General features: G+C 34.1%; 6 protein-coding genes across 11 annotated transcripts; 4 read left to right on the top strand and 2 right to left on the bottom strand.

Moving 5' to 3' along the window:
* Positions 1-5,236: 5,236 nt before the first annotated feature.
* Positions 5,237-9,978, bottom strand: LOC120187083 (inactive poly [ADP-ribose] polymerase RCD1-like). Of its 4 annotated transcripts, none has more exons than XM_039190881.1 (8): positions 9,667-9,978; positions 8,783-8,934; positions 7,345-8,600; positions 6,804-7,042; positions 6,304-6,407; positions 5,793-5,978; positions 5,603-5,698; positions 5,237-5,491 (listed from the first exon to the last, which is right to left on the bottom strand). In XM_039190881.1, exons 3-8 carry the CDS (start codon positions 8,496-8,498, stop codon positions 5,450-5,452), a joined length of 1,821 nt encoding a protein of 606 aa, XP_039046812.1. In that variant the 5' UTR covers positions 8,499-8,600; positions 8,783-8,934; positions 9,667-9,978; the 3' UTR covers positions 5,237-5,449. The 4 variants fall into 4 exon arrangements, with proteins under 4 accessions (XP_039046812.1, XP_039046809.1, XP_039046810.1 ...); XM_039190878.1 differs by having other exon boundaries at positions 7,345-8,619; XM_039190879.1 differs by having other exon boundaries at positions 7,345-8,619; positions 9,816-9,977.
* A 6,256-nt stretch (positions 9,979-16,234) lies between these two features.
* On the top strand, positions 16,235-18,319 carry LOC120187008. Of its 3 annotated transcripts, none has more exons than XM_039190806.1 (5): positions 16,235-16,396; positions 16,487-16,557; positions 16,701-17,287; positions 17,508-17,616; positions 18,020-18,319. In XM_039190806.1, exons 1-5 carry the CDS (start codon positions 16,322-16,324, stop codon positions 18,057-18,059), a joined length of 882 nt encoding a protein of 293 aa, XP_039046737.1. In that variant the 5' UTR covers positions 16,235-16,321; the 3' UTR covers positions 18,060-18,319. The 3 variants fall into 3 exon arrangements, with proteins under 3 accessions (XP_039046737.1, XP_039046736.1, XP_039046738.1); XM_039190805.1 differs by having other exon boundaries at positions 16,237-16,396; positions 16,484-16,557; XM_039190807.1 differs by having other exon boundaries at positions 16,238-16,396; positions 16,484-16,557; positions 16,707-17,287.
* Positions 18,320-18,851: 532 nt separating this feature from the next.
* Positions 18,852-20,261, top strand: LOC120187027 (dolichyl-diphosphooligosaccharide--protein glycosyltransferase subunit DAD1-like). The gene is made up of 5 exons (XM_039190824.1): positions 18,852-18,992; positions 19,080-19,127; positions 19,555-19,642; positions 19,722-19,765; positions 20,011-20,261. The coding sequence occupies exons 1-5, from the start codon at positions 18,903-18,905 to the stop codon at positions 20,092-20,094; spliced, it is 354 nt and encodes a 117-aa protein (XP_039046755.1). The 5' UTR covers positions 18,852-18,902; the 3' UTR covers positions 20,095-20,261.
* A 3,250-nt stretch (positions 20,262-23,511) lies between these two features.
* Positions 23,512-47,565, top strand: LOC120187136 (alpha/beta hydrolase domain-containing protein 17B-like). The gene is made up of 6 exons (XM_039190919.1): positions 23,512-23,867; positions 24,578-24,614; positions 24,776-25,012; positions 25,227-25,274; positions 25,360-25,485; positions 47,533-47,565. Exons 1-6 carry the CDS (start codon positions 23,545-23,547, stop codon positions 47,563-47,565), a joined length of 804 nt encoding a protein of 267 aa, XP_039046850.1. The 5' UTR covers positions 23,512-23,544.
* Positions 47,103-51,338, top strand: LOC120187181 (cellulose synthase-like protein D2). The gene is made up of 4 exons (XM_039190966.1): positions 47,103-47,392; positions 47,533-48,335; positions 48,473-49,280; positions 49,473-51,338. Exons 2-4 carry the CDS (start codon positions 47,581-47,583, stop codon positions 51,222-51,224), a joined length of 3,315 nt encoding a protein of 1,104 aa, XP_039046897.1. The 5' UTR covers positions 47,103-47,392; positions 47,533-47,580; the 3' UTR covers positions 51,225-51,338.
* Positions 51,339-52,126: 788 nt separating this feature from the next.
* On the bottom strand, positions 52,127-56,552 carry LOC120187182. The gene is made up of 7 exons (XM_039190968.1): positions 56,349-56,552; positions 55,018-55,337; positions 54,172-54,823; positions 53,887-54,086; positions 53,562-53,806; positions 52,382-53,472; positions 52,127-52,266 (listed from the first exon to the last, which is right to left on the bottom strand). The coding sequence occupies exons 2-6, from the start codon at positions 55,284-55,286 to the stop codon at positions 52,679-52,681; spliced, it is 2,160 nt and encodes a 719-aa protein (XP_039046899.1). The 5' UTR covers positions 55,287-55,337; positions 56,349-56,552; the 3' UTR covers positions 52,127-52,266; positions 52,382-52,678.
* Between the last annotated feature and the right edge of the window lie 12,004 nt (positions 56,553-68,556).

Consider the following 68,556-nt stretch of genomic DNA (forward strand, 5'->3'; position numbering starts at 1 on the left):
GTCTAGCCTTGTTTCTTACTATATTACCACTTTCATCAAGTTTATTTCTAAATACCCATCTAGTACCTACAGTAGATTTATTACTAGGCCTTTCAACTAATGTCCATACTTTACTTCTCTCGAATTGATTCAATTCTTCTTGCATAGCCATAATCCAATGTTCATCATTTAATTCTTCTTTAATATTCTTAGGCTCTATGGATGAAATAAATGCAACATAATTACATATATTCTAAGAGAAGATCGAGTTGTTACCCCTTTAGATGGATCACCTATTATTTCACCATCCTTGACATAGTTATATTCCCTTGGGTAAGAGACTTCCCTTTTTTAATGTGGATTCTCTAGAGGATCTTGAGTTTCATCATTTTTCATTTCTTCCTTTGATTATGGTTCTTCAACGTCATGTCTAATGTCGTTTGTGTTATAATACATACATCATCATTCACACAAGAATCCTTCCTCGAAGGGGATTATCATTGAAAACAACATGTATAGACTCTTGTACAACTAAAGTTCTTTTATTAAATACTCGATAAGCTTTAGAATTTAATGAATAACCCAGAAAAATTCCTTCATCACTTTTAGCATCAAATTTGTCAAGATTTTCTTTACCGTTGTTTAAAACAAAATATTTACATCCAAAAGGATGAAAATAACTAATGTTAGGCTTTTTATTTTTGAAAAGTTCATATGGAGTTTACTTCAAAATAGGCCTAATCATTACTCGATTTACAATATAACAAGCGGTATTTGTGGCTTCAGCCCAAAATATTTTGGCAAATTGTTTTCACAAACATGGTTCGAACCATTTCTTCTAAAGTTTGATTTTTCCTCTCAACAACTCCATTTGTTGAGGGGTTCTAGGTGTTGAAAATTTATGTCTAATACCATTAGAATTACAAAACTCAGTAAATCCAAGATTTTCAAATTCAGTTCCACGATCACTCCTAACACTAGTTATAGAGTAACCTTTTTCATTTTGGATTACTTTTGAAAACATGATGAATTTTTCTAATGCTTCATCTTTAGTACTTAAGAATAGAACCCAAGTGTATCTAGAATAGTCATCTACCAAGACAAATGCATATTTTTTTCCACCCAAGCTAGTTGTTCTAGATGACCCAAAAAGATCTAAATGAATCAATTGTAATACTCTACTAGTGGATACGTCAATAATGGATTTAAAGGAAACTCGCTTTTGTTTTCCTTTAGCACAACATCACATATTTTATCATTATCAAATTTTAGTTTAGGCAACCCTTGAACTAAATCTCATTGAATTAACCGTTGCAAAACACTCATACTAACATGTCCTAGTCTCCTATGCCATAACCAACTATCATGCTCATCCTTAGCAACTAGACATAAATTAGTCATATCTATAGAATCTAAATGCACCATGTATATGTTTCCTATTCTATGACCAACAAGTATAATCCGATTAGATGCAATGTCAATGACTTTACAACCATTAGTTTCAAACATGACATTGAATCCCTTATCACAAATTGACTAATACTTAATAGATTATGCTTTAACCCATTCACATATAAAACATTTTGAATTTGTATGGAAGAGGTATTACTTATAGTGCCTATTCCTTCAATGTGACCTTTTGAATTATCACCAAAGTCACTTCTCCTCTATTTTTTGCATTAAGCTCTATGAACCAGGCTCATCCTTAGCAACTAGACATAAATTAGTCATATCTATAGAATCTAAATGCACCATGCATATTTTCCTATTCTATGACCAACAAGCATAATCCGATTAGATGCAATGTCAATGACTTTACAACCATTAGTTTCAAACGTGACATTGAATCCCTTATCACAAAATTGACTAATACTTAATAGATTATGCTTTAACCCATTCACATATAAAACATTTTGAATTTTTATGGAAGAGGTATTACCTTAGTACCTATTCCTTCAATGTGACCTTTTGAATTATCACCAAAAGTCACTTCTCCTCCATTTTTGGCGTTAAGCTCTATGAACCGGTTCTTGTCTCCGGTCATGTTTCTTGAGCATCCACTATCAAGGTACCATGAATTTGAATTTGTTTCCAGTGCCTTGTAGCAATGCTCCTTTTCCTACAAACATAGATTAATTTTTTATTTTTGGTACCCAATTTCTTTTGGGTCCATATTCATTAGTTTCTAAAATTCTAGTCCCCTTAGGTATCCATTTGTGTAGGATATTCTTATGTTTAGTAGTAATGTGTTCTTTAGGAACCCATATACTTCTAACGATTTTTCCATTAGAAGTTCTTCGAGGACCTCTATGATTGTAGTTTTTAAAACTTTTTCTAACAAAGTTGGATTTTGAATTTTCTCCATTTTCAAAACGTTTTGTTCCAACTTTATTAAAGGAAGTTTTAAGATCATCAATTTTATTTTGATGGTTATCATGTACTCTTGAAAGTAAGTTACGCAAATCAGTATTTTTCTTTTCAAATTCATCTAATTTGATTTGCAATTCTTTGATCTTACTTTCAAGATCATTGTTGGTTTTGGACATAAGACTATTTTCATTTTTTCAATTTTGAAATATCATTTTTATATTTTGAAAATAAAGTCTTATAATCCGAAGCCAACCCATTGTAATCCTCTAATAACTCATCATAAAATAAATCATCTAAATCAAATGAGTTAGAGGTTACCTGAGAGTTTTCCCCGGTGGCCATCAAGCACAAGTTTGCCACTTCTTGTTCCTCTTCATCGGAACCTTCTTCATCGCTCCATGTAGCCACATGAGCCTTGTGCTTCTTCTTTGATTGACTCTTTTTCTTCAATAGAGGGCAATCATATTTGATATGCCCCGATTTTTTGTACTCATAGCAAATGATAGGGTCTTTCTCCTTTGGTTCATTTTTGAAGCCTTCATTGCGTTTGAATTTTCTTCCTCGGTTGGGTCTCATCAATTTTCTAAACTGTTTAGCAAATAATGCCATCTCCTCGTTATCGTCATCTTCATCCGAATCACTCTCATCTTTTATGGATTTGAGAGCAATTCCCACATTCTTCTTCTTCTACGTCTCTTTCTTTATCTCGTCTGTCTTTTCGAGGTCTACCACATCTTGAAGCATCATTTCATGAGTGAGGAGAGAACCAATTAGCTCGTCGAGAGTTAAGGATTTTAAATTCTTAGCCTCGATGATCGTCGTCTTCTTTGATTGCCAAGATTTTAGAAGAGAGTAAACTAACTTCCTCACAAGTTTCTCATTTGGAATGATCTCTCCAAATGATTTGAGACCATTGACAATCGTGGAAAATCTATCCGTCATAGCTTTGATATCTTCATCCGGTTTCATCCTGAAATTTTCATAGCTATGAGTTAGAAGACTAATTTTGGATTCTTTTACCTCGTTTGTGCCTTCACGAGTGACTTGTAGTTTATCCCATATTTCCTTGGCGGTTATACAAGATGATACTCTCTCGTATTCATCCGGTCCAAGAGCACAAAAGATAATATGGATAGCTTTGGAGTTGAGCTGGAACATTCTTGTCTCTCCTTTACTCCACAATCTTGGATGAGTTGAAGGTTTGATATATCCGTCTTCTATGATATTTCATGCTCCCATGTCACTTGCTTGAATGAAATACATCATTCTATTCTTCCAATAAGCATAATTAGCTCCATTGAAGAAAGGACGCTTGTTGACGAGCAATGAATCAAGATTGAAGTCGTGGTTTGAAGTAGAGGCCATTGATGACTTGATTATCGATGTAATTGTTCCCGAATCGACTCAAGAGGCGATTAAACCTTCAAATGAGTGAGGCTCTGATACTAATTGTTGAGTTAATCGATCGATGAAATCGGTCAAGAGGGGGTGAATTGGCAATAAAAATTTCGGTGGAAGCTTTTGCAGAAAATTGAAAATATTTGTACAGCGATTTAAAGTGGTTCGACTTTCTCAACCAAAGTCTACGTCTACTACCTTAGCTATCCACACTAAGGATTTTCCACAAATTCACTAATTTATCTTTCTTTTGAGGACAAAGAGTAACCTTACAAATCCCTCAAGAATTGTACCACAAATTCTTGAGAACACTCTCTCCCAAAGAGAACAATACAAATTTTGCAAACTTACAAGAAAATCCTCACAAGATAAGATGTTTGCACAATTCTAGAACAAAAAAAGAATGCTAAAAAATAATACAATTGAGCACGATAAGTGTTCTTGAAAGCAAAAATGAATATTAAATGAAATAGGCTTGAAAATGCTTTAAACTTAAGGTTCCACGTAAATATCTATATGTGCATCAAATTAAAACGAGTGGGATATTTGTTTTCTCCTGCATGGACTGAGCTTCCACGTAAATATCTATCTGTGCATCAAATTATACGAGTTCGTAAATGGAACATGCGTATGCATCAGAGATATAAATCACTGGTCTCCTTTCTGTTATTATTTTGGGTTGAATTGAAGGCAAGAAGAGTATAAGGCTATGACGTCGCCGCAATTGGTCAAACATCAAGCCACCGGGGTGGGACCATCATCTATGCAGTTGATTATTTTTCAACACATCTATGCAGTTGATTATTTTTCAACACATCTATGCAGTAGCCATTAGTTACTAGTGCGTGCTATTTTTTTCTCTCGGTAAATGCATTTAGACTTGTAAAGCTTTATAATCTAATGGTACTGCCGCTGTAGTAAATCATATCAGACAATCAATTTTAATGCCGCTTAATATGGCAAATTACATTGTTAATGGAATTATATACAACTGATCTGATAAAAGCACCCTTCTCCTCGGTTCACCTGTCATCGTATCAGATCGAATTGATTGGGTTGACAGAGATCATGTCAGGTCAAACATTACAACATTTTAATATAATTTAGGTCCTCGAGTATTCGAAGTCGATTTCAAATTCCAATATAAAAATCAAAATTCTCAAACCAGGTTTCCACGACTTCAGGTTCGAGTAATTTTTAACGTCCGATGACTCCAGTTTCATTTTCAAGTTGATTAGGTCTGTACAAAGGGCATTTCACGCTGTCTTCTCCAAACTCTGAACGAGTATGAGTTCAAAAATTTTCATCAGGTTCAAGTCATTTCCAGGTTCGGTCTAAAGTAGATTGGCTTATTTTGAAACACAACTCCCATCTGTAGTTAAACACATCTCTGCACCTAAAACTTAACAGTTCTCCTTGGAAGACCGGAAGATTTGGTTTCAAGTTCCAGGCAACAATTATTTATATTATATGATAACAACGCAACACGTCCACATCAAAAACAACAAAAAACTACGATAGGGGCCATTAGCCTCCACTTGGGTTCAAAATATGTCTTCAGGTTCAAGTTTTATGCAAATCCAACTATCAATTACACCACACCATTAGAGCAAAAAAACCCCATATTACCTTCAATCAAATCAAGTCGACACATTATGCAACAAGCACCAAACTGAAAAGTCTCCAAGATCACCAACCAAACTCAAAGGCTTCCAGGAACCTTCATGTTCTGCCTGTTTGGTATCTGCAAATAGGCAAAAATGCTTCGTTAGTTGGGCTTTATATCAAAATCAATCTGTCATATTGTGTTAGCTTTATTGAGCTAATAAATCCTCGCGTGAAGTTTAAATCATACCTTGCATTGCAGAGCTGTTATTGTTGATCTCAACAAGCTATCTCCAACTATCAGTCTCAACTTCTTGACAAAATCATCCCGAGTTATCTTCTTTGCCTGATGAGGTGTCCAAAAATAAATAATGCAAAAGAATTAGAAACCTTATTTAAAAATATAGGAAACTAACGTTAAAACGTATTATCCAACATACCCTGAATAGCTCGTAATTCTTAGTAACTTCATCCATATCTGTACGAGGAATTTTGTTTGATATAGCAGCAAACAACATGGGGAAAGGCATCCAAGGGGATTTAGGGGTCTTAGAAGTGCTTGAACCCAGGCTAGGATCATTACTTTGGGACCCCCCTGATTCTGAGTTTTTGCGATTAATACTCCCCTAAGAATAAAATAATATCACAGTAAACACAAGTTAACCTAAATATAGTGTTACCAAAACCTAAGTATTCAACCTGCAACTATTATTGATTCAAAGGTTGTTTGGTTTGTCATGATAAAACACAGGTATAAGGACAGCCTCATGATGCAAGGACTGATAAATGACTCAGCTTCAAGAGACTGCTTGCAGACAAACATTATCAGGCACCAGTGTGGGCCCACGAGAGACTAGGATCAAATCTTTTAATTATCCTACATGTCATTAGACCATCATGACGTGAAACTGTATTTGGGGAGGCGGGGCAAAATACAGATAATTTACTCACCAATTCACCAGCAGATGACAACACTGGTAAACGACCCTGAAGTCCATGCCTTGATGCAGTGACGGCTGAAACAGCATGATTAGTCTCACTTCCAATCAAATGCCCTGTGGGAACAACATAACCTCAAGAGCTAAAGAACCCGAAATACTTCAGAAAAGGAAACATATGATAGCCATACAGAATTTGCAGAAGACGCAGCCAACTACTAACTCATTGAACCAGTAGTTGGGAGTGATTTGTGACCTCTGGAATGAAAAAAATAAAAGCCCCACCAACAGGAGATATCAACGCATCATGGAAGAAGCCTTGATTCTTAAATTAACAAACTTAAACTTTTGCCATCCAAGTTTGAAATGGCAATTGAACAGTCAAGGAACCATCAAAATTTAATCACCATGTTCCATGAGTTGTGTAGAGTTCCCAATTTGATGTTAGATGAAATAAAGGAAGAATGAATATAATCATCAAATAAACAGCATTCTAAAGGAGAAATATATCACCTTCAGCATTAGAGAGTTTGAAACTAATAACAAACTCCGGATATATGTGAGTACAGATATTCATGTTCCAGATGATATAGTACTTTGGATGATAAAGATCATCCACTCCACTATCAAGATCCTCATTGCTCGGAAAACATTGTCTAGTTCCGGGGAAAAGAAGCTCCATCTTTCCCATTATTACTCTACATAATACTATGTACTTTATTCCATTTTCGTCAACATCAGAATAGTTTGCACTGCACAGATAAAAGATAAACTTCAATGCATATCACCAGGGTATGGAAAGTGAGGTTGAAAATAATAATATGAAATATAAAGGTAAGAAAATATTCATCTGGATGTGAATCTAAAACAAGTAGAACAGGAAGGAAGCACTCAAGGAAAACACATAACCACTAGACAGTGGGCGTTAGCACCTAAATTGTTTAAGAGATCAAAGATAGAAATTAGCGTTTTCTTGAAAGGAAATTAAAACAATAGAAGACTTGAATATTCAAAACAGTTCACAGCACAACAATATATAAAAAAGAACCCCAACCTGGTATTAGTAAATTCTGCTGCAACAAGATGAACACCGGTGCCATATACTTGTGGAATTGTGGAAAGACCACAATCACCAAGCCCATGCATCTTAATCATAGGCAATGATGCCCTGGAGCAAGCAAGCCAGGCATATCGAACATTTGCATCCCCCCGGTACTTCTCCATAATTTGTACCTGCTTTAGGAAACGCTCTAGTCTATATTTAGATGAAGAACTGGAGCATGGCTTTATATCAATAATATCAACACCACCAGAAGGGCTCATACCCATAAGGAACATCTGCTCAACTGTTGAAGAATCCAACTGTTTGTCCAACTCTATATCTGCAAACTCCTTTTCAGGGACCAAGTTTATCCTTTTCTGTTGATTGTCCTCAACAAATTTGCTGTGCTTTGCATCAACATCCCTGTAGCAATTATCCTCAATTTCTACAGCGCAAGGATTGGATGCAGGTTTCTGAGTAATTTGAACATTTCTAACAAAAGAACTTGACTCACCACTGCATTCCTTCAACTTCGACTGATCAACACCATTAATGTCAATTTCAAGATGTAGCTTGATCTCAGGGGGGGCATATGATCCAGTAAACATGGATTCATTATCATTCTCATGTTCATGTTCACAGCCTTGACATGATTCATCCTCTACATTAAAAGTCTCCGGGAAGAAACAGCCATCTGCCTCATCAATCCAAGCAATGGGTTGTTTCAAGCCAGTTTTCCGATCCAACCGAAACATATGCAAGAAATCTAGCACAAAGGATTGACCATCTTTCTCCAGCTCAATAAATGGCTTCTTTATGTAGAGATCTTTCCTAATCATAGCAAGGAGATCTTGGGGAAAATCAGTCCATTCACCGTTTTCAAAGAACATTATGCGCTTTGGAATGCCAGTTTTCTTAAAATTTGCATAGCACAGCAGCAAAGATCTTTTCGAAGGATGACCACATTTAACAACTTTGCCTTTGTGATCCTCTAATCTCCTCAGCTTTCCATGTTTCTGGGATGGTAAACTAAAGTTGGGCAATTGTGGTAATATCACATGCGAAGCTCCCGGTAAATATGTTGTATGCTGCGCACCCCACTTCCTCTTCCTGCCTTGCAGAAACCCAGGCTTACTATCCAATACCATGGCGTTCCGTGCTTCCATTTCTACCAAGACCAATCCCTATCAACAAGCTTAAAACCGATACTACCAACGAAAAAACAACTATGAAGGTTAATCTTCTACGGAACCAATGAAAACTGTCTCCTGAGTGGTTAGGCAAATCCTGAAGAAAAATAAAAATAAAGGTTAGAAAATTAAATGATAAGGATATCAGCTCACACCAAATAAGAAACTTCAGACCCCCCACACGCAATTCATCAAACATAGTGGCTGGAAGCATATCGAACCAAACTCATTTGAATCACCCTACAGCAAGAGGAACGTACCTAAAACTGATGTTAGTGTTGAAGCTGTACACATCCATGTTGCACACGTTCATCGTATACATGTTCATCGTCATTTTTTTACTCTCCAAACAGTTCATAAAAGGGAGATGCGACTTCCTTATCTAGTCTACAGCATTAAGAAGCACTGGCTCCTATTGCATCAAATAAGAGCACCTAAGAATATTGTGGAAGAGAATTTGATAATTATGGTTTAGCATATATTTAATCTCTTTTTTCATTTCTTTCATTTTGGTGATCTTAAATAAATTATAAACTTTTATTCAGGTCAGAGTTGGTAACAAAATCACTGATTACGTAAGCCTTGTAACAGAAACAGCGTTGCCTTAAAAAATAAGCACTGTCTAGAAAATATGAAGAATTTGTAAATAAAAACGCCGTTGACCTCAAAACGCAAAACTAAAACAAACAAAACTATCTCATAAGTTTTAATCCTAGGCAGAGTCTGGTCAAGAACATTGAGCAGAAACATAACGAAACCAAGAAAACATAATATACATCAAAAACGGATTTCAGAAAATATTTGAATTAACAATCAAAACTATTTTTCTTGGCTCCAAAACATAAAACGATAATTTTAGAAAATATTAGTATCATGCAAATACTACAAGATCGCAAAAAACTAAACTGAAAATTCTAGAGCCTTTTTTCCCCAAAACAAGAGAGTAGAATATCTTTATTGACCCCCAGAAGAGCCAAAATTCACAGAAATCAACCATAAAAAATTAATCGTTCAACAAAATCAATTCAGTAACCTTCAGATCTCAAGATCTGACCCGATCTATAACGAACCGAAGTCAAGAATAAAAATCCAGTAAAAAGAAAAGAAAAACAACCCTGAATTAAAAGAAAATGAAAGATAATACCTGCGAAAGCATATATTTCGTAGTGATTTACGTTTCATAAGAGAGAAATTTTCATTTATTTTATTCTTTTATTTCTCAGTCTCTCTTTTTTTTCTCTGTCCTTCGGAGAAGGGGAGAGCAGCGATGGAAGAAGAGAAAAGGAAACAAACCCTAACTCGGAACGATATACGACGCCGTTATAGAAAACCAGGTCTTTCTCTTATATCGCTCAACGTTGACGGAGTTTTCAGAGTCGGTGGTCTTTGTACCTCTCCGCTCTCTTTGATCTTTTTTCCGTGAATTCCTTTTTCATTTGCCTTCTATCTCCCTTGCTTGGACGAAAAGCAAGGGAGAAACAACTTTTCGAAACGGGAGAAATGATAAAGTCACCAGCTGTCATTCAATGTCTGCCACCGTGTCGGTTTTTGATTGGATCCTAGGTTTGGTTGACTGCGTGGCTTCACCGTGGGGAAAAGAAAACATGTTGATTGGTTCGGATGGATAAGGGTCATTTTCGGTATTTGAAAAAATCATTCAATTTCAAAGGCGGTTGTTGGGAGGGGTTACTTGGGGAATCGGAAAAAGCAATCGGGGTAAAAGTGGAAAAACGAACAGTTGACGACTTGCTTTAATATAATTCTCGAATGTTGAAAATGACAAAAATAATGGAGTGTGGGTCCAATTGGGAAGAAGATAAACTTGGTGAGGTTCGTGGGAATCTTAAAAAATTGAGAAATGAAGACACATTTGTACTCGTTAACATTTGGTTTTCGGCTAAATGCAAAGGCCACAAAGAGCATTAGTACAAATGAGAAGCTTCATTCATCTCATACATACAAATGTGTTCATATATCATCGAGTACCAATTCACTATGGTTGTCGGTCCATATCATTATTTTCTTTTTTTGGGTATAATAACAAAAAGAAAAATAATTAAAACTACAATTTTAAATTCGTATTTAATAGGGAAGAAAGATTAACCGATGTAACTGCTACATTTTATAAGCTAATTAATCAAACAGTTAAGATTAAATGGTTTTAATTAATTAAACTGCTAAAAAGATCGATTAATGGTTACAGTTATGGTTAATGAATTTTAATAAATGGTTAATCGTTAATAAATTATAATTAATTAATTATATTTGTTATAGAATATTATTAAAAATAAAATCAAAATGATTCCTCCTATTTTTTGGTTATCATATTTATCTTATGTAGAATTACATTAAATCAAACATAGATGAAAGAAATACATAATTTTAAATTACAAAATATAAGTACACACAAAAATTTTAAACAGAAAAAAAATGAATATATCTCATAATATATATTTATAAAATAAAATGCATTTATAAATAAAATAAAATTTTACAAATATATATGTTTCTATCATCGTAAATTTTATGAAAATTTTAAGTTGTGTTATATTTGGAAAAACAAATTGTAATAGGTTAACTATAGGTTGCTCTATAACTGAACGGTTAACTGTTTCTTAATGGTTGGGTTACGGTGAATAAAATTTAATAATTGTTATAACGGTTGTAGACACTCATTTTCGTCCGAGACATTAAGTGCTCTTTTTTTATATAGTATATATATATATATATATATATAATTTCAAATGTAGTTTTTGAAAGTATATAGTATATGTTTTTTAAAATACTTTTAAAAATGTATAATATATGATTTTGAAAACATTTCTAAGAAAACGTATAATATATATATTTTAAAAAAAATATTTTTAAAAACGTATAATATATAGTTTTTTGAAAATGTATATTATATAGTTTTGAAAAACAATTTTTGAAAACATATATATTATGGTTTTGAATTTTTTTTTTGAATATATATATATATAATAGTTTTGAAAATAATTTTTGAAATCATATGTAATATTTAGTATTAAAAATGTTTTTGGAAACCTATATAATATATAATTTTTTGAAGACATGTTATTTTTAGTTTTTATTATATATTAATTATGTGTATTCTATTATTATTAATTTTATTTTTATTTCATTTTTTATTTTTTAGGTTCAAGGTCCAAATTAGAGTCTGGTCTAGTAAGGGAGTCAAACCGGGCCATACCAGCCTGACCTAGCACAACATGCATGATAAGGGACCTGATCAGTCCAATCGAATTAGGGTTTTCACACATAGACAAGGGCACCGCAAAGAGAATCATCACCGGACGCGTGAGACCACATGTCGATGCCAAACCGACCATTTCGGCACCAAACAGAAAAGCACGAAGGGGAACACCCCTATTTTCCAGCAACAACATGAATCATGAACAGAAAACAACCTGAAAAATCGAGGATAAGGACTACACCATCCCAGGTTGTTCGGAAACAACCATATTTGGAGGGTTATATAAACCCCATCAAGCCACCGAAAAATGACAGAGAAACCTGAGCAAAATACCACAAACATACCAACAGCAACCGAGAAAAACAACAAAAAACCCAATGAAACAATCGAACAACATAGTAGCAAAACAGTATCATCGGAGCGAGAAATACCAAACATTCAAACAAAAAAACCAAAGGAAAAGAGTGTTCGGGTTCGAAATCAAAAAGGAAAGCTCAAAGCCTTGACTCACTGAGGGACACCGGAGACGTGTAAGGGCTTCATCGGAAAGAACAATCACCGGAAAACGAAACATTTTCCCTCAAAAAGGTAAAAAACCGAAGCTTGTTTCTCAAATCTACGCCGATTGGATGTGTTTTGGGACAATCGGGCTTGGGATTCGTGTTTGCGGGTTGGGAAGGAATGTTTTGGGGATAGCTTAGTTTTTTCGGCCACCGGTGGCTGTGGCCGGAGCGGCGGAGTAACGGCGGATGGCCACCGAGCAATGGTCGACCATCGGGGCTGGTTGAGGAGAACGAGAGAGAGTTTAGAAAACATGGGTTTGGGTTTTTTTTGGGTAAGTGAAAACGAGATGGGGATTAGGGGGAGGAAGCATTTATATATGGGAGACTTGTGTGCAATTACAAGTTTCTTAAATCACTTCCACAATCCTCCCAGTTTTGAAGCATTGTTCAATTCGGTCACCGTTTGTAATTTTGCCTCCTAATTTTAATTTAATTTCAATTTCACCCTTTTTCGTTATTTTTATTCATTTTATTTGGTGCCCAAATTTTGTTTTTTTGCATTATTTTATATTTTTTAAATTATTTATTTTATTATTATTATTTTAATATTTTTTAGGACTTCAATTAAATCACAAATGCTCGTCAAAGGTAAGTAATTTGGATCGAGTTTTAAATTTTAATTTAACTTTTAATTTTCACAATTAAGACAACCGTAAAATTAAATTGGTACCGAAAGGGCAGTACAAGGGTGCTAATCCTTCATTGACTGTAACCGACTCCTGAACCCAACATATTTATGGTAAAATGCAGATCAGGTAAGGTGATAAACTGAGGTGTCCGATCAACCTAATTTAAAAAAAAATGACCGGTTGCGACTCTAGCATGTTTTATTTAAGTCGAAATTCAATTTTGGACTCATCCAAAAGACGGTTATGACAACGATTAACTGACCGTTTAGACTAAATGGTACAGTTCAGACCATCGCAACAAACAACTTTAACGCCACTAACGTTCGCTACTTTACTCATCGATGCAAATGAAAATATTCACCATACATGTTCTCACCTTTTCAATCCCAACACAAGATTGTTTTTATACAAGTACTATCGAACTTAATGTTTGCTTAATAATCATTGTTAACGCGTGATTCTCCTATGTTCGTCCCATCGCAATAAGTCTAATCAATAACATAATATTTATATATAATTGGCTGTCCCTTTTTCCCATATATATGTGATAAGGGGAGGTAAGATAATAGGCTACCCCCAACACCAGATTGAGAACAGCTTCCGTAAGAGACCTCCGAATTATGAAATGCCATCCGTGAGACTCGATCCCACGACCTCAAGGTTAAGAACTTTGTGCTCTACCAACTGAGCTGAATGGTCATTTCAATAACATAATATTCATAGATTTTGAATTTTAGTATTTTATCTTTATCGGTGAGATTATTGATCGAACGCCTCAAAAATGTATTATTCTTCACAAATCATTTATCATCTTTAAATGGAATCGTATTGATGAATGAACTCGCATGATTAACATGCATTTACAACGTAAATATTAAAAACAATAACAACAGTAATCTTGTTAAAGAACAATCAATACAAAAAGTTCTCGTGTATAATTAACGATCGTCATACATTAAAATTCGTTCACGTAGAATCATATTTCATCTATCACAATTTTTATGTAAATTGATATATTTATTGATTCGATTGTTAACAAAATAATAACACATTATATTGAATATGTTTTTTTTAAATACATATTTAATAGAATATAATTTTGTTTTATTTAATATAAATAAATGTTATTTTTATAAATAACTTTTAAATTAAAAAAAAGAATAAATTTATCTTAAAGGTGGATATATTAGGCAATTTGACCCAAAAATACCCTAAAAATTAAATATCCCCGATCAAACACATTTTTTCGAATATTTACCGATCTAACACTTTTTTTTTTTGGAGGATAAAGAAGAAGGTGTGTTTCACCAAAAGCGCTTTAGGTGAGAAAAAGGGAAGATGTATTTCACGGGACATGCCTTTTAGGGGTTTTGTTGACTTGACCCCACGGTGGACATGCCTTTGAAGACGTGTTTCGGGACACACCCTTTTCATTTTTAGGTTTTTGATTTTTTTGTTGGGTTTCTAAATTTAAAAAAAAAATAACAATTATTTTAATACAAATTTAATTTAATCATATCATTTTCCTTAGCGGGTTCGAACAATTATTTCTGCCCGGAGTGCATTGTCAAAAAAATTAAAAGTTATAAAATGATACTGCTTTATTTTAATACATAAATATGGTACTACTTTATTAAGTCCATCACTTATTAAAAGTTATAAATTGGTCATCAGACTATAAAGTGTTATTCTGTTGAGTCCCCGACTATTAAAGTTATAAATGATCACATGTTTATTCATTATATTCCAAACGCGTCATTTTTCGTTGAAAAATGGACGATATTCTAAGTTGAACATTAACATGTTGATTGTGATATGATAAAATCTGATCTCAAAATTTCAAACTACTATCATATCTCCGTGATCATATTAACCTCAAGCTTAAACAACCTTCAACTTTTAATAGCCAATGGACTTAACAAAGTAATATTCTATAGTCGAATGATCATTTTGTAACTTTTAATAGTCAATGAACTTAATAAAATAATACTCTATAATCGAGAGATCGTTTATGTATTTTACACTAAATTTAAAGAATCAATTTTCCATTAAAAATTTGACGGCCGTTTAAACTTGAGGTTAACATGATGATTGAAATATGATAGTTGTTAAAATTTTGGTATCAGATTTTTATCATATCACACCGTATAGACACAACTGCTCAAACCCGATAAGAAAAATGATAAGATTAAATTAAACTTGTATTAAAATAATTGTGTTTTTTAATTTAAAAACCCAACAAAAAAACTCAGAAACCCGAGAATAAAAATACGTATCCCGAAACACGACTTTAAAGGCGCCAGATCAACAATATCCCTAAAAGGCACGTTGCAATTTTTTCACCTAAGAAGCTTTTGGTGAAACTAATCTCTTTCTCTCTCCTCTAAAATGATGTTAAATCGATAAATATTTTAAAAAAGATGTTTGATAGAGAATATTTAATTTCTAAGGTAATTTTTTGGTCAAATTGATGATATATTACAACAACAACAACAAAAACGATCAAAGAAACGTCTATAATAAACAATTATCAATGACGTTTGGCAGCAGCAGCTGGTACGTGCTATATTTAAGCTATATAAATAAAAATAAAGTATAGTGGGTACCTACTTATCTCAAGTACTATCAGACTAATTAATTTTTATTTTACATCTTAATTTGATCATAATCTTTTAAAATCAAAATAAATAAAGACATCATTTTTATTTACAATATTTTAAAATCCTTTTTAACTTAATAATTGTGGATTTTTCTTTGGTGAAATGATTTGGCTGAACTTTTAAATGTGTGGAATAACTTAAATAGGAAAATATTTTTATTTTTATTAGTTGGGTGGGGATGTATGGACAATAATTGTCCGATGTGATGTCAGCAGCTTGTCGCCCAAGTATTCGACCCAAAAAGAAAATAAATATATTCTATTTCTTTATTTGTCAATGATATAACCACTTGGTCCAAATTCTTTATTCTATGCTGCGTGGTATGCACAGGACTTCTTACTTATCGGTTAATACTTGATATTATCCATATATTTTATACACAATCATCTCTTATTTCATACACTGGAAAACAACAGATCTTAACTCATTGAATGCTTTTAATTATAAAAATATTATTAATTTTATATAATATAAATTTGAAAAATTATGTTCGTAAGATATATTATTAATAAATTATTTTTTTAAAACTATTATTTTATAATCACATTATTAAAAAAATATTTTTAAAAAATCATCGTAGACTAAATTTTGAAAACCCAGTGCCCATTTGGACTAATTCGAAGGGGACTTATGGCTTTAGGCCCAAAAGAAACAAAGAATGGAAGAAGAATTTTAGTCATTCCTTCAACTGCTCCGGAAACCTTTAGACCGCGAAAGAAAAAGAAGCGAAACCATGGGCAAAGAAAGTGAGCTTTGGGACGACTCCGCCCTCATCGACGCCTTCGACAACGCCATGTCCAAATACAAGGTTCCCCCCTCTCTTCTTCACCTTTAATTTTATTTGGGTTTAGGGTTTAGGATTTTTGTTTTAATGATATTTGTATTTTTGCTGCAGAAGATGCATGGAAATGAAAACAGCGAGGCCAACATATCTGTCTCTGTTCATCAAAGCGGCGATGAGGCAATCAAGTGAGCCTTTGTTTTTCTTTTCTTGAGGAATTTGCTGAAACTATTTTTAGACTGCGGAATGCCGTAATTTCTCCGGCTGATCGATGTAATGTTAATCTAAAGCTCATCTTTTGGTGATTTTGTTTTCTTGCTTGCTCATGAAGACACAGGGATGCAGGAGAGAACAGCAATGCCAGAGTAATTACTGGAAAAGAAACGGAGAAGGCAAAGGATCTTGAACCGGTTAAAGACAATCATACTGTTAAGTTACAGACTCCGGAACCTTATGGCTATTCCGATTCGCAAGGTGCGCAAGACTATAACCAGTTACTCAGTCAATATTACGAGGTTGAAGAGAAGAGGCAGACTATTCTGCAGCAGCTTCAGCAATATGGTAGTTGGGATTACCGATATTCGGCTGAGGGTTCTAGCACAGGTGCACAATGGGGTAACCCCTGTGTTTCTCAAGAATACTCCATTTCTACAAGTCAAGCTTCACAGTCCACTGTCGTCTGTACGTGCTGCCTATATGTATGTCAATCTTTGGTGACTCCATGCACATCATATCCTTGCTGTTCTTTAGATGGGATATCTGTTGGTAAAACAAGCACCGGTCGAAATGGTTCAACGAGTCATGGAAACTTACCTGAGATCATCAACTCTGACATTGTTAAAACGGCTATGGGTGCTGCAGAAAGAGCAATATCCTCTTTGACGGAAAAAGCTTCTATTAATCCAAGTGTAAATGAAGGTAAGTATGCTTTCCCGAGTGTCCTCAGGCGTCTATTTTATTCTGTCAAGCATATTTTGTAACATGATTTTAGAAATGAAATGTTATGCTCATAAATTTAGCCCAAGTTGATTACCGCACCGTGCCTTAATGTTGTATGATAATGTGAAGTTTTTCTTTAGCAAAATTTTCATGTGCTTTATTCAATTGCTCATAATTTTATATTTGCATTTGAGTGCAGAGAACAAGGAGAAGAAAGATGGTGAAGAGGAAATGAATCATGGTAATTGTGAAACCAATCTCACTGTACTTTTGAATGCCTGGTATTCTGCAGGCTTCTACACAGGAAAGTAAGTAATTCGACAATGCTACTTCTCTCGATTGTCAGAAACATGAATTCATTTTTTTCTTCTAATGATTTTGTTGAATGAGCATCTGCCAAATTATATCTCCAGTCTGAGCCAGTTTTTTTTTTAAATTTGTTTAAATGTTAAAAGTATAATTCACTAAGAATCTGGTGTCCAGTCCGATGTAACATCTTAAAAAATTATTAGCTAGGCCGGTGCATGTTTCCGTTATTTTATTTCATTGGGTAATGTCATTACACTGTCTTCCTCAGTCGTAACAGTAGTTTGTTAACTTCTGCTATTAATGAAAATGTTTGGAAGTGTGCCTTTAAACACATATATCAAATCATATGATAGAGATATGTGTTGAGCTCTCTAATCATGGAAGTTTGATATTGATATGCAGGTACCTTGTGGAGCAGAGTATTGCCAATAAAAAGCAGTGATATGCATCATTTTTATGCAATGTGGAAGTGAGTTGTTAGTCATCCTACACCTTGTATCGGAATCCCTGCGTTTATCGTGAGAAAGGAACGTGAGAATGTATGGACAATATACGAAATCTGGCCGACATGGTTAGATTTCGGATATTCCAACAAATTCAGAAGCTATCCGATTACGATTAGGACTGCATGGTTTAAGGAAACAGTGCTGCTTGTGATCTAGTTACTTTGTAAATTGTATAGAGACTTCGGATTGTACTGCATGTGCTGCTTGTACTCTGGTAGATTTTTTTCAGCACTGTTCAAGCTTCAAAGTACTAGGAAAGCCATCAAAAGTATTAACATCCATTTTTGTTGATTTGGGTTGAACCAGGGACTATAAACGATGATCAAATATAGAGAAGGATTAAATTATTTTACATAAAAAGAATAAGGATTTATTAAATATTTAAAAATTACGAAGGAAACAAGTTCTATTTAATTAATATTTAAATTATAAATCACTTAAAATGCAATTATAAGAAAATTAATATTTAAGAATTGTATATATTTCTAAATAAGAATATAATAAAATCACCTTCCATTAGTAGCTAATAGTATTCAAACCTTAATTCTTCAAATTTACTAGAATTATTACCGAATTCTTGTGGTCGAAGAAAGTAATATATTTACTATCGAAGGTTATGGTATGCAGTAGGATTAGTAGTTCGTTAAATAAAACTAGAAGAATGGATGGTCGAGATTGGATCTTGAGATCCAATCACGGTTGATTGAGTGTATTTATTGACTATGCGAGGTGTGATTCGTTGTTGTCGCTAGTTTGGCAATTGGGGATTTAGGGCAAAAATGGCGAGAGAAAAATCCAGCAAGGACAACGCTCAAGCTCTCTTCCATTCTCTTCGTTCTGCTTACGCTGCCACTCCCGTCAATCTCAAGGTATCTCTCTCCTTCCCTTTTCACTCTCAATTACTTTTTCTAATTACTTTCTTTCTTTTTTGTGTGGTGGTGGTTTTCTAAGTACAGATCATAGATTTATATGTGGGCTTCGCAGTCTTCACCGCTCTGATTCAGGTACTTTCATCCATCTTCAGAAATCGGTCTCCTTTCCTTGATCTTTAGTCACTGAGATACATGGATTTGTTCTTGCAGGGTTTATAATTATTTCCTTTCACATTGTATTTCATCAATCGTGGTAGCAGTCTTCCATGAAATGCACGTAATAAGTAGATAATCAGAATAAGAAATTAGAAATGCGAGTGTTTGTTGAATGAATTAATGAGTTTGATAAATATCATCCTAAACATTTTGAAATTCCATGAAAACCAGCTTTCAATAGAATGTAAAAGATTTGATGACTGTTTCATTGTTGGGGTAAGGTCGTGCATTTTGCAACCCCAGTTTTTGTTTGAGCAGTTCTATCCCAATATATTTAGTTTTTTTTTTCATGATATTTGAATTGGACCGTTCCTGAATATTGGCTTCCATTGAGGATCCACAGGTGGTTTACATGGCTACTGTGGGATCATTTCCTTTCAATTCTTTTCTTTCTGGAGTACTTTCTTGTGTTGGGACTGCTGTCCTTGCTGGTAAGCAAACTTTATGTATCATCACTCTTTGCAAGAAAAAAAGCCCTGTCCAACATCATTTTGGTTTGATTGGATGCAGTTTGTCTTCGTATTCAAGTGAACAAAGAAAACAAAGAATTCAAGGTAAGATTTTTCAAATTCTGTCTTACATTCCAGTAGTTAACGAGGCAGGGGAAGAAAATCAGGTCATCTTAATATCGAACTTCAAATTGTGGAGTTCAATTCAACCCCATGGAATAATTTTTCCTTTGAATTTGTTTTCTATCACCCAAAGGTTGTGTTGTGGGAACAGGGTGTATTCGAGTATGTATATAGGAGTGAACATCTTGTTAAATCCCAGCTTGATAATATGCTCGTATCAATTGCAGGATCTACCACCTGAGAGAGCTTTTGCAGATTTTGTACTTTGCAACTTGGTTCTTCATCTGGTGATCATGAATTTCCTTGGATAAAACCGTATCTCCATGTTTGCTGGGCTGCTGGTTTCTCTGTTTCTGGCGGTGATTCATAATTATAACATGAAATAAAATTCTTAGGTTATCATTATGCTTTTGTGCACGCCTAATCCAGAACTGTAGTAAGATTTCTAATTTTAAGGGAAACAAAAGATTTTTGAGTACCGATTTGCTCATTCTGATTTCTTTCCGTGATAGATTTTCATTTAAGGCAAGTTAGATTTGGTAAGAAAAGGGCTTTTTCCTTTGGCAAGCCTGCCCATAACAGCTATGCATCACTACAAATGGGCAACATATTTTGCACATTTTAGCCATTTGCAACCCATTCTTGAAAGGTAGATATTCGTGCAGAGGAATTCATTGACCAATGATAAAGGGAAATATTGTTCTCCCTAGGATCGGTTAAGAAAAATTCTGAATAAATATTATCATTTCAGATTATTCAAAAAAATATCGTACAAAGAATCAAGGAACAGTCCCAGTGGTGATGGGAATATTTTTCTCCATAGGTGACTTGGTTTCGACTAACTTTATCCATATGCGTGTGTGAATTTAGTTGGATTTGAAATTAAACACTGTTACTACCTTATATATATGAATGATAAATAAAAGAGAGATTCGTGCAGATGCAATGGGGTGATGGATTTGCTTCTTACTAAGGGCTTAATGAAAATATTAACAGCAACAGTTGCGAAGAAACTCTACCAAGCTGCACACTTGTAATATGTATGGGTATTTGTTTGTTTTTTGGACATTTGATATAGTTTATAAGAAGCAGCTCACATGCTGAATATATGTTTGTATTTGATGTTTATTGTTTGTTGTGCAAGAGGAAAAGATATTCATCACTTTCTCGTTTCTTAAAAACCTAACAAACAAAGCACGAGAATGTTTTGTTTCATTCTTTTTATAATATTACATGCACGAGGCTTTTGTATCACCTCACATTGATAAATGCCCAACATTTGCTTATAAATATACTGTTAAGAGTAAAGATGCAGTTTGGATAGTTAGGAATTAGTTAGAAAGTTTGTTAGACAGTTATGTTGTAACTAGTTCTACCGTAAAGCTATATAAATGATGTATTTGGAGTAAATTAAATAATAGAGAGGCATTTCAGTATTTTTACCGTTTTAACATATACTCACACCAATGCAATATAAATATAGATTTGTGGCTTGAGTGCTACAAGTATGTTTTAAAATGTTCCAGTTTCTTGGAAATTAAACCAACCGATTAAAATTTTTGATGTGATACGATGTTTTAAAAAAAATATGAATGGTTATAATATATTATTTCATGTAAACATTATGAAGTAAAGTTGTAATCTTTGAAAGAAAAGCTTATGGTTGTATGGTTTGCTATCTATTCTTATTATTCTTCTAACTAATTATTTCTTCCCCACAACTTCAACTACTAATTGTGTACTCCACCAGCTCCTCTTTCTCTTTGTTTTATTTAATTTTAGTTAAATGATTATTCATTGTTCCTTCTCTTTCTCCGTCTCGTTAGATTTAATAAAAATTTAATTCGTATGATATATTATTAATTTTGGGTAAAATCTTGATTGGTTAAAGAAAAATGTATATTTCTAAAAATTTGTGAAATAGTGTGCATATATAAATCCACGTGATTTGGGTTTCACTTTTGGTTTTGGTTGGTAAAAAAAAAATCAAATCAAAATTCTATGTGTATTTTGTATTTAAGCTCCATGTGATGATTTTTATGTCATTTTCCAGACAAACATAAAACACATGATCCAATAATTAATGATGATGATAATTGGCAATTAAAAGAGAAGGTTGATGCATGTCTCTTTCATGCATGACTTGATTGGATCAAGTTTTACTTCTTTTAATGTGATGATTATGTCTAAGCATTAACTCCCAAAGACTATGTTTATCACTCTTAGTCAGCTATGATTGACCTTATTACCATTTGCCAAAATCGTATCCATCCATATATGTTTATTTTGATAGTACCCATAGGATTATTTTTAGATTTTTTTGGTTGGCGTAACTCTAATTAATCTGGACCGACCTGAGTCGCATACCTAATTTTGGTGGGTGAGTCTCTCAGCGAGAATTTTCTGCATATACAAAGACTCGAACTTGAGACATTGCTTAAGCGATATCAAGTTGCTTACCACTTGAATCAACCCCATTGGTCATTATTTTCAAATTTTAAAACAAACAGAAATACTTGTAGTTATATAAAAAAAATCAAACCCATCTACAAATTTCAAGGTTAGATGCTTTTATTTCTTTAGTGGATAAACTTAAAACATGAAAAAATATATATTTATGAATATATATTTTTATACATTTATTGTTTATTAACATATTCATTTGTTATTAGTAAGCATGTATATTTAGTGCACGTAAACATGTTTGTGAGCGTTAAATAAATATATTTATGAATACCAAACACATGTGGGTTAAATACATATGATTTTAAATAAACAAATATAATTTTAAAATTTTAAATGTACACAAATGGAACATTAAAAAAACAAAATAAACAAATAAACATAAATAAAGGTATATTTTCTATAAATTGATTCATGGGCACTCTTAAAACATAAGGGAATAGATAAAAAAAAATAAAAGATTAAAATATAAATTAGACCATAAACTTGATAAATTTAATCAAATTAACATCTAAATCTTATTCAATCAAATTAACCTTCAAATTTAATTAAAATAACCTTTAAATTTAATCAAATTAAATGATTTTTAATAAAAATACATGAATTTTATGAACAATTTGACCTTAATAAAATTTCAAATGTCATTTTAATGGAATTTGTAAAATCTAAGCCAAAGACCAGTAGTCATTTTATCGTTTAAGCCAAAAATGAAAAATCAAAAAAGAAAAAAAGACAAAAGACAGGAATTTGTCATGTAGTAGAAATGGTGGCAAAGATAGAGATTTGATTATTGAACAAATGAACCCTTCCCTCCTCTGTGCTGTTACTGCCAGTAACTTGCACATATCAGTTTCTTCTTCTTTTCTTTGATCGAATACACATCAGTTTCAAACTCTCTTTTTTTTTCTTCAAGTTTTTCCATATCTGTTTCACACTCTCTCTCTTGAAATCAACAATCGAAAAACTTTCATTGGAAAAGTGTAGTTTTCCATTGTCTTCATTAACAAAGTTGCTTAGCTCTTCACTTGCCAACTCATATACTTTAACTTCACCGAAATCTCTCTCTTCTTCTCCATCTGAAAAACTCTTTCACCTAATCATCCTGCAAAATCTAACCCCCATTAAAAGTTAAAAAACTGAATGATTTTTCACAAATCTAGCTTGGCAAAATCCCATCTTCCCCCACCATAAGTGAAGACATCCTATTGAAGTGCATCTTTTACTTGTACAAGCTTTTCCTTTCATTTTTCTGTCATGCACTCAAGCTTGTTCCTTTTTCAATGATTCTCGGGGTGTGAATGGGGTGCATGTTTTCTCAGTTGGCTGCCAAGTTTGCTTTTTTCCCACCATCTCCACCAACTTATCAGGTTAAGAAGGACGATAACAATGAGAAACTCAAGGTGGTTTCGTCTTCCTCAATGCCTGCTCCCGTTGCCGACGATCCTTCTTTGGATGTGCTTTTGATCGACACCAAACTCGGGAACAAGATTGTTGGTTTTTACTTGAAAAATCCATACGCACGCCTTACCCTGCTCTACTCTCATGGCAATGCTGCTGACCTTGGCCAACTCTATGACCTCTTTGTCCAGCTCAAGATCAACCTCAGAGTCAATCTCATGGGGTATGTATTTCCTTTTTCCAGTTTTTTTCTGGTTCAAAATTATTGATCGAACAAGTTAGGTTAGTCGAATTGGTTCACCCATTTTAGTTCTGGCAGAGAATCGTGGCCAGTTGACTGATGTGTAGGTGAGACATAGAATTGGTCATGATGAAGAGGAGGGTGATAAAGGACGGCCGTTTGCCGATGAGTTTGCAGAGAAGAGAGTGGATCATGAAGAAGATAACAGTGAGATGTTGAAGTGTCCAGCCTCGTTTTAATATCTGTTGGAGTATTTATAGTGACCTTTAGCGTATATTTTCGCTGTAGGGTCATCATGATTAGTCATAAGCTGAATAAGCTAGATAGATATAATCATTAATCAGAGATCTTATGCGCTATAATTGATTAGCAATCTATGTTTAGAAGATATAGGTTAGTCGGAGACTCCGGTGGATGGAAAAATTTACGGAAGCTATCTTCGGTGGTATAACAAAAATAATGCTCACCTGCATTTATACAACTCATTCACATTTTTGCTTGTTGAACTTGGTGGGCTCTCTTTCATCATATTTCACTGTTCAGCTGCTGAATGGTGTTATTTGGCTTATATCTGTAATTGTTCATCACTTTAGTTTCAATTTGTATACAATCAGATCTTGGGGAAATGTTTCTTCATCACTTTAGCTGCTCTTTTACTCCACTATTTACTACCATGTTATCAATTGATCCAGGTATGACTATTCTGGCTATGGTGCATCATCTGGGAAGGTAGCTCATCTTCTTTATAATGCTGCATTGCTCTAATTATAGCTGTTTCGGTCATGCATACGCAGGGATGATCATCAACTATTCGATATAATTATCTTCTCCATTGTCGATTCGACCTGGAGTCTGTATTTTGGCTAATGTTTTTGTGTCATGGTTTCCAGCCAAGTGAATCAAACACTTATGCTGATATAGAGGCGGTGTATCAGTGTCTTCAGACAGAGTATGGAATTAGTCAGGAAGACTTGATTTTATACGGACAGTCAGTCGGAAGTGGACCAACGCTACATTTGGCAGCTAAACTTCCGAGGTTAAGAGGTGTAGTTTTGCATAGCGGCATTCTTTCCGGCCTTCGTGTGCTCTGCCATGTTAAGTTCTCGTTCTGCTTTGACATCTATCAGGTAGTAATCTATCTATGTCAGCATTCTAAGGAAGATATGCCGGCATTATCGATTATAGGATCAGTCTGATAATCGGTATAAAAACCAATAGTTTGTCGGTTGATACCGTTGGGAACATTAATGACCTGTGAACCGAATTTGAGCAGCATCGATGTGTTTGTAGTCTATATATTTGCTGCGATGCTTGGCCTAATTACAATGTTCATAACTGCAGAACATCAAGAGGATTCAGAAGGTGAAGTGTCCTGCCCTTGTAATACATGTAAGTACCTTTCAAATTTCTGTTCTGCGTTAGCTCATGTATCAAATTTGAAAGCCGGTCGAATCGGATCGAACATTGTAATCAGGGTACGGAAGATGATGTTGTCGATTGGCTGCATGGAAATGGACTTTGGAAAATGGCAAGGGAACCGTACGAGCCTCTGTGGATCAAAGGAGGTGGTCACTGCAACTTGGAGCTATACCCTGATTATGTTGGATATATGAACTGCAAAACTACACCGTTAGCACTGACTGAAAATATAAACAGTAATTAAGAAGAACAGATTCGTAAACCGTGTCGTGGTAAGAACCACTGCCTTAGAAACGAATTCGCCTCGATGTGTGTAATCGCTGCAGTAGGCGGACCGTCCCCCGAGGTTAACACGGTCGCTCCGAATTCCGTACACCCGAAACCGGAGTGGACTGCTGGTGGTATTGCACTTCTGATCGGAAAGCACTCAGAGAGAACTCACAGAGAGAACTTTAGAAAACACTTTGGTAAGTGAATTGTGAATGTTTTGGAGTGAGTTGAGAAGCTGAATATAGCTCTCTATTTATAGGCTAGAAATAGGGTTAAAGTCGTCCATAAAATTTCAGGATTAAACCTCTTATTTGTAACAGCTGAAACGACTAGATGAACCTGACTCAGAAATAGTCCAGGTTCATTGTATCATTATTCAGCTGTTATAACTCCCGAAATTATATCATGTAACCCCTGGAATTAAATCAAATAACTCCTGTAACTCCTGATATTAACAGCTTGTCTCCTTTGTACAAAGCTGTAAATCAGTCCAGGTACATCTTAACGTTTCTGATTTAATTTAGGAATAAACTGTTTAATTTCTGATAAAACTGTTATTATTTGAAATTCAAACAGTCCTCAGCAGCCTATAAATATCAGTTGATATCTTTCACATTTTCCATTTGTTTCTTTCAAAGAGAAATTCCTCAAGAATTTTCTCTAAAAAGATAGTATCCGCGCGGACGTGTCGAAGACACGTATTACCACGACCACGACCACGACCACGACCTCGACCTCGACCTCGACCTCGACCACGACCACGACCACGACCACGACCACGACCACGACCACGACCACGACCACGACCACGACCACAAGCCGAGCCGAGCCGTGCCGTGCCGTGCCGAGCCGAGACGAGACGGACGGACGGCGGCGGCGGTGCGCGAGAGCCCCCCTTGTTCTCTATCACTCAACAAGGAAGTGGAATGTCAAGCCTTAAATACCATTCCCAATAGTGTTTCCAACACTATGTGGGATTGAGCATTACCAACATTCCCCCACTAATGCGAAAGAAATCTTCTGAAACTCGAAAACAAGCTTTCCAGAAGAGTAATAGCGAGATTAGTTGCTTAAGCACTAGTGAACATATCTGGAACTAGTACATAGTGATGATGAGCAATCCTTCTCTTAGATAAGTGAAACTAGTCTGGAACTTTCTAAGATCAGGGTAAACTCATAACACACAACTAACCCCTTCATCCACCTGAGTCCTCGATGTGTAAGATATATATATACAAAAGTATATATTTGGCCATCTTACCTCAGGATTCTAGTAAGTGTGCTAGAAAAATAGCCCAACATTTTTCATAGAAGGCGGCTAACCCTTCTCACTTACATAGGTTATTTCATCAAGTTTATCTCAACATAAACCACCCTTTAAAAAGGAATATGAAATAATTAAGAGCTTTTATAATAGCTCAACCTCACAAAGGGTATGGTGACTTTTTTCAAGTTCATTATAAATGAACCACCCAAACTCTGGGCTAAGAAGTCATTAAGAATAAATATTCAACCTCATTTATCGGTAAATTCAATAAGTCCTTCTCACTAGAACCATCCAAATACTTGGATTTGAATTTATTAAGAGTTTAACAAACTCAACCTTTCTGTCGGTAAGTTCATCATTTCCTACCCACTCACTCTGGGTTATGAACTTATTAAGAATAGATATTCAGCCAAAATCGGTAAATTCATCAAGTCTTTCTCACTAAGACCACCCAAAGCCTGGGCTATGAATTTATTAAGAGCAATTAAGCTCATCCTGGGCATGCACATTATTCATCATAGGGATAGGCAGTAGGAATGTGCACTATGAGTCTTTCCATGGTTTCGTTTGACCACATGGAACTTAGATAACTAAGTTGGGTATCCACCATGAATTCCTCAACCAATGGGCTTTAGACCCATCCCCCTCGACGAATCTAGGACCAGCTTCCGACTTAACCCTTTGGTAAGTGGATCTGCTAGGTTCCTTTCCGACTTCACATACTCTAAAGAGAGCACTCCATTCTTTATCAAGTGTCTAACTGATTCATGTCTTATGCGAATGTGTCTTTTCTTACCATTGTAAGCTTGGTTCTTAGCCACACATATCGCAGCTTGTGAATCACACAACAATGAAACTGGAGGAGTCGGTCTTCCCCACAACGGAATATCTGCTAACAATGAATTCATCAAGTCAAATATAAGAAATTTGTACATATAATAATTGTAATCTCAGATCCCACTTGAATTGCACATTCATTTTGATTAAATTATGTCGACTATCAATATTTTTTATATTATATAAATTTATTTATTTTTTTATTATTATATTTAAATATATAAAAAAGTTTGTATATTTAAATTATTTAAATAATGATATTTTAAGATAATTATAGAATATCGTATAGTTTGAGATAAATTTGGGGGGGGGGGGGAAGTACCTCTTGTTCTATGGAGACATCTGTTCATGGGCCTGATGGCCGACTTGGGCCTGTATAATTTTTACCCAATTTCATAAACTTGTTTTAATTGTTTTGTTTCCAAGATAAATGTGGCTTGTATAATTTTTTTTTATTAATCTTAAGTACAAAATAGTATATGTTGAAAGATAACTGCCAATATTTCGACGTTGAACGTTCACTCTCTTGATATTTATGATGCTCGAACCCGAATCTTCTAAGAATAATAAAAATTATTTTATTACGAAAGCCACTTGTGCTTTGAAGTATAATTTTTTAATTTGAAATTGAAGAGAGAAAAGATATTATAAAGTAGGATGAATTTAAAATATTAATAAAAAGAAAAAAATGGAATGAAGAATGATGATGACGTTGTAAAGCAGTGGTTTGGGGATGGATTTGAGTTGAGTTGAGATCACGTGGGAATGAGAGATGATTGATCCCACCGACCTCTTGCCGTTAATTCAGCTTCATTATTTAATGCTAAAAAACAGAAACGACTTGCTTTGGTTTCCGCTCCATCATTCACGCCATCAAACACAGTATGCAAAAAGCTGACGGCCCCTCGTCTCTTCCCAATCTTTCATAGTTTACTGGCTAAACTTATGTTTAATACCTCAACTATCACTTTTATTCCGTTTTAGTCACCCAACTTAACAAAATACGCAGACACAAAATTATGGATGCGCATTTTTCTAACTCATATTATAATTGCAATTATTGTCCGAAATTCTCATGTCATGCTCTATTTTTAGTCAGAATATAGTAATAAGGCAAAGCCACCAAACCGCGAAATATTAATGTTTGTCCATCCCCATTGTAAGCAAGCATTACGAGACTGAACCAACCAAACCACTTCGATAATAAAAAAATTATTATTATTTTTTGAAATTTTAGATTTAAGCATAAAAGATATTTAGGTATGAATGTTCAATATTAAATGGTTTAAAGTTATCTTTAAACATATATTACTTTGCAATTATCTCATATTAATAAAAAAAGGTTTAAATGTCACATTTGTTCTTGTAGTAGACCCAATTTATCATTTTCGCCCCTATCGTATTTTCGCATCAATTTAACGCTCAAAGTTATTTAATTGCATCATTATATACCCTACCCATGAATTAAATCCCTAAAATATAAACCTAAATTAGAGTTTAGGATTTAGGGTTTAGGGTTTAGGGTTTAGGGTTTAGGGTTTAAGTTAGGGGTATAATATAGAATGATGTAATTGAATAACTTCGAGGATTAAATTGATACAAGAATACTATAAGAACAAAAATGATAAATTAAGTCTACTTACTATATGGCCAAAAGTTACACTTTTGTCATAACAAAAAAACATTACGAGACTACTTCCTGGTTTAACTTTTGGCAAATATTTAATCAATTTTATACGTATTTCAAAGTCAAAACACGTAAAAAGACGACTAGTATTTCATTAAAATCTATTATAACAAATTTAGAAGTGCTCACAATCGAGTTTATTACTTTAAAAACCCACAAAAATTAATTTTCTAGAACATTATCCCAAACCATATTTGTTAGAAAAAATACTCTCAAATTGCACACGTAGAATTATCTCGCGTCCTAAAAAAAATGGGTAAAAGCCTTGCGTTATACAAGGCGCGAGATTTGCCCAACGTGGATAGACTTTTCAAAGAATGCAATTTAATATTTCAATTAATGACATCGCATTACGAAGAACACGAAGTTCCCAAGATATTGAAATGGCAGTCAGGGCATACGAGTGAATGAAGTGTGATAGGGTGACTCCCCTCGTAGACTAGATTCAATCATGCATACACACTTGCATACAATCATGCATACACACTTGCAAAAGATCTTGCCCAAGGGAACCGTACTTGATTTCATAACTTGTCTAGCATGTTGAAGTGAACTATTCTAAGGGATAAAGTTTTATCTCATATGATTGTCCTAAATCTGAACTTGCCATGACATATTTATTTTGGTGGCCACTGTCCATTGCTTGAGGACAAGCAATAGCTTAAGTTTGAGGTGTGATAACTTCGTAAAAAGGCTATATTTAGGGTTTTTTCACTTAAGTTATTGGTTGTCTTAGGATCATATAGATGCATTTAGGAGCATATAAATGTATTTGGTGGATGCAATTCTTCCGTGGTATTTTATTTTGAAACTGGTGTTGCTTGTTGGGAAAGGTGTGTCTGGTTGGGGATCTACAGGTTCATGAAGCCAAAGGTTAGCAAGGGAAATTACCGTGGCAATTTGGGTTGATGAAGTATGAGGAAAATGCCACGGAGTCTAAGACGACATTTTTTGGCGTAAAAAAAAGAGCTGAAGATTTTTATAAAAGAGAGAATTGTCCATCCCACACGTAATTCATGCTGCTTGCCACCTAGGAGGGGACCACTACCACCTTTGTACTACCTTTTCACGTGAGAGGATGTTACCTAGGGTGCTAAGGGAATTTTAGATAAAAACCCTAGGGCATTCTGTTGAGTTAATCGATTGACGGAATTGGCCAAGAGGGGGGTGAATTGGCAATTAAAAATTTGGTGGAAGCTTTTGCAGAAAATTGAAAGTAATTGCACAGCGATTTAGAGTGGTTCGACTTTCTCAATCAAAGTCTACGTCTACTACCTTAGCTATCCACACTAAGGATTTTCCAACAAATTCACTAATTTGTTCTTTCTTTTGAGGCCAAAGAGATAACCTTACAACACCCTCAAGAATATACCCCAATTCTTGAGAACACTCTTTCCCAAAGAGAAGATTACAAATTTGCAAACTTACAATGAAAACCTCACAAGGTAAGATGTTTGCACAATTCTAGAACAAGAAAAGAACACTCAAAGATAATTACAAATGAGCACAAATGCTGTTCTTGAAAGCAAAAAGAATATTGAAAGGAAAATTGGCTTGATTTGCACAAACTTGGTGTTTGATGCTTTCTCTCTTGTTTCTCTATGATTTCTTATTGATCAAGGGCTTCAGAACTTGTTTAAATACACCTTGAATCACTTTTGAACGTTGGGGATGATTAGTGAAGATCATATATCCATTTTAGTGTGAAAATAATTAATAAAACAGCTTGGAGCGTGGGGGGAATCGGTTCCCCCTCATAGGGGATCGGTTCCCTAAGTGTAAAATTCAAATATTTTGACCATTGAACAGGGGGGAATCGATTCCCTCCGAGCATTCTGGAAATCTCGGAGCCAAACCATTCAGGGGGGAATCGGTACCCCCTTGGGGGGGAATCGGTTCCCTCTGAGCAATCTGGAATTTTTGGCTTTGAAATGGTTCGAAATACTTTGAAAGATTATTTTGAAATTGTTTAAGATTAAAACTTAATTTTACACTTAAGTAAGGATTAAAAATGATTTTTTAAATATTTGGAGTAATGTTTTGATATTCTAATAATTATATCGAATATACTTAGAAAATCATTTTGGAAAATCTTAAAATTCATTTAACTTAATTTGTTATATCGAAATATCAAAATGTTTTCAACAATCTCCCCCTTTTTGATATAACAAAACATTTTAGTAATTTTAAGATTTTGAAATCAAGTTTTGAAATTACCCCCCCTTACTTTAACACTTCTCCCATTTATTATTTTAAAACACACACACTTCTCCCCCTTTTTGTTAAATCAAAAAGATTCAAAGAAACGTGAAAAACATTTAGCCAATTGATTAGGTATATGTATGCATAAGCTGCTAGATCACAATCAAGAGAAACGTTAGCCATTATCTTCATAATCAATATTCATATTTAATGTGATATGGCAAAATTGGTCATATATCTAACATGAAGTAAATGATGCAATAATGAATAAATCACACAAAACATATAAGTTCATCCCATCCATAAATCCAAACAAATTCACAATCAATCAATTCACAAATTCAAACATTCCAAAATATTCAAAATGTTAAAACAATAAGTTTGGAGTTCAAAGTAAAACATTTAATGACATATCTGGATCAGGAGGAGGAAAACGAGCTCGCATAGCGGCCATTTCGTTAGTGAGGTCATTAATACATGTGTTGGTTGCTTCATTATTTGCACGCATTTCCTGAAGAATTTCTAATTGTTGAGCTCCCATTGTGGATAAATGGGACTCTATAGAAGTAAAGCGCGAATCCATAGTAGCGTATCGAAAATCGAATGTCTCCATAAAGGATTGGAAATATGGAGGCATTGGATGCGTTTGTTGTGCTTGCTCTTCGGGCTGCTCCTCGGGCTGCTCAGGTTCATCTTCAGCTTCATCGATGTCTCGCATTAATTGCTCAAGCTCGAGATCTTCATCAGCCTCGGGTGGAGCTTGTGAAGAACTAGCTCCCGGAGTATTTGCAGAAGATCGAACCTATTCTCTGGTTTCCTTATCCTTAATCCATCCTGCTCTCGTTAAGGAAAGAAGGTTAATTTGTTTCTTAAGAGGAAAAACGGCATCTAGACCGACTCTAAGACCAGCTTTGGAAAACAGATTACTCAAAATACAACCGTAAACAAGAGATGAACATAGTTTTTTTATTAGGAACAAGATTTACGGTTTCAACAATTTCAGCAAAAATAATCTGAGGTAGGTTGATTTTAATATTGTTTTCGAAACAATATAACCACCAAATATCTAAGGCTCTAAGAGTATAATAACGACCTTCGGATGGTCGAAACCACCAAGAAATCATTAGATGAAGAAAACGTTCATGAAGGTCTAGGACACTTGCACTATCCCTTCTTTTATAACGAGATCCTAAAACCTGTTTTTCATTTGAAATCCCATCATTATCTAATCCGAATGTATTGGCTATGTAAGCCGAGTCAATATATAAGAATTGTCCTAGAAGGTAGGAACGAATTTCTATGGTTTCAGGTTTCAGTTTGGTCTTTAACACAAACGGTATTAGAATAGAAAATACGAACAAGTTGATGGTAAACGATGAGTTCAAGGTCAAAGAGTTTATCAAATTTCAACTCTTGTAAAAGAGGAAGATATTTAAAATTGATAGCTAACATAGCTTGATGAGAAGGAATACGTTATTCCCAGATTTTGTAAGAGTCGAAATATTGATAATACCAAAAACGATGATTTCTAGGACCAGGATGATTGAAACACGAATTTTGGATAGTCAAATTAGGATCAATAGGATTAGGATTAGAAATTGGAATAGGTGGAGGATTTGGAGGTGGATTTGGTTGACGGTGTGAATGACTAGATGAAGACCTAGCACGTTTAGGATTGGACATGGTTTAGGAAATCAGAATAGAATTGATAACCTGTAATTTAGAAAACACATGTATGCAATTTAATCAATCCCAAAACTCAATTAAGTCCTCAATATTTCAAGGTTTTCTAAATCAATCCTAATGGGCAAAGTTTTTGAAAAACTTTTGAAAAATATGGTTTTGAGAAACAATATATGTATAGTTTTCATAACAACAACATAATTTAATCAAAACACAATAATTTGAAAAATAACATTTTTTTTAATTTCGAAAATAAAAAAAATTGAAAAATTCTTGTGTTTTTGATGAAATTGGTTGTAATATCTAGTTTCTAATCACTAAACAATCAATGCCCGATCTAAAATTCATCATAGAACTAATTAAAACAAGTCCTATGTTCAAAATCAATTAAATAGGGAGTTTAGAAAATTTTACCTTGAAGGATGAGATTGAGTGGATTTTGATGTTGTTTGCACGATGTTAATGATGATTGCAAGTTTAGGAGATGATATTTGAAGTGAATTCCGATTAAGATCAATGATTTGAGGCAAGAATGGAGATTTGAGTGTTTTAGGGTGAGAAACAGCTTTAAGATAGAAGAAGGGTTTTGGGAATTTTGAAGGGTTCTGCCCGATAAAACCAGAACCCCAGGGGGGTATCGATTCCCCTGTGGGGGGAATCGGTTCCCCTTCAAAGGGGGAATCGGTTCCCTCAAGGGGGGATCGATTCCCTCTGCACCAAAATGCTAAAATCCGATTTTAAACACCCAAAATGCTAAATTAATTTCCTCTAGTGGTATTGGCAACTCATATATTGAAAATTAATCATGTTCAAACAATTCAATTAATCTTTAAACGATATTTAAACATAAAATTAATTTTTTTATCAAGAATCATAAACTCCCCCTAACTAATAGCAATGAATGCAATCAAAATTTACTATTATAAGCATTTTTTCATTTATTATTAAAAGTGCTAAAATTATTTTAAACACTCAGTGAAGATAGATTGGTCAAACCTAATTCTCTCCTAAGTGTCCAAAATCGTTCCTTGTCTAAAGGTTTTGTAAAGATATCCGCTAATTGGTGCAAAGTATCAACAAATTCTAGAACTACATCTTCCTTAGTGACATGGTCTCTAATGAAGTGATGTCTTATTTCAATGTGCTTAGTTCTAGAGTGTTGGATGGGATTTTTAGTGAGACAAATAGCACTAGTATTGTCACACTTGATAGGAATAGTACCTACTTCAATTCCATAATCAAAAAGTTGTTGTTTCATCCATAAAACTTGTGCACAACAACTACCGGCTGAAATATATTCCGCTTCAGTGGTAGATAATGCAACACAATTTTGTTTCTTTGAAAACCAAGAAATTAGCATATTTCCAAGGAATTGGCAAGTACCGGAGGTGCTTTTCCTATCTAATTTGCATCCTCCATAATCCGCATCAGAAAAAGCATGCAAGCTAAAGCTAGAGTCTCTAGGATACCAAAGTCCTAAACTAGGAGTGTCCTTAAGGTATCTAAAGATTCTCTTAACAGCTAGTAAATATGATTCCTTAGGGCATGATTGAAATCTAGCACATAAGCAAACACTAAACATGATGTCCGGTCTACTTGCAGTTAGATAGAGCAAAGAACCAATCATTGACCTATATAATTTAACATCCACACATTTACCTCCTTCATCCAAGTCAAACAACTCCATTTTGTTGAGGGGTTCTAGGTGTTGAAAAATTATGACTAATACCATTAGAATTACAAAATTCAATAAATCCAAGATTTTCAAATTCAGTGCCATGATCACTCCTAACACTAGTTATAGAGTAACCCTTTCATTTTGGATTATTTTTGAAAATGTGATGAACTGTTCTAATGCTTCATCTTTAGTACTTAAAAATAGAACCCAAGTATATCTAGAATAGTCATCTACCAAGACAAATGCATATTGTTTTCCACCCAAGCTAGTAGTCCTAGTTGGCCCAAAAAGATCTACATGGATCAATTGTAATACTCTACTAGTTGATACGTCATTAATGGATTTAAAAGAAACACGCTTTTGTTTTCCTTTAGCACAAGCATCACAGATTTTATCATTATTAAATTTAAGCTTAGGCAACCCTCGAACAAAATCACCATGAATTAGCCGTTGCAAAACACTCATACTAGCATGTCCTAGTCTCCTATGCCATAACCAACTATCATGTTCATCCTTAGCAACTAGGCATAAATTAGTCATATCAAAAGAATCTAAATGCACCATGTAAATGTTCCCTATTCTATGACCAACAAGCATAATCCGATTAGATGCAATGTCAATGACTTTACAACCATTAATTTCAAATAAGACATTGAATCCTTTATCGCATAATTGACTAATACTCAATAGATTATGCTTTAATCCATTCACATATAAAACATTCTTAATTTGTATGGAAGATGTATTACCTATTGTACCAATACCTTCAATGTGACCTTTTGAATTGTCTCCAAAAGTCACTTCTCCTCCATTTTTGGCGTTAAGCTCAATGAACCGGCTTTTGTCTCCGGTCATGTGTCTTGAGCATCCACTATCAAGGTACCATGAATTTGAATTTGTTTCCCGTGCCTTGTAACAATGCTCCTTTCCCTACAAACATAGATTAATTTTTGATTTTTGGTACCCAAATTCTTTTGGGTCCATATTCATTAGTTTCCAAAATCCTAGTCCCCTTAGGTATCCATTTGTGTAGGATATTTTTATCTTTAGTAGTAATGAGTTCTTTAGGAACCCACATACTTCTAACGATTTTTCCATTAGAGGTTCTTTGGGGACCTCTATGATTGTAGTTTCTAAAACTTTTTCTAACACAGTTGGATTTTGAATTTCCACCTTTTTCAAAATGTTTTGTTCCAACTTTATCAAAAGAAGTTTTAAGATCATCAATTTTCTTTTGATGATCATCATTGATCTTTGAAAGTAAATTTTGCAAATCTAAATTTTTCTTTTCAAACTCTTCTAGTTTGATTTGCAAATCTTTGATTTTACTTTCAAGATTGTTGTTGGTTTTGGATATGAGTTTGTTTTCATTTTTCAATTTTGAAACATCGTTTTTATATTTTAAAAATAATTTCTCATAATCCGAAGCCAACCCATTATATTCCTCTAATAACTCATCATAGGATAAATCATCAAAATCGGATGAGTTAGAGGTTACCTTAGAATCTTCCCCAAATGCCATCAAGCACAAGTTAGCTACTTCTTGTTCCTCTTCATCGAAACTTTCTTCATCGCTCCATGTAGCCACATGAGCCTTGTGCTTATTCTTTGATTGACCCTTTTTCTTCAATTGTGGGCAATCATATTTAACATGCCCTAGCTTTTTGCATTCGTAGCAAATGATTGGGTCATTCTCTTTCGGTTCATTTTTGAGGCCTTAATTTCGTTTGAATTTTCTTCCTCGATAAGGTCTCATCATTTTTCTGAACCGTTTGGCAAACAATGCCATTTCCTCGTCATCGCCATCATTATTTGAATCACTCTCATCTTTTGTGGATTTGAGAGCAACTCCAATGTTTTTCTTCTTCTCCTTCTCCTTTGGTGTCTCGTCAATTTTGTCGAGGTCCACCTTATCTTCGAGCATCATTTCATGAGTGAGGAGTGACCCAATTAGCTCTTCAAGAGTTAAAGACGTTAAGTCCTTAGACTCGATGATTGCCGTCTTCTTTGATTGCCACGATTTTGGGAGGGAGTAGACTAACTTCCTCACAAGCTTTTCATTTGAAATGATCTCTCCATATGATTTGAGACCATTGACAATCGTTGAAAATCTATCCGTCATAGCTTTGATATCTTCATTTGGTTTTATCCTGAAATTTTCATAGTTATGCGTTAGAATACTAATTTTAGATTTCTTTACCTCATCGGTACCTTCATGAGTGACTTGAAGTTTGTCCCATATTTCTTTGGCGGTTGTACACGATGAAACTCTTCCGTATTCATCTGGTCCAAGAACACAAAAAATGATATGGATGGCTTTGGAGTTGAGCTGGAACATTCTTGTCTCTCCTTCACTCTACAACCTTGGATGAGTGAGAGGTTTGATGTATCATTCTTCTACAGCATTCCATGCTCCCATGTCACTTGCTTGAATGAAGTACATCATTCTATTCTTCCAATAGGCATAGTTAGCTCAATTGAAGAAAGGAGGCTTGTTGACGGGCATCGAGTCGAGACCGGAGTCGAAGTTTGAAGCGGAGGCCATTGATGACTTTGATTATCAATATAACTCTTCCCGAATCGACTCAAGAGGCGATTAAACCTTCAAATGAGTTAGGCTCTGATGCCAATTGTTGAGTTAATCGATTGACGGAATTGGCCAAGAGGGGGGTGAATTGGCAATTAAAAATTTGGTGGAAGCTTTTGCAGAAAATTAAAAGTAATTGCACAGCGATTTAGAGTGGTTCAACTTTCTTAATCAAAGTCTACGTCCACTACCTTAGCTATCCACACTAAGGATTTTCCAACAAATTCACTAATTTGTTCTTTCTTTTGAGGCCAAAGAGATAACCTTACATCACCCTCAAGAATATACCCCAATTCTTGAGAACACTCTTTCCCAAAGAGAAGATTACAAATTTGCAAACTTACAAGGTAAGATGTTTGCACAATTCTAGAACAAGAAAAGAACACTCAAAGATAATTACAAATGAGCACAAATGGTGTTCTTGAAAGCAAAAAGAATATTGAAAGGAAAATTGGTTTGATTTGCACAAACTTTGTGTTTGATGCTTTCTCTCTTGTTTCTCTATGATTTCTTGTTGATCAAGGGCTTCAGAACTTGTTTAAATACACCTTGAATCACTTCTGAACGTTGGGGATGATTAGTGAAGATCATATAGCCGTTTTAGTGTGAAAACAATTAATAAAACAGCTTGGAGCGTGGGGGGAATCGGTTCCCCCTCATAGGGGATCGGTTCCCTAAGTGTAAAATTCAAATATTTCGACCGTTGAACAGGGGGAATCGGTACCCCCTATGAGGGAATCGGTTCCCTCCGAGCATTCTGGAAATCTCGGAGCCAAACCATTCAGGGGGGAATCGGTACCCCCTTGGGGGGGAATCGGTTCCCTTTGAGCAATCTGGAATTTTTGGCTTTGAAATGGTTCGAAATACTTTGAAAGATTATTTTGAAATTGTTTTAAGATTAAAACTTAATTTTACACTTAAGTAAGGATTAAAAATGATTTTTGAAATATTTGGAGTAATGTTTTTGATATTCTAATAATTATATCGAATATACTTAGAAAATCATTTTGGAAAATCTTAAAATTCATTTAACTTAATTTGTTATATCGAAATATCAAAATATTTTCAACACATTCCTTTAGTAGAAATAGAAAATGAGGCCACAAAAATGGGAGAGGATTCTTTTGAAAAATAGTGAGAGGGCAGCTACAAGCTTCCATATTTTCTCCCATTTTCATATTTTTAGTGGTGTCCTCCATTTTCAAGCTCAAATGAGTGGAGAGCTAGGTGTTCGAGAGAAACTAACATTGCTAAGGTGGTTCATGGTGGCCGAGAGATCTCACGGAAGTGCACATTGAGAGTTTTTCCTCCACCTTTGTGATTTATTTTCTTTTATATTTTGTGGTTTAGTATAAAACGAATGATATTTTTGGATGATTTAAACCTCATTATGAACTAAACCTTATTTGGTGTGGGTCTTTTATAGATGATTAAGTGTTTGTTTTAATGAATGGTTTAAGTCTTTATGGTTATTATTTTCTTTTATCACTGTATTTAATTACTTAGGATTGTAAGAACTATGAGAGTAATCGTTTCTTAGATTCACTATTTAGTGTTCGAGAGAAACTAAGTGGTTGTGAGAAACTAGGTGAGGATCAACGTGAGCAATGGGTTTTAGTTGCTAACTATGACCTAATAAACTTTAGAGATAAGGATAGGATTTCAAAGACTAAAAGAAGTAGAACTTAATCGATAAGTTTTATGATAATGTTCATGTCGAGAGGTATTGCTGTGGCATTTTCATCTGTTAGGTTCCTTGACTAGAGATAACATAAGCACACTCTTAACAAACTTTGTCGAGCAAGTTAACCATAAAAGTTTGGACCATTTTAGAAAACAAATCTAAGGATTTTTTAGCGACCCTACCAATCATTCCCATTGGAGCTTGTTTGTGTGAGGATTGTATAATTATCTCTTTTAATCCCGAATTCTTAATTGTTTTTGTCTTAGCATTTTCAATTGGTTACACTTCATACATCTCAATTTTCCATATCGTTTTCATCATGCTTCATTACCACATTACTATTGCAACTCATTTTTCCATAACATTTCTATTTGCCACCCATCCACAATACCATTGAAATTCCATCTGTATACATTTTATCTTGCAATGACATTATTATTTGTTTAGACCATCACACTAACTATACTTAGATAATTTAGATTGGTGATTTAAATTAAGTTATAATTTCCTACAATTCCTGTGGAGATGATACTCACTCACTCTATATTACTTATTCTATATTACTTATTCGATTGTGTATACTTGCACATATTTGTATCTAATTTAAAGTGCACAGAACACGCAACATGTAAAATCTTATTATTGAAGGATAACTCAAACAAATTAATAATTTAAACTTAAATAATAATTTAAACAAAATTTAACATTATATTTGATTTGATGATATATTTAAAACATAAAAATGTCTTTGTTTAAAATAAAATTAATCAATACGATGACGTGATCGATTAGGACATTTGTTCTTTGAGTGTTCTGGATTCCTAAAAATAATGCATAGTTTCGGCTGCCAATTCTTTCTCGATGTTTGGCCAAATCTTCATCACAATACATCATCGTTGATAGTGAATGACCCTTTTTTGCATCGTAATGTAAAATCTGGTCGCATTGTAGGTTCATAATCTATTTCATTATGATCCCTTTCATTTCCAATGAGAGGAAACTCATATTAATACACATTGAATACGATTTAAAGTAAGTATATGGGATCAACGAATTACATATAGTCAATTCGTACAAAAGAACAAGTAGCAAGATGTACAAACACAAGTATTTGAATGTTTGGAATACTCCACAATTGTAGGTTATGTCATGTAGATTAACAATGCATGCGTTATGATATATGTCTTCCAATGGCCTCGAATATTTTGAAACACAGAATTTATTTTGTTCGCGAGAGATGCTTGTCACATTTATCGCGTTTAAGTGATGTAGAAAGGTTTACACTTTTGTGTAGAGGTCTGGGAGGATTCTGTGGCCACCTGCAATCCAGTTAATTGCTTGCTTTCCCAAGGTTACAAACATGGTTGCCAACCGATAATATGTAACATTGACAACGGAAGAAATAGGAAAATATCGCACTCCTTTTAGTGATGAATTGATCGCCTCAACTAAGTTTGTTGTTATGTGACCATATCTTCTACCTCCATCTAATGATCGAAGCCATTTATCCCTTGGGATTTTAGCAAGGTAGTTGTAGCCTTATTTATTTATATGTCTTTTTTATTGAAACAACTCCTCAACCTCGAGTACAGAATGAGAGTAGCCTAACTATTAAAAATGCAACAGTTAATTATAAATAAAAAATATATATCTGAAACCAAAAAAATTAAAAGATGTACTCATTCAAAGCACTATTAGGCATACATCTTTGTTCCTAAACTTTTGCAAATAATTTGTATCAATATGACGTAAACAATACTAGTGATAAATATAGAGAGGTTGCCAAGACAGTCCCATATGCTCGATTGTGTATCTAATCCCTGTACCTCGGTCAGAAATAAGACATATATCACCAGAAAGCTTACACAAAACATGTGATAGAACATATTTTCACAAGTACTTAAGGAAGATTTCCCAAGAGTCTATGTATTTCTTTTCGATTATTGCAAAATTGATGGGAATAGTTTTGCTATTATCGTTTTGTGCAACCATCAACAACAATATTTGTGTGTATCTTTCGTACAACCAAGTGTCGTCGATATGAACTATCGACTTGCAATGGCAGAATGCATTAGCACACTACAAATATGTCCAAAATAACTTGTGGGATTAGCACATACCTTGTACGAAACGATCATTTTCATATGCTAACATAGTTTCGAGTTTTACAACCGTTCTAGATATGCGTTTCTTCATCAATTTCATCCATGGCTACAATTATTTGTAGGATTCTTCCCATTGGTCATACACTTTTTGTTGAGCATGGTCTATAGTATACCATGCTTTATAATAGTTAACTATGTATTCGTATTGAGATGTAATTGCATCAATACAATTGGAAAGTGTTATACGTAGATCTGCTTTGACCAGGGGTATGAAGACTTCACAAAGCACATGAACATCTAATTTTAGATGATCCTGAGTGAGACTGTTGGCGGTGCATGTATGAGGTTGGTATTATTTTGTCATTTTTCATAGGTTGTTCATCCTCTTCAAGCGTGATACACGAGCTCTTCAATTACATCCCTCGTACTTGTGGACACATTCAACCATGTACTTGTTTTGCGTCTATTTTTTCCATGGTCAACATAACCGAGTGGCATGTTATAGTTTTTAATGGCAGTCACAACGAGTTTTTTTGTTCAAAACATCATTCCAATATAGAGCTCACTATCACAATGTTGGTTGTATTGATCAAACTGTGGGAGTTATGAAAATTCCAAAGCATTGAAAGGTTCCATATCAACCATTATGAAGTGAGATAGTAACTGGTAATAAGAAACATGAGGTGTAACATGTGGAGTGTCGTCATCATTCGCTCCCATCAACACGTCAAGATCCTTTGGTTCTTCATTGAACGTTAGAAATATCCTCCTCAAGTCAGAATAGTTTAACGTCAGCGACTACAGGGATAATAAAAGTAAAAGTTATGCGTCGATCATGAGATCACTCAAGAGAACGCTCACGGACTACCAAGATCAAAATCGACAACAACACAAGATTGCCTCCCCATAGATACTGAGAAATCATATTCATGCTCTTGCAACCTCATTTCCTATTGAAAAGATGATGTAACCACGCCAATATTGTATGGATTGTACGTTATATATTACATTGATGGAATATTCAGGTTAAATTCCAAGCTAGTTACGTAAGACTTCCTTGGCATCGAAGATGATGATTTACCCAAGTCATTGCCCCAACTTTGTGTACTTAATAAGTTGAAGTCGTTATGTAAATTAGATGTCGGACTATGAACATTATGATCAAAGTTAAAATATAGTTGTCTCCAATTTGGGACAGTGGAAGCATCATTATCATCAGAAAAATCTACATATAGCTCAAGTGGCCCTCCTAATGAATATTGCATGTGGAAATCGAGCATCACGTCCACATCACCATCGTTATCAATATTATATATTGAGTAGGTTAGTGGTTCCAACGACGTCAGTAGTCGATACTTCAACGGTTTAAGTTTTTCCCATGACCATGTGAAATATTATTCTTGACTTCTTACGTAAATTTCTTATACTTTAATTTCTTTGACAACATTATCGTCACAGTATGTGTAGACTGAAAGATGATGCCGAGAGATGCATCACACATCATTTTACCATCATAACATACAAAAGTAGTAATATTTCATATTCTCGACATGTTTTGAAAATATCTACGACCATATAAAGAGAAGAATAAGTATGAACAAATACGAACAAAGTTTTAATGACTTCAAACTATGTAATAATCAAGAAGCATCAAATAATCTTATGATTAAAACAGTTGTTGATCAATTCCGTTATCTTTGCCTTCACTTCAGTTTTGTATGGTTCGTTTGTCTTCACTTTATTAAAATAAGGATTCGAATGGAAGTCTAGTTTTTTAAAAAATATATTTTTGGCATGATTTGGAATGGATATATGCCTGCAAAGATTCTTGAGGTGAAGTGGCAAGCAACTCGCATTTTGCAGAATGCAAGTTTTGTAGAGATTTCTGACAGCGTAATAGTTGATTTGATGTGAAATGAAATAGACCTCACGTTATGCAAAGAGCGAGTTCACAGCCATGTCACGTCGAGGTTCTTAGACTATTTAAATTTTCTTTTGTTTCTCCAAACCTAACTATCTCCGTGAAACCTTCTTCTTCCTTCATAAACGATTTATCCATTCTCATAAAACTTTTAGTTTAAAAAAGACATCATTTTCATGTGGCACTATTTCTTTACATGCACTAAAATAGGCACCATAAGTGCCTCTATATCATCAGATATGACTGATATTATTCTTCGTGGTCAAGACAAATCTGCACAACGTGAGGTTCTTATCTACTTCTCAAAAAACTTTTGAGCTTTTTTTAGGTTCTCGTATCGCGTAGAGCAAGGCATCCTTTTCTGGTGGCATCTAGATTTTCGCTTGAGCCTCTCGAGAAATATCTTGCTCCGACAATTAGGTCAAAACAAATACCCTTTAAGAAACATTGTTAAACTTTTTCCTTTGCGTTTTGTATCGATGGGTTTCATTTGCGTTTCTCTGGGGTGTTGGTATTCTTTTATTATAGAAGTCATCATCTTCTTGTGGCAACATCTACTAGTCCCGTGTGCTAAAATATGCATCACATATTAACAACTTCAAGTAATTTTTAGAGTTGTTTACGGCACTACAAGTTATTTACAAAAAATATATTCGTTAGTTTTCAATATTGTTTTGTTTGAAAGCATTTTGAATGCGAATTTTACATCGCTTACAATTTCTCGTATATGTCCATATTATTTTCATTTGAAAGATAAGTTGCAATACTACGCCTCTAAGATCAAACATTACACAAATATTTTTATTAACTTCCCAAAAATACTCAACGAACATGTTTATCAATCCATTTTAGCTTGTTCTTCATGCACAAACCAAGCTTTGGTACCGTTTTGAAATCGATTTTTACCCCGCTTATAATGGCTCGTATGTGTTGATATTAGACTAAACTGAAAGATAAGTTCAAATATTACACATTCATCTTAAAAATTACAAGAATTTTACAATTTACGACTCAAGAGAATACCTCGAACATGTATATAAAGAAAAATGATGTGGGTTGGATTTTACAATTTATGACCTCTCATTTTACAACCAGTGAGGTCAATTCTATCACGTTGTAATTTATTCGATTCAAATTCAACGTTCCTCACGTCCCGTGTAACACAAGTTTTTTCTGACACGTTGCATATTATTCGTTTTAGAGTGTCGCACCTTTTCAATGTACTTCACGTCCTGGAAAATGCGAGTTCCATCGATTCCTTATTTCGGGACGGGTGCGACGACTGTTATAAATAGAGACCCATTTTGGAAGGTTTCCTAAACCTAATTCAAAGAAAAATGGCAAAGAAAATATGTTTTAATATTATGGAGTTATTCTTGAGATAAGTGTTATAAAAAATTATTGTGCATGTCGCTTTTAATTTTATCGTCGATTTCATCAACACGCAGTTGAGTCGCAAGACTTTTCATGAAGCTGCGGATTATAATTACATTTTTCAGAACGTTTCAATGAAAAATTTTGACTTCATACAGTGGAATCAAGCCGAGAAAACATTTCACGAAATGTGCCTTACTGCTAATGGTTGTGGGATCGAGTCCCACGATGGGCAATTCATAATTGCTGTAGGTCTTCCACGGAAGTTGATCTCAACCTAGCGTTGGGGGCAGCATATTACCCTACCTCCCCCTTACCCCATTACATATGGGAAAAAGAGTCAGCTAATTTATTTTCTATAGAGACGACATGTATAATTATTTTAGTGAAAGAAATTCGAAGTTCAGTCTACATTGTTTGAAGAAAGCAACCAATCAAGTTAATATCAACGCCATATATGTCTATGGCGCTATTCTAATTTATTGTAGGGGCGAATTAAGGGATGAAGGACTTCGAATCTTGAAACCTCTTGATCTCGTGAATTCTAAGAAAATAAATTTAGAAGTTATTCGTAAGGAGATGAATCCATTTTTATGGTTAATATCATGGCATTGTCACAACATTGCCTTTCTAGAACAAATCGAAGCTTGCAATTATCCTACTAACTATCCACATAATTCATACCACCAAGTTTGGCAAATAGACTATAACAATCTATGTACTTGTTATGATTCTTTTTTTTGGACCATGAAACAATTTTGCTTTGTAATATTTTATATAGATATAGATATTGAATTTTTATTTTAATTAGTATTGTCTATTTATAACAATATAATTTTTCTGTTATTTTATTATATATTTTCCAATAAAAATATAATGATTAAATTTAATTCGAAAAGGAATTGCATACCTCACGTTTTGTATCACGCGAGGTATGTTAAATATCACACGCGATAACTAACAGTGGTTGATTCAATTGGTAAGCAACTTGATATCGCTTAAGAAAGGTTTAGTCAAAGTGAAGCTTTGGAACTGGGAGGACAACAAAAAAAACACCACACGCGATAAATTTTTTGGGACGTTTCAATATATTGGGAACCTCACATTCTGCGTAACACGAAATCATTAATTGAAATATTAAATTACACTCTCTAAAAAGTGTATCAATGTTGAATGAACCTCACACCTTGTATAAGGCAGGATCTTTTCTTGTTTTTATTAGGACGCGAGGTAATCTTATGTGAATAATTTATAATATTTTTATAACAAATATGATTTGAGATATTATTCTAAAAAAATAATTTTTGAGGTTTTAGCTAACAACGAGGTTACAATCGCAACGTTCTTTTTAGAATCCTTTAAAGCATTACTGATATTTTATTTTTTATTGATTTAAATCTACATTTAATATATAAAATTTTACTCTCTTTTATATTATATTGATACTTTTAAATAATTTTGTTCATAAATTGATTACTCGAATTAATTTTATTTTAATATATTTAATAAAAGTGTTTACCATCTTACCAAAACACGTTTTATCTTTATTTGTATTTTGTCTATTAGAAGCAATTTACAGCTCATATTTTCGGCGTCAGCACGTGGAATCTAATAGATAAAGCAACGATCAGCTGCAGGCGAACCCATGGGAAACCATAGCCCAAAGGAGGTTGAAAACAATCATTGGAAGGTTTAATACACACTTTGCCCCCCTAACATTTACCTGTTTTCCATCTTTATACTTCATATATTTTTGGTTAATAGTGTCTTAATGTTGTGTTATTCCTAAATATTTTAAGTTCAAACACAACATTTCATATGAATGTTTGAGCGTCTTTCAAATAGATAATACCTTATAATAATCATAGTAATAAAAAATATCATTATTAATTATATATATTTATAAAAATATAATAATTATAACATAAATTGTAATATATTACAAGAATTTATTTATAGCATTAATTAATATAGTTAGAATTTTTTTAAATCTGAAATATGTGTTTTTTTATTGATTTTTAGATGAATTTATATTTGTTTTTACTAATATTTTGATATTTAATTCTTATCAACATTTTATTTTAATTAAAAAAACATTGATCATTTGTATATAACCTAAAAATAATTAAGTTTAAGCAAACTTTTGATGAACTGAAAACAATATATAACATCAGCATGCAAATTTATAATTAGTTTTCTATATGACTTGTTATTAAAGAAAAAGAACATGGAGAGATAAAGTCAACAACTTAAAAGTTAAAATCAACAAGTTTGACTTTGGCAGGCTCCAACGCAACCCACCCGCAGCGGAGTGAAGCCCAAACACCGCGTAGACATGGCTCTAAAGTTGAATTCGGCCGTTTCAAAAAGTTAATACCCAAAATAACCTCCATAAGCAGTCAAATTTTCGACTCCTCCCTCCTCTCAACTAAGTTAAAATTAAAATCCGCGTGTTTCCGCAATATCTTTCCAAGCCATGTCCAAGTAATATCTCCACAGACCAACTTTCCAAAACTAGAATGTTGTGTCCTTATATCACTGCAAAAGAAGATATTCAAATATACCTTCATTTATTAGCTCTGAAGAACTTGTATATAAGTTAAGCCATTGCAAATTCTGTCCCTTTTCCTTCTCTTTGGTTTTAGTGCTTATAGATTTTGAATAAGAAAAAAGACCCTAGTTTTGTTATTTTGGCTGTTTTTGAAAGTAAAAAATATGATGGTGGCTTGATGTTGATGTTTTAGACTTGTTCGTTTCTGGGTTTCAAGCCCTTTGGTTCCTTTGTTCAAACAGGTATGCTTTTGAATCTTATGTTTGGAGGGGGGAAGGGTATATTTTGAAGAAAAAAGCTTCATCGTTTGATTTGATAAATTTTGAAGAAGAAAAAAAAACTTCTTTTACGAAGTTCTTTAAGTTGATTTTCTGCATTTCAGGTTCTGGGAAAAAGTTTTCTTTTTGCTGATTAAGGAAAAGGCCAAATAATGGCGAGTGACCCGCGTATCAATAGAAGAACACCCACGATTCACCATATAATAAACTCGGCTGGTGATATCGACAATGAAAACGACATCGTAGATTCCGGTAGATATACAGTTCATCTTCCTCCTACACCTGATAACCAGCCAATGCCGATGGAAATCGCTATGCAACCAGTTGGAACCGATGATCAATACGTTTCGGTTTCCATGTTTACCGGCGGTTACAATCGCATTACTCGTGCTTACTCCAAGAAGATCATAAACTCCGATCCGGCGACGGTGGTTGCAGAAGGGTCGTTTTGTGAAATACCTGGATGCGGTTCCAAGATGATGACCAATCTGCAAGGCATAGATGTGTTCCCGTGTGAATGTGGTTTTAGGATTTGTAAGGATTGTTATACAGATGCTATTGCAACGGGTGATGGGTTTTGTCCTGGATGTAAAGAGCATTATAGGGTGTTGGATGTGTGCGAAATGGTGCCGGATAGCAACTTGCTGTTGTCGAAATCCAGCCGAAGGTTGCCGGTTGTGGAGTCGACAGATCTCTTGATGAGGAGTCATAGTAATGAGTTTGATTATACTCAATATTTGCACGAAACGAATCAGAGTTATGGGTATGGGAATGCTGTGTGGCCGAATGATTGTGCCGACCGAAACACCGATGAGTCCGGCAGTGACCGTAAGCTATTCCCGGAGAAGCAGTGGAAGCCTCTTACACAGAAATCAAGCATACGTGCTGCAATCCTAAGTCCATACCGGTGTGATTCTTTAGTTCTTATTATGAACAATGATTCAACTTGGAGATTGGATGATTTTACAGCTTTGTTAAATAGTAGGAACATGATAATTTTAAAGCTCACTTTTAAGTTCGATTCTCTGTCGATTTTGCTTGCAGGCTCCTAATCCTTTTTCGAGTTGTGGTTCTTGGATTATTTTTACAATGGAGAATCAGCCATCCAAATGAAGATGCAATCTGGTTGTGGTTTATGTCCGTGATTTGTGAGATATGGTTTGCCTTTTCTTGGCTGCTTGACCAGCTTCCTAAGCTCTGTCCCCTTGATCGTGCTGTTGATCTCGATGCTTTACTAGAGAAGTTCGAAAAGCCGAGTTCGAATAATCCTTCAGGAATATCTGATCTACCAGGCATAGATATTTTTGTTTCTACTGCGGATCCTGAAAAAGAACCACCTCTTGTCACTGCAAATACCATTCTTTCCATTCTGGCAGCCGAATACCCGGTTGAGAAGCTTGCATGTTATGTTTCAGATGATGGAGGTGCTCTATTAACGTTTGAGGCCATGGCAGAGGCTGGCAGTTTTGCCAGAATTTGGGTTCTTTTCTGCAGGAAACATGAAATTCAGCCCAGAAATCCAGAGTCATATTTCAATCTAAAGAGAGATCCTTACAAGAACAAAGTGCGACCGGATTTTGTACGAGACCGCAGGCGGGTAAAACGTGAATATGATGAATTTAAGGTCAGGATCAATGGTCTTTCTGATTCAATTCGACGACGTTCTGATGCCTTTAATACGAGGGAGGAGGTCAAGATATTGAAGCGTTGGAGAGAGGACAATAGTGATGAACCAATGGAAACTTTGAAGATTCCAAAAGCTACTTGGATGGCTGATAGAACCCACTGGCCTGGTACTTGGACAGTTCCTGCTCCGGAGCATTCGAGGGGTGATCATGCCAGTATCATACAGGTAAGAATTCAAGAAGAGCTTCTCTTCAGTTGGCATTCCTTTGAATCGATAGCGGAGCATTTATTTTATGTTTTTTTCGATTGCTCATGGTTAATTCCTTTTTATTTTTTAATATAATCTTAGAACGATTTTGTTAATTATTTCTAATGATGGTATGATTATGTCAACTAAGATACTGAACTCGGATTGCAGGTGATGTTGGACCCTCCCCATGGCGAGCCTCAAAACGGTACAGAAGGTGATGGAAATTCCATGGATCTGAGTGAGGTTGATATTCGTCTGCCAATGTTAGTTTATGTTACTCGTGAGAAGCGACCTGGTTATGATCACAACAAGAAGGCAGGGGCCATGAATGCGCTTGTTCGAGCTTCTGCAATCATGTCCAATGGCCCCTTCATACTTAATCTTGATTGTGACCACTACGTTTACAATTCCCTAGCATTGAGAGAAGGAATTTGCTTTATGATGGACCGAGATGGGGAGCGTATTTGTTACGTCCAGTTTCCCCAGAGGTTTGAAGGAATCGATCCATCTGATCGCTATGCCAATCACAACACAGTTTTCTTTGATGTTAACATGCGAGCTCTTGATGGACTTCAGGGTCCGGTATATGTTGGAACAGGATGCCTCTTTCGTCGCACTGCCCTCTATGGTTTTGAGCCACCTCGGTTAGAAGATAAGCCTGGTTGCTGCAGCTGCTGCTTTCCGCGTCGTAAGAAACCTGCAATTGTTGCTTCCGCCCCTGATGTTGACCCTGAAGATGTTCAGTTGAGGGAAGATGATGAAATGAATATTGCTCTCATTCCTAAGAAGTTTGGAAACTCGAGTTTACTTATTGAGTCCGTCCGGATTGCAGCAATTCAAGGCCAGCCCCTTGCAGATCATCCTTCTGTCAAATATGGGCGTCCACCCGGTGCTCTCACTGTGCCTCGGGAGCCCCTAGATCCATCCACAATTGCAGAGGCAATCAATGTTATCTCGTGCTGGTACGAGGACAAGACTGAATGGGGACAAAGTGTAGGGTGGATTTATGGATCAGTGACAGAAGATGTTGTTACAGGGTACAGGATGCATAATCGAGGGTGGAGATCTGTTTATTGCCTGACCAAAAGAGATGCTTTTCGTGGCACTGCTCCGATAAATCTGACTGATAGGCTTCACCAAGTTCTTCGTTGGGCCACCGGCTCGGTCGAGATATTCTTCTCACGCAACAATGCTCTACTAGGCAGCCCAAGGCTTGAGTTTCTGCAGAGGATTGCATATCTTAACGTTGGGATATACCCTTTCACTTCCATATTCCTCATTGTCTACTGCTTCCTTCCCGCCCTTTCGCTATTTTCGAATCAATTCATAGTCCAGACACTCAATGTGACATTCCTCGTTTACCTCTTGGTCATCACCCTGACCCTTTGTGCTCTAGCGGTGCTAGAGATCAAGTGGTCCGGCATTGAACTAGAAGAGTGGTGGAGGAATGAGCAGTTTTGGTTGATTGGAGGCACCAGTGCTCATCTTGCTGCAGTGCTCCAGGGGCTATTAAAGGTGATCGCCGGCATCGAAATATCATTCACCCTGACATCAAAATCAGCCGGTGACGAAGTGGATGATGATTTCGCCGATCTCTACATCTTCAAGTGGACATCTCTCATGATACCCCCACTCACCATCATATTTGTTAACTTGATCGCCATTGCGTACGGAGTTATTCGTACGGTATACAGTACGAATCCCGAATGGAGTCATCTGCTAGGAGGTGTGTTCTTCAGTTTCTGGGTATTGGCTCATCTCTACCCATTCGCAAAGGGTCTTATGGGAAGACGAGGGAAAACTCCGACGATCATATACGTTTGGTCGGGACTTATAGCTATCTCTATTTCTCTACTGTGGGTGGCGATCAAGCCCCCGTCGCAAAATTCTGATATTGGAGGGTCATTCCAATTACCATGATTTACTCGACTTTGTACTCCCCATATGAATTGTTTTAACAGGGGGAAGGTTGCACATTTGTATACTCATTTCTTTGAAACTTAGATATATGTGATTCGTTGATATTCGAGATTATATTCAATCGAGTCCCATCCCATAAATGGATCATGGCATGAAATGAAATGAAACCACATGCAGCCAGCCATGGTATGTGCTCGATACTGGTCGCAAATGAAGCAATATTCCAGCTTGCTTCTTATGGAATCTATTGAACATATTGGATCGATTACACAACAAGGAAGTTTTGCTCCTGGGTTAATGACATACGACGTAAGAGGACGGCTAGTACATATGATGCTGTCTGATCTTCTGCATGGCAGCAGCTTGCCGTTCTTGGCATTAAGAAGAACCTGCGGCTCTGGAGCCAGGCATCCTTGTCCTTGCAGGTAGTGATGTTGGGATATTCTTGGATGGGGATCCGTAGAGCAACCCTCGAGGACCAGCTCTCTAAACTCAGCCGTGAAAGGTGCATAGTCGTAGTTAACTTTGATTTTGCCACCACCGACCACCGTGGCCCAGCTCGAGGCATCCCAACTGATGGCGTATAAAGACGTGTTTGAACTAACTTTGATCACCAATAAGGGACAACACAAGTGCCATCTTATTCGTCAACATTTTTTTTAGATTACCAATAAGGGACAACACGCGTGCCATCTTATTCGCCAACATTAAAAAAAAAAAAAGGAGCACATTTGCCTGCCCATACTAGAAAAGTCGTAACAGTTAACCAATAGGGTTGGTTACCCGTTGATATACCCCAATAACAATAATAACCATTTCAATCAAAATTGTGTTTTGGTTGCAAGAAAACAAAGATCTTGTATAATCTTTATCAAACTTAATAAAGGTATACAAATAAACATAATGTAATATAATCTTTCTAAACCAGCTCAAATTCAAAAATCAACAGAACAGTCCGCACATGATTTTGTAATTGACTACCAATAGAAACAGTGAGTCATGGATCCGTTGGCAAGATGCCTGATGATTTGCTCTGTTTTCCCTGAAGAGAATGTACATAAAAGACCTCCTGAGAAGGGAAAGACGACACTCGGGTTCCAAATTCTAAAGCAAACCTCAATAACATGGATAGATTAGATTGATTGAAAGATGCATACCTTCTTTTTCAAGATGTTTTGATATCCCGAGATGAGTGTTGGAGCGAATTTGAATATGTCAATAACTCTTGGAGTTTTCCTCTGAAATGAATATATTGGCACGGTCAATTCCATCGAAATCCGTCTTTGGAAGCTACAGTCATTCTATCTAAAGAATAGTTTGGCTTCTCGTGCTGCAAGCAACGAAGTTGTAGATGTTACCCAACATGGAAACGGACAACATTTTCAAATAGAGATGTCCCACACTGTAGGGTCCGAAGTTGGCTAAATGCTGGCATATATAAGCAACTTCCATGATCATCTTAATCTTGATAATCTTTTCCGTTTCCGATTCCGATTCCTCTGCAGATTCTTTGCAACACCCTTCGAACTAGATGCAAGTGCAGGAAGGGAAGCTGGTATACCAACAAATGTTCTTCCTTTCTTAGAAACCCATTTCAATGGCATATTATTTACCACAACGCCAATATCATATGAATTATTCAGTTCAACAAGTTGTTTGATTTGATCAAGCATCCGGTGGGTCCAGGCAACTGACTCATCTAAACCAATTGAGTCGTCCATTGGTTTCTTCCAAATATCGATTAAAATCTCCCTGAATGACCAAGAAGACATGGAAAGTTTGTAGCCTTTGGCATTTTCACAGATCATATTGACCTTGATGACATGCTTGCAAAAGTTTCCTTGCATGGACCATGCACAGTCGCAGAAAGCAAAGTCTGATCCAGGGTTCCAAACTAAATACGTTCTGCTGCTGTCTTTCTGACTGGTTACCTTCGCAAATAGGTGGTTCTTATCGTCTAATGTAACAGCAGAATCAGGAATTTGCAGCGCCCGATGCCAAGATGTAGATGCAATGTATTCCTCCTTGACATTTAGAAAAGAATCACTTTCGTCTGCATACCGGTCAAGCCAATATGCTGAATGCAACTCAGTTGTCAGCTTGTGTACTAACCAGTCGACTCTCTGAAGTGCACCGAGATGTGAATCGTCAAACAATTTTGTTTTCAGCTTCACATGATAGGCTTCTATGGCACCAGATGCCTCCTGGCTTGCAAGTGGAAGAGTTCTCATTGTTGAAAGCCACATTTCTGTTAAACCAATATAAACGCAAGTATGAGACAAAGGAATCTTCATTACATAGCCACATTTGCGTATATGTAATAGCGAGAGATCTAACCAATTTTAGGCACCCAAGTGGATTTGAAATACTCCATGAAGGCAGACTGATCGACAAAATCCAGAAATAACTCTTCCAAGGCAACGGAAGAGTTTGCACCACTCCAAATGCTGTAAACTATTTCTCCCAGGTGCTTAAAAAGTTCCCTCTGAACTTCAATGTTGGAACATTTCTTAACAACATTCCTCAACCAAGATCTACGAACACGCCAAATGGAAAAAAGGATAGGACAGCTAAACGCATCCCTGATAAAACAGACAAAACAGGAGTAAGAAAGTGAAAACACTTTATTCAAGCCAAACTTTCAGATAAAAAAATATCCTGCCTGATGGGATCAATCTCCATAGCTGCATCATCAATCAAAAAACCATTGATCTTCCATCCGGGATCTACACTCCGAGCTCGGTCAAGAAGGGCTTTCATCCATTTTGCCATGTCTGGCTTTGCAACGCTGTGGGTGATGACCCATGCAACAGGTAATGCATGTTGTCTTGAATCAAAGACAAGAAGAGTGCATAAAGGGTACTGCATTCAGAAACACCATAATGTAATACTAACTGAAATAGCTTTTTAAAAGATCTGAACAAACACGAAACAACCATTTTATTACCTTGAGTCTTTTAATACCAAATGTTGAATCAGCTGCTATGAGACTGCGATGGCCAAATCGAACCATCTGTTGCAACTGCCATTCTGTTTGAATCCCAAGAATGAAAGGATCTGTCTCAGAAGTGCCCTGATAGAAAAATATAGATTTCTTATTGCGTTCAACCCACATCCGAATGCTAGCTTGATCATCTAGATCTAACTCATGAGTAGACCTCTTAATGATCATCCCAAGTTTACGGACATATTGGGAAGCAAGGGTGCTAACTGTTGCATCTGAACCACCATATCGTTGAACATACTCTAAATGTTTCTCCAGCACGTTTTCTTCAGGAATACCCAAATAGATCATGGACATTGTTTGTTGTTGAATCTCATTGGAAATATATGGAATTTTCTTAGCACCGGGGCCAATGGCATCTTTGTCAAGGGGTCCATGGCAAACGAAGCCAGATTTGTTTATATGGCGTCTCTCATTGAATATAATAAGTGCAAGCGATGGACGAGCATAAAGACGTTTGACTACAAAATGGCATGTGCATCCTCGCATGGATTGAGGTCTAGCAGCCCGATTTCGGGTGTTTAGACGATATCTTCGACTAGGTAATACACCTCCACCTTCACCATGATTTTCAGGACCGAAGGAACACCAATATCTTCACACATACAAGGAAAACATAAGAACAAATGTTTATTCCCAGGTTGAACTCATATTAATGAGACAATGAATATCATATCTTCTAACACTCAGAATATATCAGGTTTTTGTTACATATAAGATAGAATCAATCAAAAGAGACATTAGAAGAACGCAGAATGGGAAACATTGTTAAGCATGTTTTGAACTTACAGTCTATATTCCAAATATTCATCACTCTTATACTCCTTTAAACTGCCCATTGATCGTTTCCGCCCCCTTTCAATATGAAATCGTGTTGGGCATTCCACATTGCAGCATTCTCCAATTATAAATTCATCTACTCGAGCATAAGGAATGAGTGCTACATCATCATGGTGCTCAGCTGTGCCAAACTTTGTCCAAATCAAATCAGCAGAAGAGAACTCCTGTTCTGCTGGATCTTGTACTGGAAGATTGAGTATTGATTCAACTATCTCCATCTATGTATTTCTATGTTTAAAATCTACTATTGCGCCAACATGGCATCAAACCTGCAGAACAGGAGAAATGTTTCCCAAAAACATGAATTAAAAACCAGTTAGTAATTTATGGTTCCCCAAATATAACTTATATCTTCACAAAGGAGAAATGTTCAACAAAAACAAAAGGGGATCAATTGATCATCCAGCGAACAAATGAAAAATCTTATTATTGAAAGTCTCCAACTACACCATTAAAGCCGAACGATGTGCATTTCTTTTCTTCAATAACACTTCAACTTAAAGTAAGCAAAACAAAAGGCTGCAAAACTATGAAGCATCACTTCTAGACCACTTATCAAATACAAATAGTGCAATAGTAGGACATTAAGAAAGCTTGATATTCACACAAAGACACACACATATATATATGTATATTTGCAATTTTGTACATGACCCAAATACATGAAAATATATATTGAATGAAGCTAAACATATCAAAATGATGAGAAATACTACCATTTGAAGATTATGTTCATCGCTTTTCTCTCAAACTATCTCAAAATCAAACAAAGACCAGCCATTCACCAAACAAGAGTAATCTATTGAACTTCAAGCTTCATTATTTATGCACATAACAGACTCCTCTTAACATAGATTAATTGTTTACTCTCTCACCAAAAGAGTAAATTGCCCCACTAAAACAAAAATGATTAAATTGCTAAAAGTAAAAGTAGGTTGAATGAGACAACTTTAATAACTCCAGAAACAGATAACCAACCCAATTTTATACAGCTCAACAACGTAATTCCCAAAAAAATCGAAACACGATTGAGTAATGGCCTAAAAAATCTTGAATGCCAAACCAAATCCATATCCACATTAAGCCAAAACCAAAGCTTTTCAATTTTTCCAAGCAAGAGCTGAAGGAAGGACATTTACCAAAATATTGAAGCAAAAAGAAAATTAATCAAAACCGAGTTTCAAAGTGATATTTACTCCGACCAAAATAAAAAAAAAATCACATCCACAATCCTTTAGATAAGAAAAAAAAAGAAATAAATAGAGAATATATAAAAATACCTCAGGACCAGAGCCAGACTTGCAAAGAGTGAGCTTCACTCCAGTATTTCTGGGTATAATCCTATTATGAGTTGCAAATGGAACAGGCAACGTATATATAGAGAAAAGGAGAAGGAAAAAGAAAAATGAAAATAAAAGGAGGATTTTAGAGGAATGGGTTTAGGGTTTTCGCTGAATTTTGAGCAGAACAAAGGAGGTAGTTGTATTGGTACAGTTGAGGGGGGGGGGGGGGTTGGCGATGATAATTGGATATCCTAATTCTGGTTTCGGCTACCCCTTCTCCTAGGGCTTTGCTCACGTGTTCTAATTTCTCGTCTTTCCCTAATGCCCGTCTAGTGGAATAAATTAATATAATTTTTGTATTATTTTTTCTTAATATGATTCTTTAACGTAGAAGAAAATTTAATATGATTTTTTGTTTAATTTTTTTGTTATTGATTATTTCGGTATTGATGTTATAGTTTGTGATATTGATGTAACAATTCACGATGTAAACATAATATTTTATAATAATTGATGACGTGACGAATGATATGACAAATATATTGAATTTATTTTTGGGTTTTATTCGAGAATTAAATTGTTTTTTAATTAAAAGCTTATTTAATTTTTTTAAAAAATAAAAATTATTTTAAAATTTAAATATAAAATTATTTAAAAATTTAAAAATTAAATATAAAAAATACTAAAAAAATTAATTACTAAGTGATAGAATATAAATATTAAAAATATTGAGATTATTATAAAAAAATTAAAAAAATTAATATATATATATATAATAGATTATAAAATGATAGCTTATAAATTATTAAAAATTAAAAATATTTTTAGAAAAAATATATATACATAATATATACATATAGACATATCATTAATGCTTATACAAAATATTCTTACTAGATTAATTGAGACTTACAAATTTTGTATTAGTCGAAACTTATTATGTTTTCTAATTATTTTTATGTCAAAATTTATTATATAATTATCTTTAATTAGTCGAGACTTATAAAAGATAATTAAAAAATAAAATAAGTTTCGATTAATCCAAAAATTATAGGTCTCGAATAATTTAAATTTGGGTAAACTACAGAGTTGGACATTTTGGTTCAGTTTTATAAATGTATGACCACTCAACTAAAAAAACTCAATTCGTAGTCACTTTCGTTTCGTTTTAGTTAAGATGTGTCACTTACCCGAAATGATCGTTAAAGGTTTAACGGTTTGATGATGTGACATATTAATAAAGTAGTTTAATTTTTGTTTTAACCAGATAAAATTTAGTCATGGATTTTTTTTAAATCTAAAGCAATTTAGGGAAAAGTTTCCAATTTACCATTTTTAATATTATTTTCTTCTTAATTCCCCTTACACCACACACCCCAATCCTCCTCCAGCTACGACAGTTGTGGGAAAGCAATGGCTCATCGTCATCATAGGATCTTAAACCAGATGATTTGGGCTTAAATTTTGGTTCCTTCTAGTTAACAATTTCGGTCTATGTAGATTTATTTGACATTCCCAGCTGACAGTAATTTCAAATTACTTCAGGTAAAGTCACTACTTTTTTATATTATTTTTGTTTGAGTTTTTGTTCTTATTTTATGGGATTAATTTAAAGATTCTTCCTTTGGATTTTCCTATAGCATATATGGACCATTACTATAACTTATTTCTTTGCATTGTTGGTGAATTTCAAATTAGTTCTTATTTTTTGGGTTTTAAAGAAGATCTCAATTATTAAAAACAAGACCCTTTGTTCTTTTTATCTTGAATTTTGTTGTATTATTTGTAGAACCAATATTTTGATATAACAAATAAGGGCAAAATGTTATTGGGCTTAATTGAATTTGTTCAAACATTGCAAAAATAATTCAAGATTTTAAAAGGTGAAATTAGACAATTTTGGGCCTGGTTTCGAAACCTGTAAGGTAGTAGCCAAAACTAACCTAAAGATTTCAAAACCCCTTTGTTGGTTTCGAAACCCCATGTTCTAACTATCAAATTTTTAAATGTAGTTCCGAAATTCTCTTTGGTAGTTTCGAAAGCCCTGTGCAAAATTACAGATTTTTCAACTTCCAACAGCCAAAATTCACCCCCAACGATGAGAAACGGCTAGTAACTCATTCTAACTTATAAAAATAACCCAAGGACACTTGAAGAAGGTTACTATACCAATCCAAGCTTAAAGATCAAGAGAAAAGAGTTTTCATTCATATTTTATTCATTTTCTCTTGTACATAAGTGTATAGAGCTTCATTGCATATCATTTGTTTTATTCTTGTGAGCTTAATCTTTGTATTACATAGATCGAACCTTGTAAAAGGGGAGTGGTTTTAGTTTAGCCTTAGAAAAACTAGAGTGGTTCTATCTTAACCATAGAAAAGATAGGTTGTAAGGTTACACCTTATCCTTAAAGGTAAAACAAATTAGTGAATTTGTTGAAATCCTTAGTGGTGGAAAGCTAAGGTAGTGGATGTAGACTTTGGTTGAGAACGTCGAACCACTACAAATCAACTTGTACCAAAAAGTTTTATTTTTCGTTCAAGATTCCACCAAACTCTATCAAAGCCAATTCACCCCCTCTTGGCGATTTTCGATTGATCGATCGAGCCCAACAATTAGTATTAAAGCGGATCACAAATCTACGTTCTAACAACCTTGTGAAGATCCTTGAAGGCTCTCTATCAATTTCTGACACAACAGACAAAGATGGTTTCCACATCCGGCCCATTCTACATGGAGGACTCCCAACTGATCAACAAGCCTTCATACTTCAATGGAGCTAACTATGGTCATTGGAAGAACTTAATAAAGCTATTCATTCAATCCATTAATCTTGGAGCATGGGAGATGATTATTAATGGCTATTCTTCACCAACAAAGAAGATAAATGAGTGGAATTGTAACACCCCCAACCCGTACCTAACCCGGATACGAGTTCGAGATGTCACATTGACTTTTTAAAACAATATTCTTATAAAATATCTAAACATTTGAACTTATATTAAGAAAATACAATAATATACCATTAAATTATGTTTCATTTTAAAAATTTAAGTCAAAAACGTATTTATGAAAAGTACTATACGGTATGAACAGTGCCGTGAACAGTAATGAACAGGGCTACAATGTATCGATGCACTGCTATATTAACTTTCGTAAAACGTACATAAAACTCGTAAAACTTTAACCGTTCATTAATATACATTTACCATTTAAATAATTATGTTTAAAACATTACAAAACTCGATCAGAGCATAAATACTTAATTTATCGACTTTGTTTACATGCTAACCTATTTTCACATAATAAGACATACTGTTTAAGTTTTTTCTGATTTGATAGTTATAGAAGTAATGTTGTCCCAACTGTCTAACTTTGCTTGTCTATCTTCTCTGATCCTACATGTGAAACACTCACACGCTAAGTCATCGACTTAGTGAGGCATAATAGTAATGACAATGAAATATAATGAAAATGTCATAATGAAATGCAATATCATGAAATCATATATTCAATCCATGCAAATTGCATAATCATGTATCTTACCCATAATCTGATCAAATGAACCATCATGAATTCATATAATAAGTTCAATAGATTCAATAGCCCATGATACAATACTGAGAACCCGAGGTATATGAGTATTGTGAGGTTGTGCACTATGTTATCACCACAACTCGTATAAATTTTCACCGAAGTGCCACGTAGAATTTGTCCCGAAAGACCGCGTAGAAATTTGCACCGAAGTGCCGCGTAGAATTGCACCATAGTGCCATATAAGATTTGTCCATAAGGACCACATATAAATTCCTTAAAATCATATACATATACCAATGATCAAGTATGTGTCTAAAAAGACCTCATACATGTCCCAAAGAATACATATATATCCCGAAGGACCACATAGAATTTATCCCGAAGGACCGCGTAGACCCTCTACTCTTGGCATGCCAACTATACCTATAGTTCTTATCTACATAACATGGGCTTTCACAATTCACATAGTGTATATCGCGTAGACATATTATTTCCATACCTTTATCACATAGCTCATATAACTTTTACTGCATATTCATGTCACATAATGCATATAATATGAATTTATGTCATGTATCATAATATGGAATGTAATCATGTATCAAAATATTGAATCTAGACTTATCACAAGTCTAGAACTGAATATAATACTATATTCATGCTATGCATATGCACTCACTATATCTCTTTGCCTTTTCCTCGATCGATCTTACTTGTCCCTTGTTCCAAACTCGTTTAGGGTCAATATCTACATAAATATAATTTTCAAGATGATTATCAGGAGCCTAAACCTTATACTTCGATGCTATTAACTTAAACAAATTTAATAAACTCATATTCCTAATTTCCTTTAGGAGTGTACAGATGCACTATGGGTGCATCGATACCCAAATTAGGTTCGAAATTCCCATGCATCGATGCACCCCTTAGTGTATCGATGCACCTTCAAAATTGGTCTTAGTGCATCGGTACCCATTCATAGTGTATCGATGCACCTGTACATAATAAGCTATTTTTACCCGAAATTCATCAATACTTCAACCAAATTTTCACGTATAAAATCCTTATTATGCTACTAAACTCATCTATAACAACTTTAACTAATTTTATCATTCCAACACCTTATAATCTCTTATATCTCATTCAAATTCTTAAAATTAAGAATCATACCAAACTTTCCATGTTATCAAAAACTTAATTCTAACATTTATAACTTTTATTCTCATAGATGACAAGTCAAATTCAACTTCTAAATCCATTTATACATCTTTATACAAAATTTCACTTATCCACTTCCTATCTTTAATCCTTCATAACTTACAAATCTTTGAGTTTTTATGACCTTTTTCATCTCCCTCATCTTTCCTAAAGCTTCATGAATCAAAACCATGCTTGAATTTGAAGGATTAATCAAAAGAAATCAAACTTACCTTAGGCTTGGGTGCTTCACGTTTGGGAGAAGAAGAAGATGAATAAGATAAGTCTCTGGAAACTTATCTCCTCAATTATGATTCACATGGGTATTATAATACCCATTAATTATTCTTTTATTCTTTTATTTGCTCAATGACCCTTTTACTTCTCCTTCATTTGCTAAATCATCATACACCAACATCTTTCAATTAATTCCTTCACTTTTCAATTTATTTAATCTGGTCACTAATTTCTTAAAATTTCACACTTTGGTCACTAACCCGATATTGAGGATGTTACAGGAATGACCAAGAACGAAGAAATTTCAACAAAATGCCATGGCCATGCATTTTATTTTGTGCATTTTGTCCCAATGAGTATGAAAAAGTTTTTTCATGTTCAAATGCCAAGGTGTTATGGGATAAACGTAATGATATTCATGGTGACAAGAAAGAAGAATCATCAAGCTCAAATCTCATTCCTAATTCAAAGGTGATGTGCTTAATGACTCTTGAAGAGCTCGGGGTATCTTCTAACTTACATTAATTTAATTCATATTCTTTTAATGAGTTACAAGATGTATATGATGAATTATGTTTGGAATTTGAGACCATGAATTCCAAATATAAGAAATTGATTTCTAAATTTAAAGTTGAAAATGATTTTCTTTTGAAAGCAAAATTGGATTTTGAAAAGCAAAATGAAATTTTGAAAAACGATTTTGATGTTTCAAAAATCAAAATAAATGATTTAGAAAAAGAAAATCTTTATTTAAAAGTTAAACTTGATTGGTTAACAAAAGAAAAAGAAACAATTTCTCAAAGCAATTCATCTATTTTAAAAATGACAAAATGCTACATTGTCATTTTCATGGTCACATGGAACATACTTGGCCTTTAAAACTTAGAAAAAAATTTAAAATTAGACATGTATGGATTCCTAAGGGAACAATGGACATTAGCACTAACAATCAAGGATCCAAAACAATTTGGATACCAAAATCCAAATAAATGTCTATTGTAGGTGTATTTGGAGCAAATGAAGTGAAATGCCAAATTATTTGAATGCTCTAGTCACACAAAAGAAGTATGGGTAACCTATAAACTTAACTTTTATTGATTTTTTATATTGGTTGCCTATAAAATTTTATGCATGCATGAGTATTGAGCATGAATGATTACATATTGTTTATAGTGACTTGTATGTTGAAAATATGTTATGATGGACATATTTTAAAGTTAAATGTTTTTATCAATTTTTAGTTCATCATAATGATTTTTGGTCAAGTTATATTTCTATGTTTTTAAATGATTCTGTCAAAATATCTTGACGCTAATTTTTTCTTTTATTGAAAACTACTTTCGAAACAAGTGATGTCCTTAATTCATTGAATATTTTTTAACATTTCGAACCACTTTAAGCTTATGATGTCAAGCTTGATAATATTTTAAAATCCCTTTCAATTGGTATCATTTAAATGTTGCATATGTAAGAAATCTTAATTTTTTTAACTTGCATATGCCTCTTTAACATCCTCCATACCTACAATTGATATCATATTTTTTAAATATCAATTTATATCATTTTATTTACATACTAGTATCCCATGAGTTTTATCTTTAAAAAGTTTTCTTAGGATGTCTAAGTAAGGGAGAGTTATAGAAAAATGATTTTAATAAATTTGCATTCATGCAAATCTAAATCATGCAAAATATGATTTATGAAATACAATTTATATTGCATGATTATATAGTAATTAGTTTGAATGTTCATCAATTGATTTTAAATGACTGAATCTAGATATTTTGATGAAATTCATTCTTTTACTTTTTGCATATATATGTTAGCTTTTACATCTTTAATGTGCAAATGCAAATTGTTAAATTTTATGCATATTCTCTCATTAACAATTGATATCCATGTTAAATGCATGACATTGTGTAGTGCTTTATTCATATGAGATTCAATATATCATTTTTAAATATTGCATAAATTAGAATAAACTTGGATATATATTGAATTTCATGTGCTACTAATGTGTTTTCTCTCTTATCTTATTGAAATTCAATATTCTTTAAAGTTTCAAAGTTTTTAAGCTAAAATGTTATATGAAATGCTTTTATTAAAGGGGAGCTTTTTTTTTCAAACAAGTTTTGTGCTTAAATTCTATTTTGTTTTAACTACTCTTCATTGTTATTTTGAACCTTAAAGTTTGAATTAATTTTGATATAACAAAAAGGGGGAGAAGTATAGGTTTGAAAAATTAAATTTCTCAAAGAAAAAGGGAGAGCTAAAATATTTTTCAAAATATTTCTCTTTTTCATGCAAAGCTTTATTAAGGGGAGCTTTTACCAAAAACCAATTTTCAAAGGTTTTGTTATATAAAAAATGGGGAGATTGTATAACCAATATTTTGATATAACAAATAAGGAAAAAAAACGTTTTTGAAGTTAATAGAATTTGTTCAAACATTGCAAAAAGAATTCAAGATTTTAAAAGGTAAAATTATGCAATTTTGGGCTTGATTTTGAAACCCCCTTAGGTGGTTTCGAAACCCCCTTAGGTGGTTTCGAAACCCCTAGGGAAGAGCCAAAATTGGTCTAAAGGTTTTGAAACCCCCTGTTCCAACAGTTAAATTTTTAAAGGCAGTTTTAAAACCCCTTTTGGTGGTTTCAAAAGCCCTGTGCAAATTATATATTTTTCAGCTTATAACGACCAAAATTCATCCCCAATGGCTAGAAACGGCTAGTAACTCATTCTAACTTATAAAAATAACCCAAGGACACTTGAAGAATGTTACAACACCAATCCAAGCTTAGAGATCAAGAGAAAAGAGTTTTCATTCCTATTTCATTCATTTTCTCTTGTACGTAAGTGTATAGAGCTTCATTGTATATCCTTTGTTTTATTCTTGTGAGCTTAATATTTGTAAACACCCACCTTGAGAGGTTTTATTGTTTACACAAATCAAACTTTGTAAAAGAGGATTGGTTCTAGTTTAACCTTAGAAAAACTAGAGTGGTTCTATCTTAGCAATAAAAAGATAGAGTTGTAATGTTACACTTTATCCTTAAAGGTAAGAACAAATTAGTGAATTTGTTGAAATCCTTAGTGGTGGAAAGCTAAGGTAGTGGATGTAGACTTTGGTCGAGAAAGTCAAACCACTATAAATCGACTTGTGCCAAAAAGTTTTATTTTTTGTTTAAGATTCCACCAAACTTGTAACATCCCAAACTACGGGTTAGTGACCAAATGTAAAACTTCAGAATTTGGTGATTTAAGTAGAATAATTGAAGAGTTCAAGGACTTAATTGGAAATATTTTATGAAGAATTGTTAGTAATTATTAAATGAATTAAAGGGTAAAATGGTCATTTGACAAGAAAGATTTTTATTTTCCCTTATAAGATAAGGGAACCACGTGGAGAAGAGGAAAAAGGAGAGATTTCTCCAGAGTTTTCTTCTTCTTCCTTCTTCATTCGTGAAAGCCATATCAAAGGTGAGTTTCTTTGTTAGTTGATTATTTGTTGATTTTAAGTATGGGTTTTGATCCTTAGGTGAAACTTAAGCTTAAGAAAAGCTTAAGTTGTCTTAAAATCAAAAGAAGAAGAAGTTATGATAGATTAAAGATAAAAGGTTTCTAAATGAATTTGAAAAAAGTTGATAAAGGAACTTTGATATGGAATTTAACTTGTCATCAACTTAATTCAGAGATATGAAATGATAGAATTGGATTTGGAACATATTGAAAAATTGGTATGATTATGGATTTCTATATGGAGAAAGGAATTTTGAGGTTTAAGATGTGATAAATGACTATAAATTGGTTTAAGCATATGTATGTAAGTTAAAATATGAAAGGGGAGGAAACATGAAGTATTGAAGCTGAAAAGAGTGATTTTTGTGCTTAAACAGTGATTTCTGGCAAAGTGTATCGGTACACATTCAACAGGTACCGATAAACTCTTGAATGAAAAACATCAAATGCAATAAGTGTATTAATACACAGGTAATGTATCGATACCCCCTTGACACGAAATTTTTGAATGTAATTTGGGTATCGATACACCCATAGTGTACCGATAAATTTTGACTTATTCCATTAGCTTAAGTTAATAGCATCGAATTATAGGTTTAGGCTTTTGATAATCGTCTTGAAAATTATATTTATGTAGATATTGAGGCTAAACAAGTTCCGGAATAATTGACGAGTAGGATCGATCAGGGGAAAGACAAAAAGATCTAGGTGAGTGCATATGCATATCATGATTATAATAGTATATTCAATTCTCGACTTGTGATAAGTCTAGATTTAATACCTTGATACATGATTCATTTCATATTATGAAACATGATATGAATTCATACCATGTGCATTGTGTAACATGTTTTAAATGAATATGTAAGAAAAGTTATATGAGCCATGTGATAAAGGTAAGGAAATGATATGTCTATGAGATACACCATGTGAATTGTGAAAAACCCATGTTTTGTAGATGAGAACTATAGGTATAGTTGGCATGGCAAGAGTAGAGGGTTTATGCGATCCTTCAGGACATATATGTATTCTTTGGAACATTTATGATGTCCTTTGAGACACATACTTTATCCTTGGTATATGTATATGATTCTTAAGGAATTTCTATGTGGTCCTTATGGACATTTTATATGGCACTACAGCGTATTTCTACGCGGTACTTCGGTGCATTTATACTAGTTGTGGTGACAACATAGTGCACAACCTCATTGTACTCGTATACCTTAGGTTCTCAATATTGTATCATGTGCTAGAGAACTTATTAATATGAATTCCTGAATGTTAATTTGACAAGCTTATGGATATGAAACATGGTTATATAAATTGCATTGATTAAATATGTGATTTCATTACATTTCATATCCTTATGACATTATCATTATATTTCATTGTTATTATTATTATTATTATGTCTCACTAAGTCGATGACTTAGCGTGTGAGTGTTTCACACGTAGGATATGAGAATGTATACAAGCAAGGTTAGACAGTTGGGACAACATTTCTCCTACAACTATCAGATCAGAAGCAATTAAAATAGTAGGTCATTTGGTTATGTAAAACGATGTTGACATGTAATCAAATGTTTAAGTTGTGTATGCTCTGTGTATTTTGGGAATGTTGTATAAACTTATGTATATTATTGTATTTTCTTAATATAGTCCAAATGTTCGGTTATTTTGTTATGAATATTATTTTAAAATTTCAATGTGACATCTCAGACTCGTATCTGGGTCGGGTACGGGTTGGGGTGTTACAAAACTCTATCAAAGCCAATTCACCCCCTCTTGATGATTTTCGGTTGATCGATCGAGCCCAACACTGTTGGTGAATTTCGATTCGACCTTATTTAGGATCGAAAATGTTTTACAATACTCAAGAAATGTCGCTAAGAAGAAAATTGGAGGAGCATGCTATTTGCAACAAGCCATCGAGCTTTATGGAAGAAGGGTAATGAACTTACAACTATTTGTCTTAAAGAATCACGTTTCAAACTCGTACCTAAATTATTTTAGATTTACAAAAAAAGTTCATAATTAAATTTTATCTAAAGTTCAAGGGTCAAAGCAAAAATTAAACCATTTTATTAAGGTGTCACGTCATCAAATCGTTAAACGTTTAACGACAATTTAGGATAAATGATCACATCTTATTTAAAACGAAACGAAAGGAACCACATCTTAATTAAAATGAAATAAGAGTGACTAGGAATTAAGTTTTTTAATTGAGTGACCATACGTTTATAAAACTGAAACAAAAGTGACAAACTCTGTAATTTATCCTTTAAATTTTGCAATTCTTGATTAATCCAGTACAAATACTTTGTATAAATGTTAATGATATGTGTATATATTACATGTATATATTATACATAATACTAATTTTTAAAATATAATTTTTAATTTTTTAATAATTTATAATTAATTATTTTATAACTTATTATATATATTCAAATTTTAAAAAAATATAATACTTTTGGTATTTTCAATATGTATATTGAATTTTTTTAGTAATTTAATTATTGCTTTTAGTAATTTTATATGTATTTGTTGAATATTTGAATAATTTTATATTTATATTTCAGAGTAATTTTTATTTTTTTAAAAATAAATAAATCTTTAAACTTAAAAAAAGTAGTTTAGCCTTTGAACAAAATCGAAAAACCAATTTAGTTTATTTGTCTATCATCCGCCATGTCATCAACCACTGTGGGTAACCATATCAACATTATGGATCGCCACATCATCATCGTGAGCTCTCACATGAGTATTATAACAGTTAGCGACAAAAAAGTTGGTCAAAGAATAACATTGAGTTTGTTTTCTGAGTTGGAGGGTCATATTGAGAGAAAATAATACGAGAGCCACATTGGTTTCTTTCAAAAGTACATAGACCTATGATGCATTTTGTCGATATCTTTATATCAAGGACTTTAGGATTATGCATTTTAATTTTGATTAAACTAAGTATTTAGGCACTCAATTATTTCTATGACACCCTAAATTCTGAGCTAGTAGTTTTGGGTTTACCCGAAAGGTGAGTGGACCTCGTGGAATTAATAATTTAAGTCGTTAGGCTTAATGGAGTCGAAATAGAGCCCAATTAGCCCTTAAAAGAAGATTTTTGAATTTCATAAAGACGAGGAATGACCTATAGTGCAATTTTCCCATTTTAGAAAGATGGAGACTTTTTATCTCTTTCATCTCTATCTTATTTTCATTTCATTTCCTTCTCATTTCTCATTCTCTTATTTTCCTCTTTAAGACCATAGCACAAAGGTATGATCTTAAGCTCTTTTTATGCTTCAAAATCGTCCATAATCTCTCCATTAAACTCATATTAATGTTTCAAAGTCTTGGGTTCTCTTTAACTAAAGAAAAGTGGGGGTTTTCATCTAAATCACCAAGAAAGGGAGTATGGCTAAGTAAATATCTTCATTTCGATATTCTTTAACCAAGTTAGTGTATTTTTAATCCTTTGTGGTGTTAAGGTTTTCTTAAATATGATGATATGCTAGGATTTGAGTATTTGAGGTTTTAGGTTTTCAAACTTGATTTAAGCCATATGTGATGACTCTGGTGTAAATCATGTGTTTTTATGACACTTTATGACTCTAAATAACTCCATAAAGTTCACTACATGATTAGAAGCCAAATTATGGCCTTTAGAGTGATTTTAGGTATTTTCTCGAGCCTAAATAAATCATTTTTGGGTTTGAGT

This window comes from Hibiscus syriacus, unplaced genomic scaffold (genome assembly GCF_006381635.1).
Source record: "Hibiscus syriacus cultivar Baekdansim isolate YM2019G1 unplaced genomic scaffold, ASM638163v2 tig00113722_pilon, whole genome shotgun sequence".
Lineage (NCBI taxonomy): Eukaryota > Viridiplantae > Streptophyta > Magnoliopsida > Malvales > Malvaceae > Hibiscus > Hibiscus syriacus.

Coding starts and splice junctions, on each gene's coding strand:
- LOC120187083 (XM_039190881.1), bottom strand. CDS start 8,498: ATGGAAGCACGGAACGCCATGGTATTGGATAGTAAGCCTGGGTTTCTG. Junction 7,043..7,344: donor GCAGAATTTACTAATACCAG/GTTGGGGTTCTT, acceptor TTATCTGTGCAG/TGCAAACTATTCTGATGTTG. Junction 5,699..5,792: donor AGAATTACGAGCTATTCAGG/GTATGTTGGATA, acceptor ACACCTCATCAG/GCAAAGAAGATAACTCGGGA.
- LOC120187008 (XM_039190805.1), top strand. CDS start 16,322: ATGGGCAAAGAAAGTGAGCTTTGGGACGACTCCGCCCTCATCGACGCC. Junction 17,288..17,507: donor TAATCCAAGTGTAAATGAAG/GTAAGTATGCTT, acceptor ATTTGAGTGCAG/AGAACAAGGAGAAGAAAGAT. Junction 17,617..18,019: donor GCAGGCTTCTACACAGGAAA/GTAAGTAATTCG, acceptor ATTGATATGCAG/GTACCTTGTGGAGCAGAGTA.
- LOC120187027 (XM_039190824.1), top strand. CDS start 18,903: ATGGCGAGAGAAAAATCCAGCAAGGACAACGCTCAAGCTCTCTTCCAT. Junction 18,993..19,079: donor CCACTCCCGTCAATCTCAAG/GTATCTCTCTCC, acceptor TTCTAAGTACAG/ATCATAGATTTATATGTGGG. Junction 19,766..20,010: donor AAGAAAACAAAGAATTCAAG/GTAAGATTTTTC, acceptor TATCAATTGCAG/GATCTACCACCTGAGAGAGC.
- LOC120187136 (XM_039190919.1), top strand. CDS start 23,545: ATGGGGTGCATGTTTTCTCAGTTGGCTGCCAAGTTTGCTTTTTTCCCA. Junction 25,275..25,359: donor GTCCTGCCCTTGTAATACAT/GTAAGTACCTTT, acceptor CATTGTAATCAG/GGTACGGAAGATGATGTTGT. Junction 25,486..47,532: donor TGGAGCTATACCCTGATTAT/GTTGGATATATG, acceptor TCTGCATTTCAG/GTTCTGGGAAAAAGTTTTCT.
- LOC120187181 (XM_039190966.1), top strand. CDS start 47,581: ATGGCGAGTGACCCGCGTATCAATAGAAGAACACCCACGATTCACCAT. Junction 48,336..48,472: donor GCAATCCTAAGTCCATACCG/GTGTGATTCTTT, acceptor TTTTGCTTGCAG/GCTCCTAATCCTTTTTCGAG. Junction 49,281..49,472: donor ATCATGCCAGTATCATACAG/GTAAGAATTCAA, acceptor CTCGGATTGCAG/GTGATGTTGGACCCTCCCCA.
- LOC120187182 (XM_039190968.1), bottom strand. CDS start 55,286: ATGGAGATAGTTGAATCAATACTCAATCTTCCAGTACAAGATCCAGCA. Junction 54,824..55,017: donor GAATATTTGGAATATAGACT/GTAAGTTCAAAA, acceptor GTATGTGTGAAG/ATATTGGTGTTCCTTCGGTC. Junction 53,807..53,886: donor ATGGAGATTGATCCCATCAG/GCAGGATATTTT, acceptor CTGTTTTATCAG/GGATGCGTTTAGCTGTCCTA.